Source organism: Bubalus kerabau, chromosome 2 (genome assembly GCF_029407905.1).
Source record: "Bubalus kerabau isolate K-KA32 ecotype Philippines breed swamp buffalo chromosome 2, PCC_UOA_SB_1v2, whole genome shotgun sequence".
Lineage (NCBI taxonomy): Eukaryota > Metazoa > Chordata > Mammalia > Artiodactyla > Bovidae > Bubalus > Bubalus kerabau.
In genome coordinates this window covers 68,197,515-68,269,603 of record NC_073625.1, presented here as the reverse complement: position 1 = coordinate 68,269,603, position 72,089 = coordinate 68,197,515, and positions in this window count along the sequence as shown.

The following is a 72,089-nucleotide window of genomic DNA, read 5'->3' as shown; positions in this document are numbered from 1 at the left end:
ACTGAACTGAACTGAACTTGAGAATCCATTGGACTACAAGGAGATCCAACCAGTCAATCCCAAAGAAAATCAGTCCTAAATATTCATTGGAAAGACTGATGTTGAAGCTGAAGCTCCAATACTTTGGCCACCTGATGCGAAGAACTGACTCATTGGAAAAGACCCTGATGCTGGGAAGGGTTGAAGGCATGAGGAGGAGAGTATGACAGAGGATGAGATGGTTGGATGGCATCATTGACTTGATGGACATGAGTTTGAGTAAGCTCCAGGAGCTGGTGATGGACAGGGAAGCCAGGCCTGCTGCAACCCATGGGGTTGCAGAGTCGGACACGGCTGAGCAACTGTACTGAACTGATCAGGAGATGCCAGTTCCAGGGAGAGTGAGGCATTTATGCACCACCAGTACCTGCTCTGGTAAACTGTAGGCTATGTCTCGGTGCCTCAGTGAAAGATCCCATTAGAGGCCAGTGCCCTTTTCTATATCTACGTTTATAGCTGCCTTACTTTCTTTGTTGATGGGGTGCGAAAGTGTCAGTCATGAGTGAGAGACTGAGGACTTAGGCACTTTCTTTTGCCCTTTAGCCATAGGGGTGGCAAAAATAGCCCCTTCAATATTTCACTGTCTCTTGCTGATTTAATTATATCCTGTTTACATTTTTGTAAGTTGCTGTATCTTAATTTTTTGCTTGTGTTTGTTATTTATTCGTTTGGCTGCACAGGGTTTTAATTGAGACCTACAGGATCTTCGTTGCCAGTGTACAGGATCTTCATTTTGGCATGTGGAATCTTTATTTGCAGCATGCAGGATCTAGTTCCATGACCAGGGATCAAACCCAGACTCTCTGCATTAGGAGCACAGAGTCTTAATCACTGGACCACCAGGGAAGCCCCTACTCCGTCTTTCAAATCCTCAATTACTCTTCTTGAATGTGCCACCTGGGACAATGTTGGTATCCTGACTGACTTTCCTGATTTCTAGTTCAGTATTTTCCCCCAACACTATGCTTCCACAGAGAGATAAAAGAAGGATTGCTTTCACGGGACTGGGTTTTACTCCTTTATTCAAAAATTATCTTCTCTTGGAAATACTTTGATAGTTAAGAACTGACTGCAATTTCAGTCTCTTTTGTGATGACATTGCAATTTCTTTGTAGAGCAGTTCAGAAAAAAGATTGGAATTTTTCCTAGGTGAATTGCTGGTAGAACCACATCTCTTTCTTAGTTCTTGTCCTTCCTCTGATGAAAATAAAAAAGAGGTTATTCTATGAGATATTGGAACCACAAAATAATGAGACAAACTCACAAATAAAATCCATCTTAAGAATAAAACAGATATCCATGAATGCAATATTTCAACTGTTACATAGTTTAAAGAGAGGGCAGGCTGAAAGTAAAAAAGCTGATGGGGATGGATTTTCTTTACCTGTTTTATAATAGTTTTTCTTTTGTAAAAGTAATGAAAGAATAGGTAGGGAGGAGGGGAGAATTGGTGGGAAGATAAGACACGCATGCCTGGTGCTGAATAAAAGACGATTTGTACCTAGTACATTGTAGAAATTGTTCAAGAACAGTTCAGCCATGTAAAAATATGACCCTGTAATACTGCCAAGGTCAATCAAACTCATAGTTATTGACTCAGAAAGAACTGGCCTTACAGGATACCATTGCTCCAAGCCTGCTAAAATTTATACTTCCAATTATTAACATTTAGAAGATATATTTAAATCCTGAGAAATTAATTGTACAGAAATTATGATAAAAAGAACTCATCCTTTTATTTTTCCTAGTGGATAAAACTTTAAAGAGATGCCATAAAAATCTAAAATAGCTACCTAGTCACTCTATCACAGCACTATTATTTTCATTATTTGAATAGCAGTTATTGCTATTGGATATTTTTCTTATTTACATATTTATTTGTTTGGCTTTATTTCTCTAATACAATTTAAGTCCCGTAAGAACAGATATCAGCCTTTTTATTCAAGGCTTGTTGAACAAATTAAATAAATATTGACTCATAAATAATAATCTGTAGAGAGTTACCCATTAAACTCCAAACCTACATACCTCAAAACCAACAATCAGTGTCCATGATTGAATAAGAGTAAAGAATATGTTGAAGAGTATGTTTATTGCTATCCCATTTATGCAAAAGAATAAAACATGTTTGTTTGTTTCCCCAAAAAGGAACCATTTGTATGTGTATTACTTATTAAAGGTAATGAACGCACATAAAAACCTACAAGTCTATAACATTTTTTTTTAATTACCAAACTGTAATCCATTTTTTTTCTTCCAGAGATTCAGATTTGGGAGGCTTAACATCTTTTAGACTTCTGTTTCATTTGATTTTGTTACAAGGAATAAATAGGCATTACTTTAATAATTTATAAAAGAAAAATAAAATCACGAGGTCAAATTTTCTAATATAATAGCTTTGGAGACAGCTATTGGAACAAATTAGAATCTGAATTCATAACAAATTATGATTTTGGTTTTCTCTTTCATGCTCTGTTTCTGTTACTAGAATAATGAAATCTTTCCCAGGTTTCAGTTCCTATCCCCAACTCACCCCAATAATATATTTTCCAAATACCTTTCTACCCCTGACCATCACCCCATTAACATTTTTCTGCCCAATAATATTCCTAGGCTGAGCCAACTTTCAGGTTGTGCTTAATAGCAGAAGGGGAAAATGGACAATCTTAAGAGACAGGATTAAAAAAGATTGAAGTTGTCAGGGAAATGCGAGAAGATGGCAGGGGAAAGGCTGGGGAAAAGTGAGAAGAGCTCAAAAGTGATTTCTTCTGCTTCCTACCTTCTCCCCAAAGCACAGCACTTAAATGTCTCTCTGTACACAGATCCAGGCAATATGTTTTAGAACTAGAAATACTGGAGTATCAAGTATCCCCACGTCTGAGCTGGCATTTTGCCTACTCGTCCATGAACTCTCTCACTGGGTACATCCTGAAGCCTTCTTGGAGATTGCAGGTCATAAATGTGTATGATTAATTGCCTATGTTGAAACCAAAAATAATGTTTCCAGAACATTCAGATTACAGGGTGAAGCAAGAGCCCAGTCTCTGTTAGGGAACCTGACAGGGATGGCTGAAGAAAGACTGCACTCACTTGGGGCAACCTAATAAACATTTCTGGTAGAGAGAATAACAATAAGATAAGACTAGACAATAGGAATTTGTTACAGATTGTGAAGGACACCTAATAAATTGAAAAGGACACAGGCTAAGGGACAGAGACTTAGGTAAGAGAAGAGGTATATGTGAAGCAATTGTCAAGAGAGGGTCACAACTTAGCTTCTAATTACAATTAACCCATGTTGATAAGAATGTATTATAGAAGCAATATGGTGTCTTCCCCATATATAGATCATTAGAGGTATCTACTGCCAATGGATAAGAGCAAATGATTTGTTATTTCCCTCTTCTGGTTTATAAACTATAATTGCCTCCCTTGGGATTATAACCATATGTACACAAAAACTTATATATATAAATATATTAAATATATGACAGCCGTTCTGCCCAGAATCAAGCAAAGAGAAGCCAGTGGTGGCTTCAGTTGCAGCCATACCCTGTTAAAGACCTGCTTCTTACTGTTGAAGACCACTCCACACATTTGGAACAGAGCTAACTGGTCCAGAATCCTGCAGCCATCCTGCTTCTTCAGTTGTGAGGTTTGCCAAAGGCAGTTCATGTTTGAAGCCCCAGCAATTGCTGTTATACAAATACAGACAGTTTCTAAGTGCAAGCTCATTCCCAGAGGCAGGGGCAGATCCTGTCTTGATGTCTACTAGTTCCTGGCCCTTCATCTTCCATCCCTCCTCCTCCTCAGTGACCTACCTAAGGGAGGAGTAGCTGATCTTGACTTCTTTCCTTACAACATCCAAATTCGTCATACACCTCCCTTTCACAAGAGGCAGCTTTCACTGAAGTAGAAAGGTGATATAACCTTCCAAGGGAGGTTCTGAAGTAAATCCAAGGTGTCTCAGGGGTAAAGAATCTGCCTGCCAATGCAGAAGATGCAGGAGACGTGCGTTGGATCCCTGTGTCGGGAAGATCTCCTGGAGGAGGAAATGGCTACCCACTCCAGTATGCTTGCTTGGAAAAGCCCATGGACAGAGGAGCCTGGAGGGCTATAGTCCATGAGGTCTCAGATGGACACAACTGAGAAACTAAGCCCCATATTTCTACCTACGTTTCTGAATCAGGCTACTGTCTGTGACTCTAAGGTGATGTCTGGTGATTTTTTTTTTTTAATCCTGGCCTAAACTATGTAGTCTCTGGCACTTCTCTCTCTAAAGAAAAAGACAAACACAAATTTAATTTCTGATCATCACTACCATGTAGAGGATCCCTATGCATGTGTAACTTCTGCTTTCAGAATTAGAAATAGTGAGGCAAGGTACAAATCACTATCTTTAGATGTCTTGAAAACCTCAAGGCTTCATGATCCTCTTCAGAATAGAACTTTGTACTCATGAAGACTTTTTGGATGTAAATGACCGAAGCATAACAGCATCTGTCAAAAGCCAGAAAAGCACCTTTATTAGCTCACCTCACAGAATGCCAAGTAGGCCCATGTGGTGTTGTCAGGGCTCTCTTATTGTGTATCTCAGATCTGCATGAGTCACTGTGTCTTTTAGTGCTGACTTAAGGTTCTCCATGTCAGGAAAGGTTGTCAAACCCATACCCTTACAGGGTATGAGCCAAAAGAAAGAGAGAACGCTCTTCAGTATATATGTGTGTGTGTGTGCATAAATATATGTGCAGTTTTACTCCCATTTATTGAATTGCATGAGTTTTGCTCGACTGTCTGTATCACACATGGGCCCTGTAAATCTTTGTGAATAGGGGCTTGGGGTTCCATGACTAGCCAAACCCGATGATAATTCCCTTTAGGGTGAGGTCAGTCAAGATTGCCAGTGTGGAACAGCCACAAAAACACACAGAAAGAGAAGAAATATTACCTCAATGACAAAAGAAAAGCCAAGTTTAAGTCAAACTGAGAAAAGGAGGTTGCATTGGGTCCCCTTAAGCCTGTGACCGGCTGAGTCTGCAAGGTTCTCCTGAGAGCCATATGTGTATGTGGCTTCATCAGGCATTCAGGTAAGCACAAAAGAGTCAGTACAAACCTTTGACCTCATGTCCACAGATTTGAGCTGGGTCTTTGGGGCTAAACTACAGACTTGTTTGATAAAATGTGCTGTCACTGATGCAAATTGGAATGTCAGTAATAGCCTTATTGACTTTGGTGCCAGAGCATAAGACCTGAAAAGTCATTTGTTCTGCAATCCTTTAGAAGGACAAGGGCCAGGTAATATGATCTTCTTCTACTGTGGTATTACTGGAAAAAGGATTGGACTTTTGTTCTAGTTTCATTTTCTGTTAATATGTAGTTGTAGCCGAGGGCAGTTTATTTCACCTCCTTGGAACTTGGTTTTCTAACGTGTTAAAGGAAGTGATTATGCTGGTTGATCTCCAGCATTTCTGATCTTTCAGCTCTGAATTTTTAAGGTTTAACCTTTTTCATTGGCTTTCTTCTGACACTTGGGCTGGAAAAGATGAGACCATGGTAAGAGATGGGCAAGTCATGGTACTAGACAATTGGAAAGGATATCTAAAAGATCATTAAAAGATATATGGTTATTTTTTATTTGTTTTAGCTTTCTAAAAAGATATCAACTCCAATGCCATTATTTGCTTTTTAATTAAAAAAAAATCACATGCTTATTTTAAGGAACATTTTAAAAGGACAATTATAGAAGTCCAGTGAAGCAACTTTAAAAATAAGTTAGGAAAAAGACTTAAACCTTAACAAGTAAATGCAATGATTGGACCTTGTTTTGACTGTGGCTTGAACAAAACAGCTTTGAAATATAAATTTTTCACAATTGTAAAAGATTTGAATATGATAGCTATTAGAGGGTATTAAGAAATTACAATTATTATACTTTTCCTAAATGTGATAATAATAGAGTTCTATTGCAAATTATGGGGGAAATGAGAAGTCGTTCTTATTTTTTAGTGATGTGTAGTTAAATACTTAGGGTTATATGTTATGAGAGCTGTGACTCACTTACAAACACATATAATCCAATGAGACACAGTATTAGCAATGAGAAATATTGAGGCTTCTATGGTTATCTCTGTACTATTTTCTCAGTTTTTCTGTAATCTTAAAAATTAAAAACAAAACAGCACCCCAAAACACAATCAACTAGAGATGATTATATTTTAAAATTTCAAGCTGTGCTCATCTTACATCTTTAGTTTAAATATAGTTCAAATTTTCAGTTTTCCCAGGTGAAATAGCACATTAATGCCTTTAAGTCAGCTAAAATATGGCTCCTGGATTTTCAGCTTTAGCAAAGAGTTATAAGGTAGCAAAGTAGCAGTCTATTTCTTAGGAAATAATGGCCTTAGAATCTTTAATATTAAACTCACCCTCCCACACACATACACACAGATACTTGAATCCTTGTAGTTTTTGCTTATTGTGCAGATGAGGCTGAATGATGTAGTGGTTATGCATTCAGACCCTAAAGCCAAAGGCCTGGGTTGGCATCTTCCTTGCCCTGCCACTTATTACCTGTGTGACCTTGAAAAAGATACTTAACCCCCTGTGCCTCAGTTTCCCCAGCTGTAAAATGGGAGTAAATGTTATCACCCATGTGATGGGATCCTTTTGAGCATTAGGAGAGAATTAGGAGTACATTGCACTTAACACAGTTCTTGGTGCTTAACAAATATCAATCATTGTTTGTTTATTTTGCTGTAGGAAAGCCAGGAGTGGTCAAGGTCAATGCTCAAGGAGAAAAATACCTTTACATTTCAAGTGATGAAACTTGTTTGTCCTAGTGTGAACAGCATTGAGATAGAGAGATTTTTAAAAACAGAACGGGCAGTGTGGCATTGCGGCATCTCTTCCATCTTAGTAATTTCCCATAACAAGTGGCTTAAAGTTTTCTCAAAACCCTAGAAAACTAGTATCAGATACAAAGTGTGTCTCAAGAATCTCCAGAAATAACTACATTTTCCCAACAAATTCAGGCTGGAAATATACTTGGTAGATGCTTCATGGTACTTGGCAGACATATTAAAATGATAGTGTGGTTATTATTACAACATATCCTGCAATCATTTATAACCAAGTAAGACTCCTTCATTAGCTTATGTATGTATCGTAAGTGCTTATTGAAAACCAAGGACTTGATCTTTTTGTAATACATTAGTTTCCCATTATTTCTGACCTTGTAAAATTAAATATTGCCCAAGAATATGAAACAAGAAATTTTTTTTTTTTTCAGCAGAGCTACATCATTATCCTTTTGCTTTCTGGACCTTATTATGAAAATTCAAGGCTATTCAGATTTATCTAATAAAACTTTAGAGAAACTGCCAAAGACTTGGGTTTCATATTTGTGGTCAGGTTTTTATTTAATAATGATGCCTGCATTTTAACCAAAGTCAATCTTTTTTCCTTAGTGAGATAAGTAGTAGATGACTTCTCTATTGAAGAATCTTCCATAGCCTTTGAGTCCTCTACCATGCCAACCTGATTCTTTGCACATCACAAAAAGCTGTTTAAAATAATGTGTATGGAAGTTAACTAGATTTCTGGTGGAGATCATTTCACAATATATATAAATATCAAGCCATTAAGTTGTACACCTGAAACTAATATAATCTTATTGTTCAATTATACCTCAATAATGGAGAAGGAAATGGCAACCCACTCCAATATTCTTGCCTGGAAAATTCCATGGACAGAAGAGCCTGGTGGGCTACAGTCCATGGGGTCACAAAGAGTCAGCCACGACTGAGCAAATCTTAATAAAAGAAAATTTGTATAGCTGAAATTGTTGTATGACTAGAATTTACATAAAGAAATTCTTTAGTGTCTTGGAGCAATTGCAAGAAGCTAAGTCCTTCAAATTCTTAAGTTAAGGAGAAACCAGGTAAAAGAGACTAAATGACTTAGACTTGAATCCCTTATCCATTTGATTTCAACTTAAATCAGGGAAATTTGTTCCTCTCAGAGAGCTGTTGATATCCCTTTGGAAGCAAGGTCATTTCAGTTCAAATCACATCACTCTCTTTGCAAACAAGTCCAACCGCACTGTAGCACAGAAAAGGAGCTGTCTAGACAGGAAGAAATGGACTCGGCTTCTTTTGGTCCCATAAACTCAGTATCTGGTTAGAAGAGAAGCAATGACTCTGTAACTATATGGCACACAACTTTGCTAAGAGCAAAATAGAAGTTTGGATTTTTTTTTTTTTTTTAGATAAAAGGTATCAGATTAAGTGAACATGCACACTAGAGTTCTCTAGTAAGTAAAAGTCATGTTGATAATATGATGAAGTCTTATTTACCATTTCCAACTATTGCTATCTCTCTCTTCTAACAGCTTTTAAGTTTTCATTTTTCTGCCCTAGTTTTAGTACTGAGAAAAGTACCTAAATCTTAAAAGTATCTATTCAACACTATATAGAGAGGTTTGTACACAGGTATGGGCTTCCCAGGTGGCTCAGTGATAAAGAATCTGCCTGCCAATGAAGGAGATACAGGAGACGTGGGTTCAATCCCCAGGATTGGGAAGATACTCTGGAAAAGGAAATAGCAACCCACTCCAGCATTCTTGCTTGGAGAATCCCATGGAGAGAGGAGGCTGGTGGGCTATAATCCATGGGGTTTCAAAGAGTCAGTCAAAACTGAGTGACTGAGCACACACACAGAAATATGCTCACCAAATATTGGGTCATCCCGGTTCTCTTTTTCAGCTCCTTATGACATCATTTTGAACCATCACTACATCCAATATCTACATACTTACCAAAAAAATCTATTATATCTATAAACTTACATGCTTACAAACAAATATTATCATTATTAGCAGGTGGTGAATTTGTCCCATTTCTTCAGTTTCTTTACTTTAGGCATCTTTGCTAACCCTCAATTCTGGCCCAACCTGGTTACTAGAGGAATTTGCAGACCTAGTGAAAACATGAAACGGTCCTGGTTCCAAGTCAGCTTTTCTGGGTGGCTTTCTATGAGGTCGAATTCGCCCAAGCATTTGTGTAGCAGTTCAAGAGCCCCATAAGGCGTGTATCTGCTGCCTACACTCTCCAGTGGTGAACTGGGCAAATTTGGACGCAGCAGCTGGTCCTGAAGACAGCTGGAAATAACCCGGTCTGATAGGATCAGCTATCAGAGGCAAGGCAGCACCACCGCGAGTAAACAGCATGCTATCTCTGAGACTCTGAGGCAGTGATACAGGCGGCCCCAGGCTCAACCTGCCCTCAAAATAGCAGTGAAGCCACTTCATAGGCAGTCTTGCCCCTGTAGAACAAGAATCACAGGCTTTTAGTTCTGAAAAACCCCTTGGCGCTTGTCTCACAATTCTCTTGTTTTGCAGATTAAAAACAACAACAACTGGGATTCCCTGGTGGTCCCGTGGCTAAGACTGCACTCTCAACCCAGGGGACCTGGGTTTGATTCCTGGTCAGGGAACTAGATCCCACATGCCGTAACTAAAGATCCTGTGAGTTACAACTAAGAGCCAGCGCAGACAAACTGGTAAACAAATATTAAAAAAAAAAAATGACAACAATGAAAACAAAAACTCACAGCCAGAAAGACAAGGGGATGTGTGATATCCATAATTGTCATATGCCTGCATGGATGTGTGATTAAGCTCTCTAGGGATCCATGTAGATGTGTGTATCATCTGATTGCTCCTAAGTTAGTATATTTGTTTTCTTCCAAAGAGCTAACGCTGCAGATCAAAAAAAAAAAAAAAAATGCTCAGATTTAGTCTTGAATATCAAAGTTACTATTTGGATTCACCCGTGATGTCACCCATTATGTGGTTCCTTCATGACAGCCTTTGTCTGGGACCAGACACTGAAAATACTAAGACGAAAGGCATGGTGATCTAAGGGTGTTCACAATCTGGTGTCGGAAACAGATATATGAACAAATAATTAAGAGATGTTGCAAGTCACATAGGAGATTTACGTGAAGTATCAGCACGTGGCAAAGGGGCTGAGTAGTAGGTGGGTAGAAAATCTAGTCAAGGAGTCCAGAAAAACCCATATTTAAATTAAATCTCTATAGTTATATTTGAATTCTGCAGAAGGGAGTGAAAAGGATGTAGTGAGTATTTTAGGCAAGAAGGAAGAACATTTTATTTAATCAAGCCAGTGTCTACTAGTCACCATTTTCTCTCTCAGTCTAGTTTACTGTCTAACACAGCTAAAATTTGTGTAAACGAAATGTTTTAAGAGTCTCCTTTGAAGCAACACTCATGACCTCCTTCATTTTCCTTCATTCTTAGAGACTCTTATATCTTATTTCTTGGTTTGTGTTTGTGTTCTATTTGATTGAGGTTGTCAGAAATATGACTCTAGGATGGACAAGAGGCATTATATGTTGGAGGTCACTGAGCATCAGCTGGTGTTAATTCTCAAATGAGGGGGAGCACTGAGAGTTTGGGAAATCATGAAAGTCATCCAGAGCAGAAGGACTTTCATTATGATCTCAGATTAAAAGTAAACAAACTAGATATTCACAAAAAATAGTGAGGACTAAAGGACACATTTTCAAAGTTCAAGTGTTTTGGAGTCAAGGACATTTAAATTAAGACAATATGCTGTCATCATGGGGTTTCCCTGGTGGCTCAGCAGTAAAGAATCTGCTTGCAGTGCAGGAGATGCAGGAGGCACAGGTTCAATCCCTGGGTTGGGAAGATTCCCTGGAGAAGGAAATGGCTACCCACTGCAGTATTCTTGCCTGGACAATCCCATGGACAGAGGAGCCAGGTGGGCTACAGTCCATGGGATCGCAAAGAGACAGACATGCTTTAGTGACTGAATACACATGCACCATATCATTATTTGTCTACAAATTGATATCCATGTGGACAATTTCTGTGTGTGTGTATACAAACTCTCAACACACATACACACACATATATATATGCACAAATATTATATATTTTAAAATAAAAAATATGTACTTATAAATATATAATTGATATTTTGCCAAATTGCCTTGAAGATTTATAAGCCCACAGACCCCTCATCCCAAGAAGATACCATGTATGCTAGACCATGATGCAAAGATGGTCATGGCAGAAAAAATTTTAAATACCCCACCTTCCAAATGGAATACATGTTTGATAATAGGATATACTTTAAATATCTTATGATATACCCAGTTAATGGAATGTAATATGGACATTAAACATGATGTTCTTATAGAAATCATATGGATTAGGATAATAGACATAAAGTACTTAGTAGTACCCAGAACCTAATAAATGCTCATTCCATGTTAAATTATCATCATCATCACTAGGATCATATCTTAAGATGTAGTGAGATGTTCCTATATGTAAAATGAAAAATAAATACAAAGCAGTTTGTAAATTATAATACTAATTAAATATATGTATACACATGTATTGGAGAAGGCAATGGCAACCCACTCCAGTACTCTTGCCTGGAAAATCCCATGAGAGGAGCCTGGTAGGCTGCAGTCCATGGGGTCGCTTAGAGTCAGACACAACTGAGTGGCTTCACTTTCACTTTTCACTTTCATGCATTGGAGAAGGAAATGGCAACCCACTCCAGTGTTCTTGCTTGGAGAATCCCAGGGATGGGGGAGCCTGGTGGGCTGCCGTCTATGGGGTCGCACAAAGTCGGACACGACTGAAGCGACTTAGCAGCAGCAGCAGCAGCATACACATGTATAGGGCTTCCTAGGTGGCATTAGTGGTAAAGAATCCTCCTGCCAATGCTGGAGACATAACAGACGTGGGTTCAATCACTGGGTTGGGAAGATCCTGTGGAGAAGGGAATGGCAACCCACCACAGTATTCTTGCCTGGAGAATCTGATGAACAGAGAAGCCTGGCAGGCTATAGTCTGTGGGGTCACACAGAGTTGGACATGACTGAAACACTTAGCACTCATGCATTCATACACATCTATATTTACGTATTCACATATACGTGTATGTATGCTGCTGTGCTTAGTCACTCATTCATGTCCAACTCTTTGTGACTGCATATTTGAAGCCAGGTCTCCTGCATCTTCTGCATTAGCTGATCCACTTTTTACCACTAAGTCACCTGGGAAGTCCATACATGCATACATGTATGTGTGCGTATATATATATTATATATAAAAATAATATATATATTTACACATTTGGCAAAAAGATGGAGAGTGTATTAGCTTACTAAGCTGCCATAACAGAGTACTACAGACCAGGTGGTTTAAACAAAAGACGTTTATTATCTGACAGTTCTGGAGGCTAGAGGTCTGAAATCAAAGTGTCAGCATGATTAGTCCTTATTGCAGAAGGTGACTGCAGCCATGAAATTAAAAGACACTTACTCCTCGAAAGAAAAGTTATGACCAACCTAGATAGCATATTCAAAAGCAGAGACATTACTTTGCCAACAAAGGTCCATCTAGTCAAGGCTATGGTTTTTCCTGTGATCATGTATGGATGCAAGAGTTGAACTGTGAAGAAAGCTGAGCACCGAAGAATTGATGCTTTTGAACTGTGGTGTTGGAGAAGACTCTTGAGAGTCCCTTGGACTGCAGGGAGATCCAACCAGTCCATTCTAAAGGAGATCAGCCCTGGGTGTTCTTTAGAAGGAATGATGCTAAAGCTGAAACTCCAGTATTTTGGCCACCTCATGCGAAGAGTTGACTCATTGGAAAAGACTCTGATGCTGGGAGGGATTGAGGGCAGGAGGAGAAGGGGACGACAGAGGATGAGATGGCTGGATGGCATCACCGACTCGATGGACGTGAGTTTGAGTGAACTCCGGGAGTTGGTGATGGACAGGGAGGCCTGGCGTGCTGTGATTCATGGGGTCCCAAAGAGTCAGACACAACTGAGTGACTGAACTGGACTGAACTGAACTGAGGGCTCTGAAGGAAGAGTCAGCTCCAGGCCTCTCCCCTTTGCTTGCAGATGGCTGTCTTCTCCCTGTGTTTCCTCATATAGTCTTTCCTCTGTGCATGCTGCTGCTGCTGCTGCTGCTAAGTCGCTCAGTCGTGTCCGACTCTGTGCGACCCCATGGCTGCAGCCTACCAGGCTCCTCCGTCCATAGGATTTTCCAGGCAAGAGTGCTGGAGTGGGATGCCATTGCCTTCTCCGCCCTCTGTGCATAAAGGTGTCCATATTTTCCCTTTTTATAAGGACATCAGTCATGTTGGATTAGGGCCACACTAATGACCTCACTTTAAGCTGATTACCTCTGTAAAACTCTTTCCAAGTACGGGCACAGTCTGAGCAAGTGGGATTAGGACTTCAATATTTGAATTTGAGAGGGAACACAAGTCAACCCAGAATGTCTGTGTATCAGTAATTCTAGAATTATATATGACATTTTAGCTTGCTCTTTTTGCTTACTTGTTATTTTCTATGATGGACCATTGGCCTTAATTAAATTTTAAAATGCTATTAAAAAAAATACCATGCCTCAGAAAGCCAGATACCCTATTTAAAATTTTAAATGAAAATACTTTTAATTCTCTGCACTTACCTATTCATTTTTAATATCACCTCCATTTCTACTGCATAAGACTAAGCCTAGAGCTTCTAAAGAATGTCTAATGTTTCTTATGCAGATTGGAGATTGAAACTCTGGATATTCAAACTATGTATGCTGTATATACTGTATGTGCTATGGTGCTAAGTCACTCCAGTCGTGTCTGACTCTTTGCGATTCTATGGACTGTAGTCTGACAGGCTCATTTGTCCATGGAATTTTCCAGGCAAGAATACTGGAGTGAGTTGCCATGCCCTCCACCAGGGGATCTTCCTGACCCAGGGATCAAACTCGAATCTCTTGTGTCTCCTGCACTGGCAGGTGGGTTCTTTACCACTAGTGCCACCTGGGAATTCAAGGTTATTATTTTCCTTTGGAATTTCTATTTCACTGTAAATTCCTGAACTGTGTTGATTTAGGATAAAATAGAATTATTATGTAGCATCAAAGTAAAGCATCATTTGGGGGGATGCTTACTCACTTGAAAGTTTAAGAACTTATCAAATCTAAAGCCAGTATTGCACATTTTTCCTGAATGGTATGCATCGCTATTAAGTAGTAATCCTGTGTTAAAAAGTTATAGCAGAGGTTAAAACATACTTTATACAATAGATACACTTCTGAGTAATCAAGGCTTCCCTGGTTGGCTCAGTGATAAAGAATCTGCCTGCAATGCATGACCATGGGAGACTTGGGTTCGATCCCTGGGTTGGGAAGATCCTCTAGAAGAGGGCAAGGCAACCCGCTCTAGTGTTCTTTCCTGGAGAATCCCATGGACAGAGGAGGCTGGAGGGCTACAGTCCACAGGGTCACAAAGAGTTGGACACGACTGAAGCTACTTAGCATGCAGGCTTTGAGTAATCATAACTGTCATAGAAACCAGATTATACTTAAATGCAACAGGATAACTTGTCTTTCTGTAAAATAAAGAATGAATTTGTAAAACAACAAAGTCATAATTAATTTGTGCATAAACCTGAGTGTGCTGAATTGGACTTCTTTGAAATCAAGGATAGTCTTGCTTATAAGCATAAAATTGCTGGACTTAGAATATGCTACACAAAGATGTGTAGCTTTCAAAGAGTGGTGCTGGAGAAGACTTTTGAGAGTCCCTTGGACAGTAAGGAGATCAAACCAGTCAATCCTAAAGGAAATACTTTGGGCAGCTGATGGGAAGAGTTGACTCATTGGAAAAGCTCCTGATCCTGGGAAAGACTGAGGACTGGAGGAGAAGAGGGCGACAGAGGATGAGGTGGTTGGATGGCATCACCTAGTCAATGGACATGAGTTTGAGCAAACTCCAGGAGATAGTGAAGGATAGAGAATCATGGCGTGCTGCAGTTCATGGGGTCACAAGGAGCTGGTTATGACAGACTGAGCAACAACAACAAAACAAAGATACCAAGTTTAAATGGGAAGAGTTCACACTTAAAAATAATTTTGAAATCTATTGTTTGAAAGTGCTAGTCATTTGACTGTAGGCTTCACTGTTCATTTATGGGTGGGATGTTCTATGACATGAAGTCATTGTCCATAGTTAATATAAGTTATCTATATATTATGTTAGGTGGCTTATAGGTCTAATGCTTAACCAACCATAATTATTGATCTAGTTTTATAAAATAAATCAGATATCAAAAAAATTCAGGTTCTTTACTAATATTCCTGGTGATGCTATAGAATTGCAAAAATAAATTATTGAAGAAGGGTTGGTGGCTAATTCCTTGGAGGGTGAGAACATTATTACTCATTATGTTAAGTAATGTCTTATATCAACATGTAAATAACTTTAGTGATTACTTGGAAAGAAAACTACTCCAAAGACAAAGTTCATATGTCTAATTTGTTTAGTTAATCATCTAATTTAGAGCTGAAAGATTTTTGGAATGATACTATATATGAAAATATGTCACTAAAATTTATTAGTGCTCAGAGCAAGGGACTTTACCTATAAATACAGATTTAAATAGTTGCATGCTTGGTTATCTCTGATAAGTTAAATCAGATAAGATATTTAATATATAATTCTCCATTTTATGTTAGAAGAGATCTTACCCAACTCCCTGTTTCTGTCAGTTTGTAGCTTGGATGGGAAATTAAAAGTTAATTTTGTCTTTGTCCTTTTCTCTTTTTCTTATCAGCAGTGCCTGGGAGGCACGGTGAAGTATGCTGAAAGTGACCTTGAGTTTACTCATATCATCTTGACACAAGTGAGCCAGGCTCTACCCTTGTAATTTTCATTATTAGCCACAAGAAGAGGAGCTTCTCTCAGTAGGAAATACAGCATCCAAAAATATATAGGTATTTTATACATCTCATGTGTGATGACTTAAAGAAGGCTACAGGGTAGAGAATCAATAGAGAAGGTGATGTATGAAGGAGAGAAAATTATAGCTGAAACTGCCACCCTGCAGAGGGTGAAGTGATTTACGCAAGGTTAGCAGCAGAACTTGTCTTTAGGGGCACAGTCCGAACCAGAACCCAGGGGTCCTGGCTTCCAGTGCAGAATGCCTTCTCCAATTCCTTCCTGCCTGAGTTGGTGGAAAAGCAAATGAGTTTTTCGGGTTTTTTTGTTTTGTTTTGTTTTCCTTCCACAAATCATTGCACATCCACATGTTAAGGGGTCAAGTTATTCCTTTCCCTCTGCCCTATTCATATTTTTGTCTCTCTCAACTGAAATCAAAAAGCACAGCTTGTAAGTTCAGAAAGTGGCTCCATGTCAACTTTCCCCCTGTAAATTATTTTTATGAGCATACCAACCAAGGGCATCTCGAAAACACATGATCGCTTTTGGCATCTAACCAACCCTTCTCTTTTCCCCCCATTTTATGGGTAAAAAAAGACTTTTTCTGGTCATTCTTCTCAAACCGGGTCCTTGAAACTTCTGTAATGTATAATGTTAATACATCAAGTAGTGAAGAAAAAAAAAAAGCCCCAATGAAAGTAGTCATCTGGGAGTTCAGTCTCCTGAAATCTACTCCAATTTCTTAGATATATGGAACATGTGACTAGAGGCTATTCCTGCATCACTTTTCCCTCAGTAAAAAGCTGATTTTAGAAGAATGTCTTGGTTAGGAGTTGCTCCATTAAAAATGCTAGAACTACAAGTCTCTTGCATTGTGGCTGAATAGATAGGTAGGGCTGTTAATGACTTTGCTGAGTGTTTGATGAAAGGTGCTGTGTCAAGATCTTAACTTGGATTGACTGAGTAACCACTGTGTGTTCAGTCAACACAGCACAGGGCGTCTGAATTCAGCAAAGGACACAGTGCTGCAGGCCCTGCCCTTGGGAGCCTTCTCTATAAACATGCCAGAGCAGAGATAGTGACCTCATGCTTCCCAGGGAACATCTTCCCTGGATTGTCCTGAAGTCACCTCAAACTCAACACGTCTGAAATAGAATGCAACCTTTCTCACACTTCCATGGGGTCACATCGTTCCTCCTTTTGCTCGGACTAGAAATCACATTTTCATGCCAGTGGGTCTGCACTGTCTCCTATTATTGATACTTTCCATCTGTCTCCTGTGTATGCTGGCATTGTGCTTCCTGCCACTTTTGTAATGACTACAGGGATGGTCTCTGCAAATGCAGATTCACCCTCACCAGCCCACCCTCTGTGTTGTTAAAGGGATAACTTCCTAAAGCCGACCATTATGTTAACCAGCTTTCCCTAAAATCTTCAGCGGCTCCTTGCTGTCTGCTGAATCAGTTCTAAAGTTCTCAGCCTTAGAGGTAAAACCCTTTCATGAAAGGGCTCCATTATGCCTTTTTAATTTTCTGTGGAAAATTCTGAAAGAGATGGGAATACCAGACCACCTGACCTGCCTCTTGAGAAATCTGTATGCAGGTCAGGAAGCAATAGTTAGAACTGGACATGGAACAACAGACTGGTTCCAAATAGGAAAAGGAGTTCGTCAAGGCTGTATATTGTCACCCTGCTTATTTAACTTATATGCAGAGTACATTGTGAGAAACGCTGGACTGGAGGAAGCACAAGCTGGAATCAAGATTGCCGGGAGAAATATCAATCACCTCAGATATGCAGATGACATCACCCTTATGGCAGAAAATGAAGAAGAACTAAAGAGCCTCTTGATGAAAGTGAAAGAGGAGAGTGAAAAAGCTGGCTTAAAGCTCAACATTCAGAAAACTAAGATCATGGCATCCGGTCCCATCACTTCATGGCAAATAGATGGGGAAACAGTGGCTGACTTTATTTTTCTGGGCTCCAAAATCACTGTAGATGATGACTGCAGCCATGAAATTAAAAGACACTTACTCCTTGGAAGGAAAGTTATGACCAACCTAGACAGAATATTCAAAAGCAGAGACATTACTTTGTCAACAAAGGTCTGTCTAGTCAAGGCTATGGTTTCTCCAGTGGTCATGTATAGATGTGAGAGTTGGACTATAAAGAAAGCTGAGAGCTGAACAATTGATGCTTTTGAACTGTGATGTTGAAGAAGACTCTTGAGAGTCCCTTGGACTGCAAGGAGATCTAACCAGTTCATCCTAAAGGAGATCAGTCCTGGGTGTTCGTTGGGAGGACTGATGTTGAAGCTGAAACTCCAATACTTTGGCCACCTGATGCAAAGAGCTGACTCATTTGAAAAGAGCCTGATGCTGGGAAAGATTGAAGGTAGGAGGAGAAGGGGACGACAGAGGATGAGATGGTTGGATGGCATCACTGACGCGATGTACATGGGTTTGGGTGGACTCTGGGAGTTGGGAGTTGGTGATGGACAGGGAGGCCTTGCGTGCTGCGGTTCATGGGGTCGCAAAGAGTCGAACACGACTGAGAGACTGAACTGAACTGAACTGAATGCCTTTTTAAGGCTCATCTGGGACTAGAGCATTAATGCAATGCATCAATTTCCTCCAAATATGCTCTATATTCTTCAGCCTTGAAGTCTCTTCTCATACAATCCCCCTAATAAAATTCTTTACCCATTTGAACCATCTTTTAAGGTCCTAGCAAACTTCTGCTTCCTTCTTAAGGATACAGAGTATGTGCCAACATTTGGGTTACCTTGGGCCACCCCGAGATGGAACTAGAGTAGGCTCCCCTCATTCACATATACAATCAAATCATAAAACATGGAAAGATGAGAGGATATGATTATGGGAATGGTTGGCTGGATATCAACAGGCAGGATTACCTTACAACATGCTGTATTTTGAAGACAGACTCAAATTGTAAGCATGACCCATGCATCAGTTTTATTATAGAGAGAACCACAAAAATATATATAAGTTAAGTTTGCCGTTTTATGTGTGTGTGTGTATATATATAACTGCAACCAGGGATGAGAGTTCAAGGAGATTGGAGGCAGATACATACAGATGGTGAAGTGAAGATCTTCAGTGTCATCTTTGTTATACAGTTATGGGAGGAAGGATGTTTAGCAATGGTTTCATTTCAGTACTCAAAACCCAAATCACTGTATAGGATGTTTATATTTAGACAGTAAATTAAGCTTTTCATTTTCTTTTACTTGATGTTGTTTCTTTCAAATATATTTATCCAAACACATTTTCAAGGAGGGGTGGGAAATGCCAGTTACACAAGAAAATCTATCCTCTGCCCGACTGAAGAAATTGTTCAAACAGAATGCATTCTTTCATAAGCATGGCTTCCTAACTCAACCAGGGTCAGTAAAGTCTTAGGTTATTAGTTATGTAATCCCTAGTTCCTCAAACTGCAGTTTTGATTTGAACACACGGTTTCAATTAGTTGCTTCAGATATTTGCCCCTAGATAGATCTCATTTTTTAGAGTCAAGGCAGACTCAGATAATCTTAACATTTTAGAATCATTCCTGACTTTGCAGATAACACACCTGACTTCTGAGAGGTAACTTCACCAGAATCACAGCTCCAAGCCCAAGCTCCATAAAACCCTGAGTTGTGTTTTCCAAAAAGATATGGTGAAGTCCTAACTCCTGGTATCTGAAAATGTGACCTTATTTGGAAACAGTTTTTTACAGACATGATTAAGATGTAAATTCAGGTGAGGTCATCTTGGAGTATGTGGGTGCTTTGTCCAATATAACTTGAATCCTTTTAAGAAGAGAAAGGAGATGAGACAGACACGCAAGGAGACTACCATGTGACCACAAGAGCACTCCAAGAAACCCCACCAGAAGCTAGAAAGAGGTAAGGAAGGATTCCACCCAGAGTTTCAGAGGAAACATGATCCTCTTGATCGCTTGATTTTGGACTTCTAGATTCTAGAATTGTGACAGAATATATATGTGTTGTTTTAAACCACCTGGTTTGTGGTACTCTGTTACAAGCAGACTTTGGAAACTCATACACCTCTCTCTCTTTTCTGATGGCTCATTTTACTTTATATTATGTTCTCTTAGAACTCTCAGAACAAAATGAATTGGGTGGTGTCTGGGTGCCAGACACTGACTTGAACTTGGTGAAATCATCAAAGCCTTGACCCACATGCTTGTCCTGGTGTTCGTCTCTTTTGACCTTTGGGACCATTATTGTCCATGATTCCATGCCCAGAACTGTGCAGACTCTTCCATATCTTGTTTTATTCAACTCTTACAAAAAAGATTCTAAAATTACTACCATTATCTATGTCCGTTTTACAGATAATAGAGGTTGAGGTACAGAAAGGTTAAATAACTTACCCAGAATCACATGGCAAGAAAACGATGGAGTTGAGATTACAAGTTACATCCAACAGACTCTAAACCCCACAGATTCCACTTGATACTGTAGTGTAGAAAATGACCTTAAACTGTTTACCTTAGAAATTCACCTTGGAAACCCCCAAGATTTATTTATTATTTTTATTTATTTATTTATTATGAAGTTCCTTCAGAATTTAGCTCCAATGTTTTTTCTAGCCTCATCTCTTACCATTACACCCTAACACACACACACACACACACACATACCCCATAGGAGGATTTTTACATTCCCTGGAACACATAGGCTCTTTCTTCCCTCTGTTTCCTGCATTCTCTTCTCTTGACCCCAGATACCTATCCCCAATACCTTGTACACATTGTGAACATGACCCAGAAGAAACATTAGCCTCTCTCTGAGTCCCCTAAACTCCATAAATAGTTGGGACCTTCCTACAACACTTATTCAAGCATACATTCTAACACTAGGCTGGGACTAGTAGGGTGAGGCTCATGAGTCATCCAGGCATGGTGCCGGAGGAGACAATTGAGGAGACACTCACTGTTAGGGTCTAAAAGCAGAATAATAAGTGGGATATTCATTTATATTCATTCCTGCAATAGGGTATCTCCTGGAGCAAATTCTGCTGTATTGGGGGCAGAGGAAATACACAAGAGGAAGAGAAAGGAGATTATCCTCCCAGACAAGGAAGTGAATGGAGCTGGGTGAGTCCTGAGGGCCATGGGAGTCAGGCAGCCCTACTCTTAGTTGTTGTTCAGTCTCTCAGTCATGTCCCACTCTTTGCGACCCCATGGACTGCAACACCCCAGGCTTCCGTCATTCTTTATCTCCCTGAGTTTGCTCAAACTCATGTCCATTGAATCAGTGATGCCATCCAACCATCTCATCCTCTGTCATCCCCTTCTCCTCCTGCCTTCAGTTTTTCCCAGCATCAGGGTCTTTTCTGAGTCGGATCTTCCCAACAGGTGGCCAAAGTACTGGAGCTTCAGCTTCAGCTTCAGTCCTTCTGAAGAATATTCAGGGTTGATTTCTTTTAGGATTGACTGGTATGATCTCCTTGCTGTCCAAGGGACTCTCGAGAGTCTTCTCCAGCATCACAGTTTGAAAGCATCAATTCTTCAGTGCATAGCCTTTTTTATAATCCAACTCTCACATGACTAATGGAAAAAATCATAGCTTTGACACTACGGACTTTGGCAGCAAAATCATGTCTCTGCTTTTTAATATGCTGTCTAGGTTTGTCATAGCTTTTCTTCCATGGAACAAGTGTCCACTCTTTCAAGCATCTACTCTTAATGGAACCCTGCAAAATAGCAAGACCACAACAGGCAGGGAGAGCTATCCATTTATCTAGCAAATGGGTTTTAGGTAACAGGGTCCAGTGTCCTTAAGGATCCAGTGGACTATGTGTGTCATGGAAGTACTGGGGCTTCCAAACCTCAAGGAATAAGCTGGGAGTGAACTGCAGGCATCCGGGAATAGTCTGTGTGCACCTAAGATTGTAGAGGGTCTCCTCATATGCTCTGAGCTTTGAAAAACCAAAAGACCTTTGCACGACAGAGGCAAAGCAGGGAGGGATCTTCAGAAATGACTGAAATTAAATTTCCTAGATGCCCTGCAAGGTTAGAGCTTAGAGTAGTATTTAATCCCCTTTCAAGAAGATAAAGACAAATAACATTTATTGCACACATATCTCAGTTTGTGAGGCATGATTCATACCCAAATTATTTGTTTTCCTGACTGTCTCTATTACTGGACCATGAATCCAGGGCAAAAACTCATACCCTTTTGTCTTTGCATTCTCAGCCTTTGCATGGTGCCTATTGCAAAGCAGGCCCTAAACAAACACTTGCTAAATGGCTGAATGAATAAATGAATCACTCAGTCATGCAGTTAATCAGTCTCTAAGGGCTCTTCATGCCATTTGATCCTATGAAGGAAATGAAAAAGTACCAGATCCTCCAATTCAATCTTTTATTTCAGAATGGAGCTGAAGTCCAGTCCTCCCCACCATGGGGGAAAAAAAAAAAAACTGCCAAAGGCAGGGGGAGGGAGAAGGAAAGGTTGGTTACTAACTTGTAAAGGCTTCCTCCTCCTTTAGGTTTTTGATTCAGGAGGATGAATGAGTGATTTTTCCTCTTTTATTTGGTGTAGCACTAGCTTCCTCCAGGCAATATGAGAAATCAAAGAGTTAGGCTGGGTACCCACATCAGAGAATTTGATTAAGGACTGTGGGAAGCCATCAGGGAATGTTGTTAGGGAAACAGTGCTGCCCCTCTGTTTTTCTTCATGCCTACTGAAAACTCAGAGCTTCACTAACCGGTTTTTCCAGGTGTGCTCATTCTGGAAGGCCATGACCTGGATAATTTGGCTAAGGGAACTTCTGCTCATGCTGGTGTGGCTGCCTGTGGTGTGCTTACCTGGCTTCCAGGAGCCAAGGACAACAGGATTCAAAATAATATTCTATGGTAGTTAACATTCATGAGGTTTTTTGTGATTTCTTTCATGCGCATTTGTTGGGACTTCTTTCCAGGAAAAAAAAAAAAAAAATCTAAGAGCTATATATCTGAAAAGTAGTCCTGGAGACCGTCAGGAAAAACAAACAGAAAAACAAATATACAAAACCTCTCATGGAGTAAGCAAGCCATCAGACTGCTCCTCTTTCTCTTCCAAATCGCTTAAGACAATGGTCCATTATTAAGTATAATTAGCTAAATTGGAAATTTGATAAAAACCAGTCTGTATCACAGGAATCATTGGTTTCCCCAAATCCTTGATGAACAGCGGCATTTCCTTCTTCCTATTCCTAGGACTCCTAAGAGAACCCCTTTCCTCTCCTATCCAGCCTGGTTCAGCTCCTAATTAAATTCTTTTCTCTTAGACTAACAAGCTGGTTCTTTGTTCCCCATTCCAAAGGTTCTATACTGTATTAACTATCTGTAAGAGCAGAAGGGTGTTAAATCTCGCAAGAGGTGAGACACAGAGCCTCCGGGAACCTCTATCACCTGAGGGCTATTTGGTTATCTTTCCTCTTCTTTCTTCTGCACCCCTTTCTGAGGTAAGACACATCCCAGCCTTGCTCCTTTTTGGTTCCACTGGAGTTCAAAGGGTTAGGCAATGGGGTATGATTGCAATACTCTAGCCCCACCCAGGGGTCAGGACTTATGGCCAAGTTTCTCACAAGAGGTCACTGTGGCTGACTGCTCCTGGGCAGCGGAGGCTGAAGTTGCCTGATCTCAGACACACAAGGGCACTTCTGGCTCTGTTGGCTGTAAGATTAGTTTGGCCTGGTAACCATGTGGATGTTCCAATGACCAGGCAGCTCTCCTCTTTCACTCCTGGGTTCAAGTCTGGAGACACAGATTTTGAAACCAAGAGAAACAGACTTGAGAAACCAAAACAGAATTAGAGAGGAAAATGGTATAAAATTTACAGACTAGAAAAAAAAAATATTTTGCCTCTGTAAGAATATGTTCTTGATTTCTGCTAGAAATAGTGTATATCCATTACATCTGTAAGCCAAATATTGACCCGACCATGGCTTTTAATGATAGTGTAAGGACAAACTTGTAATCCCTACATCAAGGAATAAAGTTAAATGAAATTAGATAAAAATAAAACTAGTATCTCTAACCTTAAAATTTTCCTGGTGCTCAAAGTTCACTTTCAAAGTTCAACAGCAGCTGGTCTACCTTCATGACCTCCACTAGAGGAACCTGCTTTCCCTCAAGTGTTAGCATTCATGTTGTATTAAATTTGCTTCTCCTACTTTATTTCTAGGCTGTTCAGGTTTGTCAAAGTAATCAGGTGTTTTAAAACTGCACATTGACTGTGAATCTATCTTATGTGATTCTTGATACACCTGTGTATTTAAACAGACACTTTGAAGATGTAAGGTTTTATTTACCACGTAAGCTTTTATTTACAATGTAAGTTCAGGCAAATTCACCCTTGCACTTGTGTTGAAAGGAGCCTAATCGATTTATTATCTAACTTGCGTCACTTCCTCATTGTCTTAAGATTCTCTGATTCAAAACTTGTGGGGAGAGCCTGAAGTTGTTTGGTGCTCAAAGCACCTTTTATTTTTTATGTAAAATATGCTCTGGTGCTCATGCACTTTTTAAATGTTATCCACAGTAAGGTAGGTCCCAATACCTTGACATAAGCATGCTCCCAGACAACCCAGAACCTGTCATTTTATTCCATTTCATTCTTCAGTTTCTCCCAGGATCCATTCCAAACAAAAGAGTAAAAGTGATTATATAAATAGGTTAGGTAAGGGGAAAGGAAGACAGAAATACTGATAAGTTGCAAACAGGAAGAAGAAATTAGGACAGACAGGGCTTCGGAAAGGCTGCAAACCCATCTGTAAACAGAGACTGCCCTGGAGAACCTTGCTATTTGTCTTTGCTCTGATGGTGCAATGCGGTCTAGTGGTCTGACCAACTGGGAAGCTAAGACTTAGGTTCTCAGTTTTATTTCAGACTTGCTGTTCTGGGCTGAATAGCCTTGGACTGGCTGGCCTTGGTCAGGGCTTCTTGATCTGGCAGATATGTAGATTTCTCAGCTGCAAGGCTCAATGTTTATAGTGGAAAGGTTGCTGAGGGGTGAAGAACCTGCTTACAACTAAAGCAAGGCTATCGTATGTGTATGATCAATGCAAGGAGTTTGAGTTTTCACTTGCACATTTGGAGGCAAACTCCAATCTTCTCTGCCCCATACATTATGTTTATTTGTTTTCATGAGGTCCCTGATCATCTAGGAAGTTTGGAAAGAGGTGGGCAGTGTGTGTGAGGAGCAAAGAAAACCATCTATTGACAGTCTCGGGTGGTTTTCTGTGCTTTGCATGTCCTCTCTCCCCAGCACAGACCTCTTTGTTTAAACTTAGGAATTTATATTGCAGTGTAAGATTTTATAATTAGCATGACTAGTTATTTGTATTTTTTCCCAAATGATTGCATATTTGCATATAATAAAAAAGATATTCAAACATATCTAAAATTTGCTTTAAAGGCAACCAAGTTTAAAGAAAGCCCCACTTCTATGAAAATTCCACACTCCTTAGAATGGTTTGGTTTACCCCAACTTGCTGATCAGTGAAACCCATAAATAGTTAAAAGCCTCCAGCCAGTGGTAAAGCGGAAGTAAAATAGACTTATCTCATGACCCCAAAACACATCAAAAAAACTGCAAAATAATTAATTTTTTTTTACTTGGCATTTCAACAAAATATTTTAGACTGAAAATTTTGTTATTTCTGAATTGGGCTTTCATCTCAATGTTGGAGTCAAATAAACTTGGAAATAATCATGCTTTCTTTGATTTCAAAGTGCAGGCTTTAATAAGAAAATTACTGCTTTTGTTTTTTAAATCATGCAATCACTCAAGAGGAATGGGTTCAAAATTATTGCTATTAAGCCTATGAACAATTTACAAAATATAAAAGTTAATTCTTTAGAAAAAATATCCCATTTTTAGTAAGTTTTTTTTCTTTTAATGTTGAGCATTGTTTTCTTTTTAGAGCTCATTTCTAGCTCTCAGGGCCTAAAAATATGATCTGAACCAATAGCAACTTTTCCCCTCTTCTTTCTTCCTTCTCTTCCCCTTCCTTCCCATCATTCTGTTTTTTTCTCTCCCTTCCCCTGGCCTTTTTCTCCCCAAAATGTTTCAATGCCTACTGTGTACCTGGCACACTGATGCCGAGTGCCTTGGATTTAAAGGTGAAAAAAATCCAGGTTCTTCAGAGAGCAGTTCAGGGGGGCAGAGGGCAGCAAACCCCACTTCGCTGTGCCAGAAAGTGTTGAGAACTCAGGCCAGACACCAGGATGCAGGAGAGAGCTTCTCAGAGGAGGTGAGCTTTGAACTAATACTAAAAGACAAGTAGTGATTAGCCAGGACTTCCCAGGTGGCACAGAGGTAAAGAATGCCAATTCTGCCTGCCAATTCAAGAGACACAGCAGACACGGGTTAGATCCCTGGTTGGGAAGATCCCCTGGAAGAGGAAATGGCTCTGCACCAGTATTTTTGGGTGGAAAATTCCGCTGACAGAGGAGCCTAGAGTGCTATGTCCATAGAGTCACAAAGAGTCGGACACTACTGCACACTGAGCAGCAGAACAGTGATTAACCAGGGACTTGAAGAGCATGAGTGCTGAGAACAGCATACACAAAAGCACAGAAAGAGAATGCTGGTTGATGCCTCTAATTTATTTGGGGTGGAAGGCAAGGGGTAGAAAAATGAGAGGAAGAGATGAAGCTGGAATCTGAGGTAGGATCAGGGGCTTTTCATGTCTGGCTATGAAACCTGGATTTATTCCTGTGGGTACATGGAAGCCACAGAAGGTGATTAGCTAGAAGATTGTCAGGACCAGACTTGCATTTTAGAAAGAAGGATGACCTGGTTTCCTTCTAGAGGTCTCAAGAAGTTGGGTGTTGAAATTAAGAGGTTCTGGGAGATACTGTGTCATATGAATGTGAATTTCATTTCAGAATCAACCTGGGCCCAAGTGTGCATTCATGCAGCAAGGCTTTAATTAAACATCTGTTTTCCACAAGGCCCCCAGCTCAGTGCTGTAGCAAAAACAAAACGTTTTAGACATAGTCACTGCAGTGCTCCCAGAATCCCTCTTGAATACCATGTTTTGGTGAAGCAAGCTTGCTATTGCCTCAATCTCCCTAGTGAACCCCCATGCATTGTCTCTAACACCCATTTTGTGTAGAGTTTAATTCCACTATTCTAAAAATGTCTTTTTCTGTTGTTGTTTTGAAATGCAACAGCTCCGATAAGTTTAATAGCATCTGTTCTTCCTCTTTCTTAAGAAATATTTTCAGTGTCAACGACATCTCCCCTCATATTCACCTTTAACAAAAATGGTAACAAAACGAAGAGCAAAACGTAAGGCTTGTAAATCTGCACCTTTCCCCAATCTAGGTGGATGAATTTCCTTCATTTCCAAGAGTGTTCAAAGTGCTGCAAGTTAATTTAAAAGAAAAAAAAAAGCTGGTTGAACATTCTCACTCTAATTCCACTTGTAGGAAATAAAGAAGGATAGAAATTAACACCTATCTCAGTGGAGTGTTCTGAGAAATCACTGTGTGAAAAGGCAAGAGCATGATCTCAATCAGAACCCTCTGCAACAAGATTTTGGAACCAAATATAGCCCCTATCACAGTCTTGGCTTGTAAGTGGAATCAATCAATCTTACAATTAAACTTCTGGGGCTTCTAGATGAAAAAAAATAAGTCCCAAATAATCTTCATTAATATCTTACATCAGTTTCTTGAGGTTTTCGAAGTTACAGAACTTGCCTATTATACCATCTTTTCTAAGGACACTTGTACAAAGAAATTTCATTTTCAAAAATTAGAAAAACTTTCTATAATGACATTGTTTAAGGTAAAAGTAAAAATGACTTGGAAAGACAGTAACACTGGAAACAAGACCATGAACTGAACAAAATGGGTGTCACACAAGGAACAGCAATAGAAAGATAGATGCAGAACTTGCGGCTCATATATTAATAATGCAAGAAACATATACATTTATTCATAATTATTGACTAATGATAATTTGCTGTGGAATGATTGAACCAGAACTAATTTTTGTTCTGTTCATTTTAACACTATAACCTGATATTATAAAGATTTCTATACTAAAATTTAATATGGTCAAAATTTAGGCAGTATGTCTGATTATATAGCCACACAGTATACATATTATGGATGCAATGCAGTGCATGCGTGTGAAGTTGCATCTGACCCTTTTGTTACCCCATGAACTGTAACCCACCAGGCTCCTCTGTCCATGGAATTTTCCAGGCAAGATTCATTTTGATATTTGGCAAAACTAATACAATTATGTAAAGTTTAAAAATAAAATAAAATTAAAAAAAAAAAAAAGAATACCAGAAAGTGAAAGTGAAAGTCTTTCAGCCATGTCTGACTCTTTACAACCCCATGAACTATATAGTCCATGGAATTCTCCAGGCCAGAATACTCGAGTAGGTAGCCTTTCCCTTCTCCAGGGGATCTTTCCAACCCAGGGATCAAACCCAGGTCTCCCTCATTGCAGGTGGATTCTTTACCAGCTGAGCCACAAGGGAAGCCCGAGAATACTGGAGTGAGTTGTTATTTCCTTCTCCACACAGTATGGATACTATGAACAAATTGAACACAAAAATTTTTGAGATGGATATTGATAAAAAAAAAATATGCATAGAGGGGCTTTCCAAGTTGTGCTAGAGGTAAAGAACACACCTGACAATGCAGGAGACATGAGAGACGTGGGTTTGATCCCTTTGTTGGGAATATCCCCTGGAGAAGGAAATGGCAACCCATTCCAGTATTCTTGACTTGAGAATTTCATGGACAGAGGAGCCTGGTGGGCTATAGTCCATGACGTCACATACATCAATTTTGCATAATAAGTAGTTCAAATCATTTTGGATCACCAGTTGCTAATAGAAGAAGTTTATTTTATGAGGAAAATAGGATTCTGTTTATATCCTAGAAGAAATCTTCAAAAATAATAATGGAGACTGAAGAACCTATAAAAAATATGAAGAGGAGGCTGACAGCTCTCAAGGAATCTTCAGACTGCTTGAAGTTTATTTACTTGGCCCACCCACAAGGACAGGGAGTCTTCATTGCTTTCCAGATTCTTCTGCACAGGATGTTTGGTGCTACAGGACAAATGGAACCAAAACAGTGCTAAGAGTGAAAAATAAATATCAAGGAAATGGTAGAAACATAAAACCACTGGTGCTATTCTTGGTATCCAGACACTTGACCTCCCAGTGGGCTTCCCAAGCGGCTAGTGGTAAAAGAATCTGCCTGTCAATCAGAAGACACGAGTTCAATTCCTGGGTCTGGAAGATCCCCTAGAGAAGGGAATGGTAACCCACTCTGGAGAATCCCATGGACAGAGAAGCCTGTGGGGTTACACTCCATGGGGTCTCAAAGAAATGGACACAACTGAGCATAACACAGCAGCAGCAGACTGCTGCTGCTGCTGCTGCTAAGTCGCTTCAGTCGTGTCCGACTCTGTACGACCCCATAGACGGCAGCCCACCAGGCTCCCCTGTCCCTGGGATTCTCCAGGCAAGAACACTGGAGTGGGTTGCCATTTCCTTCTCCAATGCATGAAAGTGAAAAGTGAAAGGGAAGTCGCTCAGTCATGCCCGACTCTTAGCGACCCCATGGACTGCAGCCCACCAGGCTCCTCCGTCCATGGGATTTTCCAGGCAAGAATACTGGAGTGGGGTGCCATTGCATAACACAGAAGCAGCAGACACTTGACCTCAAATCTTGCCTCCACTAATAACTAGCTTTGAGACCTTGAAAATGGCAGTCATTTTCTCTGGACCTCAGTTTACTTACATGTTAAATGTAGGTAATAATATTCATCCTAATCGTTTTACCAGTTGTGAATAACAAAGAGAAACAGTGAGATAAGAAACATACAAGAATGTATCAAATTATAAAGTGAGTGTGGAAATTTTGCCACATTATGAGTACTGTTCTTTCTGGACCTTTCTCCCCCAGTGATTTCTTACTAGGTACTGAGAATACACAGGTTTGTCCAAGAATAACTCAAACAGAACATTGTTGAAACAAATGTTTCAAAAACAATTCTTTAATCACTGCTGCTGCTGCTGCTGCTGCTAAGTCACTTCAGTCATGTCCGACTCTGTGTGACCCCATAGACGGCAGCCCACCAGGCTCCCCCGTCCCTGGGATTCTCCAGGCAAGAATACTGGAGTGGGTTGCCATTTCCTTTTCCAATGCATGAAAGTGAAAAGTGAAAGCAAAGTAGCTCAGTCATGTCCGACTCTTCTCGACCCCATGGACTGCAGCCCACCAGGCTCCTCCGTCCATGGGATTTGCCAAGCAAGAGTACTGGAGTGGGGTGCCATCGCCTTCTCTTGAATCACTAGAGGACACATTTTTTCCCTTGATTGAGAAAGATCTACTGTATCTTTGATAGTAGTCTATTCAGATATTAGTCTATATAGATATTCAAGGGTAAGTATGGCCCCTTTCCATGTTCTAGAAGGCTCAAAGACCTAGCATTTCAGTAAATCTATAAACTGGTAACTTCTGTCTTATAAAGTTCCAGTTTAGAGTTTATGATCTTTTCACCTACAATGTTGATCTCATATATTACAGGCTCCCTTAGCATACAAACTTTTTGTTAGATCAGGCCTTCCAATGTCTAACCTAGAGCCACCAGAGTTATGTCAAAACTGAACACTGATAAAATAGTACTCAACTTGAAAACTTGTTTTAGTTCTGCTGCTGCTGCTAAGTCGCTTCAGTCGTGTCCGACTCTGTGCGACGCCATGGACTGCAACCGTCCATGGGATTTTCCAGGCAAGAGTACCGGAGTGGGTTGCCATTGGCCTTCTCCTGTAACTGCATAGTGATACAGCAATTCGACTTACTGCTATGGGGGAGAAACACCATTTAATGAGACATGAAGACAAAGAACAAACCCAACTAAGGAGACACACGCTGTGGACCACAGCGCTGCTATGACCAGAGCAAGTGGGGGGACGGGGGAGGGGAGATGGATGGGTAAACTACAGCCTCGGGGGCTGGGGGGGGGTTCTGGATTGATTCAGGTCAGTGCAATTCAGCAAACATGATTTAGGATTAATTCTGAGCCAGGCACTGTTCTAGGTATAGGGCAATTCAATACGGATTTATTTAGATAATACCCTCAGCCCTCTTGTGAGATACTACCCAAGTCCATGCAATGGCATTTGGCTTTAAAAAGACAATCTGCTGCCAATCTAATAAACTAACCATGTAAAAAAAATAATTTTGAAAAAAATGGGGAAATTCAATATGGCCAGCTATTAGATGGTTCTTGGTAGTGGTTTAGTCTCTAAGTTGTATCCGACTCTTGCAACCTCATGGACTGTAGCCTGCCAGGATCCTCTGTCCATGGGATTCTCTGCAAGCATACTGAAGTGGGTTCCAATTTCCTTCTTCAGATGGTCCTTAATTAACATCAATTTTGTTTTTGATAAGACAATGCCCACTTTTTGAGAGATACGTAATAAAGTCAGAGGAGGTGACTGATATATTCCTGGGATATACTTTTTTAAAAAACTCAGAAAGAAAAGAAAAAATGGAAAAGACAACAAGGTAGATGAAACAAATATACTCAAATTCTGAGAACTGTTAAATCTAGATTAATGGCATTTGAGGGATTATTTATTATTTTTTTCCCCTTTTGTGAATGTTTGGAATTTTTCACATTAGATATATTTTAAAAATTGGTTGCCCAGACTTCTAGCCTTTTTTGTTCCCCTCATCTACCTTGCTTTCAGCACCAGGATTATACACTGAAACATGCATCTCAAGTGGTATGTCGTGTCTCCAGGCCCGCATCCAGTTCAAGGGCATCCCCGAAGGCCTCAGGTCACCTCTGCTGAGAGGCTTTTGTTTAGTGGCTCAGATAAAACTGATGGTTTCCTCCATCTCTAGGTACTCTCAGGACTTGACTCATAGTTCTATTATGGTATTACACAATTTTATTACATATAACTGTTCCTTGTCTTTTTCTTCAGCTGGAGTGGAAACTCCTTAAGATTAAGCATGTGTCTTCATTGCCTTTCTTTCCCCTTATTTATCACAGAGTCTGCCTCAGAGTCTGCTCTGCATAAATATCTGTGCAAAGGGAGAATTATTCCTCTTCCTACGACCTAGTGCATAACACACAGTCATTTCGTATCCTCAATCAGGGTAACCTCAAAAGACCATTTTGGGGGCTAATCTGTGCAAGTCATATTTTGACTGTAAAATATGGAGCTATGCAAAACTTGTGTATTTGTTTATCTTAGCCTCATTACTGGAGCAATTTCAGAAGCCTACTCGTTCATATCAGGCATGAGGCATTTGATTGACCCGAGTGAGCAGGGACACATTTTGGAGAAGACTGAATAACTAGGTCTCATTGTGGTGCGATGCACACTATTACCATCCACAAAATGCTTTTAACTTACCAGGAAGTCTTTTGACAAAGCTTTTCTCCCTTCCGGGGCTTCTCTGGTGGCTCAGAAGGTAAAGAATCTGCCTACAATGCAAGAGACAGGGGTTCAATTCCTGGTTTGGAAAGTTCTCCTGGAAAAGGAAATGGCAACCCACTCTGGCATTCTTGCCTGGAGAAGTCCATGGACAGGGAGCCTGGTGGGCTACAGTCCATGGGATTGCTAAGAGTCAGGCACGACTAAGCAACGAACACTTTCTCCCTTGGAGGAAGCGGGGGTGGTGGTGCTGGTGATGCAGGTCAGAGAAGCAAAAAAAAGACACCGCCCACAGAGCAGCAGAGTTCTTCTGTGCTGTTACAATGCAGTACAATACAATCTCATTAGATTAAGCAGATTTGCTTTTTATATTGACTTTTCACAGAGATTGATTCTACAAAGTTTTGTAAAAAGGAGTGTTCCAGGGTCAAAACAAACATGTGACACTTTTCTAGAGGCAAACACTCTGTATAAATTTAGACTTTGCTGAAATGACTAGCTATCATGCAATCCAATCTTAACGGGCTTTTAAAAATCAACAAGAAAAATATATTTTATGAGTTTGACTTGGTTGTTAGAGCCCCATCTATGTGCATGATTTACTTGGGCACGTGGCATGTGTTTTGAAAAATCAGCCTCCCTTGGGAATTGTGCTCTTAAGCTACTTGCCTAGAGATATTCAAGCTGTCAGTTACAAGATGCTTGAGCCAGAAATGGGCAAGTCTGGGTTAAGTGCAGTTGTTATGTAGCCTTTCTGTGTATGTTTGACAGTTGTGGTCAAATATATGGGTGTCATCTCCCTCAAGTAATCTTTACCATCTGTTGCCTCAGCTCATCTTAGGGTTCATAATTGTGTTGTTTCTCTTAGGACCAAGTTGAGAGTATAACGTTAAGCTTAATATAGACTTGTTAGCAGGCATTTTTTTTTTCCCTAGTCTAACCATGTGTGCTTGTCCAAAGAAGGCTACACAGTATTTTATAGTATTCGATCACAGATTGCGAATTCCAACTTTGCTTGTTTCCTTTGCCCACACTGAAGCTGTGTCTTCTTTGTTCCTTTGATCTGCTAAGTAATGATGGTGGCTGAGCATCCGGTAAAGAATTCATCTTTTCTGGAGCAACTTCTTAAATAAGGATTTTAAAAATTATTATTATAAAAACCAAAGGAAATTACACCATATAGTTTTTTTTCAAGGCAAAAATCACTAGTTGTGATCAAGAATTCCTTCATACTAAAGACTGAACACACATAATAAATATAACTGGTGGTAAATTTGCTTTAGGGTAAGAATGAAGACTTGAGCTGCTGTATAGAATAATGTGCCTTTGAGTTGGAGTCTTGAACCACCAACCATAGGTTTAAGGCAATTAAATCTTTTTGTTACATTTAAGCCCCATTTTCATGGGAATATAAACTGTATATTTGTTATGGGACTTATTTATGGATTTGTATAGTAGGGTAATCTTTATTATTCAAACCACTCTTCCTGACTTTTATGGGAACACGTGTCTTTGTAATAGTGATTCTGTCCATTACAAAGACGCATGGTTAAATTATTCCCTCTGTGGGACAAGAATGTGTGGTACCTTGTGTGTGGACTTTTGTGGTTCTTGGGGATGGATTGTAGTTTTATTATAATGTTGACCCATAAATAAATAAAATATGTCAATAAATTTAAAAATATAACAAGTCATGGACGTCTCAGGTGATGCTAGTGGTAAAGAACAAGCCCACTGATGCAGGAGATGAAAGAGATGCAGGTTCGATTCCTGGGTCAGGAAGATCCCCTGGAGGAGGGCATGGCAACCCACCCCAATATTCTTGCCTGGAGAATCCCCTGGACAGAGGAGCCTGGTGGGCTGCAGTCCATGGGGTCACAAAGAGTCACACCTGACTCAGGTGACTTAGCGCGCACACACTGTTGGCAGTGCTCTACTTGGTTACGTAAGCTGTGGACTTAAACAGCAGAATTAGCATTCACACTCTCTGTTCATGAAGAAGATTCTTTTAATGACAGTGTATTTAGACACAGATAGAGAGGAGTTTAATTATTGATCAAGTTTCTTTTCCTGAACAGAATACATAGAATGTTCTTTCAAAATTCAACACAAATCATAGGAAATACACTCTTAATATTTGATGAAAGTTGGTGTGTGGCATCCTTGGGATGCAGTGAAAATAGTGACAAGTAAACAATAAAACAATAGCAAATCAATTTAGCAAAACCAGAAAGTTGAAAGCATTTGATGAGACACAACTTCCCCAAAGAAACTGTGAGGTGCTGACAGAACTCTTATATAACCTTCAATGCTGGAAGGGCCGTTGGCATAGCTGTTCCTGGAAATCTTCTTGAGGTTTTATTTTTCCTAATCACCTACAATATTGTGCAACCTGTCACCAGCATTGACTAATTTATATTGTGTTTCCTCTTAAGGCTGACTCAGGTTCAGTTCTTCTCAAAGGGGTGCAACAGAGCAGCATGTAGGAGACATATGCAAAGAAGCTTCCAGATGCAGGACAGAACATGGCCTCAGGAAGGTCACACAGGTCAAGCTGATTACCTCCTCCAGCGCTGGCAAGCAGAGGGCTTAGCTGGGTTACCCAAGTTCACAGGAGCTATTGACATTCAGCTGCAGCTCTCACTCCTTACTGATTAGCAGGAGACAGTCTGGGCCTCAAGTTAACTCTTCCATGCCCTGTTTCAAGATTGCAGCGAGGTCAAAAAAGAACCTGTGACTTCACCTCAGCTTATTCCTAGTTGTATTGAAGAAATAAACCTATTAAACCAATATCTAATGTACCTCTTACAAGGGATGGTAACAATCCACTTAATCATTTTAAAGGTGCTGGATAAGACATGAGTAAATATGTTTGTCCCGTATTTCTCCATTATGCAGTACATATTTATTTCTGGGGAGGGTGGGAGTCGGGTAAGATTTACCATTTTTATTTTTCAATCAGAAATTCCCACTTTGTCTTTAATTAAGAAGATATGATTTTTTAAAAAGACAACAACAAAAGGTGCATGTTTCCTCTGAGTTGTTCATGTAAAATGAACCTCAGGGAAAACCTTTATACCTCAGGGAAAAACTTTATCTGAGACTCAGAGTTTCAGGGAAACTCTCAGTTAGGTTACAGACTCTGAGCTCTATGCTAAGTCAGTTCCTTCAAGTTCTGATCTCCGCTTGACACCTTATGGTCTTCTAGAAGTGGCTTAACCATCTGCTTCTATAAGCTCATTTGTAAATTGGGAATAACAATTAATCCATGAAGCCTGTCTCTCTGATAGCAGTGGGAAGACTGACCTACTGTCTAATCCTAAGGCCTCTAAATTATCTTTGTCATCAGTAGCTCTCTGTTCACCGGCATTCTACTGGTCTTGAAACTGAATCCTTGGCTCTCCTTTGTTCCTAATTACAAACGGTTTAGGATCTATATACAATGGAGGCCCATTTTTATTCAACTACTTTTTTTTTCTAACAAAAATGTCTTAAGCTTCCTTAAGGGTAAAGCATTTGTGAGGCCAAGGCCCTACCCTTAAGAAGCATGTTGTTTAGCCAGAAGACACAGTGTTACAACACGATGTGGTCAATTCTGGAAAATCCAAACGAATGATTCAGACTCCAGGTGGATTGGGGGAGGTAGGAATTATCCCGTTTGGTTTCTGACTCTGTCAGATGACCTCGCTAACTGCCAAATCTCAATTTGACCTGAGGAAATAAACAAGACATAGTTTCTCTCAGTCATGATTTTAATCCCAAAGGCAGAGATCCCTAGATTTACCTCTTTCTGTAACATTTGACCTAGTTGACCATTCTGTCTATTATAGAGGTTCTGGAGGCTATGTCAGTTTTAGTGTTTGAATTTAGTATGAATAAATAAATTGAATGATGCTGGTCCTGAATAAGTATTAGCTTGCTACCTTTCTGTCTCCCAACTCTTCCACTTGATTTCAGTCACCCCCACTGTATCTTTAGCCATTTTCCAAATCTTTCTCGCTAACGCCCAACCCTCTTTTGAGCTCCAGTTCCATTTCCGCACTTACCTGCTCTGCCTTTCCCCTCCTGCATCCCAATATCATTTTTAACTTACAAGTCTGTAGTAACATGTTTCCTCAAACAAGCTTCTTTCCTGACTTCTTTTTTTGTAGCATATAAAGTCATCATTCACCCTGTTAACCAGCCTTTCAATTTCAGAGTTATCTTTGATTCCTCCTTTGGCTTTCCCACACAATTTCTCTCCCATCACCTAACTCTGATCTTCAGGCTTTCCTTAATTTGTTTGTACAAAGTCCCATGGACGGAGGAGCTTGGTAGGCTATAGTCCATGGGATCGCAAAGAGTCGGACACGACTGAGCGACTTCACACTTCTTGAAACAAAACTGTCAATCTCTCATTTATCTGTCACACCCTTGAGGACCACAGGGCAAACTCCATACTCCTGAATGTTACATTTAAACTTTTTAATGCCTTCTGTCAGCCTTATCACTAATGATACTCACCACTGTCTTTATAAGCACCCTCCAGAGTTATTCCAGCCCTGAAATGCTCTGTATAGTACCACCTTCTCTTCCCATCTACTCTTGCCTTCTCTGCAATCAATATCCTACACTTATTCAAGATCTCATTCAGGTGACCACGAAACCGTCACTGATTCCTCTTGCAAACAATTTACCTTCTGATATATAATGCTTAAGTTCTGCTTTTCTGAAGGAACTTCACATTTACTATGTTACAAAAAAAAATTCGCCTGGGTAAATTTTAAAGATTTTTTTACTTTATCCGATGATTCACAGTTGGGCAACATTCCAGCTAGCAAAGAGAAAGGAGCTCTGAGTAGATGTACGAAATCAAAGACTTTGGGAGGCAGAAGGAGTGAAAGTTACTAGCAAAGAGTAGATTATTGTGGCAAGGTCTCCTTCCTTTAGGGGACAGCAGGCATCTATCAGAAAGGTTACCTCACTTGTGCTGACCAGGTCATTTCAGACTGACTGATTTAAGATTCCACTCCTGGAGAGGCTGAAACTGTAATCAAGTTAGGTATTAAGTCCTGGCTTGGTGATGTGGACTTAGCAGAAATGACTCCATTTAGGACATGTCTCATTTAAATAACTATCCGGACCATATTGGTGGTGGCTTAATTGCTCAGCCGTGTCCGACCGTTTGTGACCCCATGGACTGTAGCCAGGTTCCTCTGTCCATGGGATTTCTCAGGCAAGGATACTGGAGTGGGTACCCATTTCCTTCTCCAGGGGATCTTCTTGACTCAGGGATTGAACCTGGGTCTCCTGTATTGTAGGCATATTCTTTACTAAGTCACCAGGAAAGCCCATAAGTACTTATTAATTCACCCTACTTCTATGCTCTAAGAAGATAGGGGATATTGTGTCTTCTTGATGTTCGAGTCTTCATCAGCACCTAGCATAATGCTTTTTAAATAATCGATAGTTTATAATTCTATTGTAAAAACAACATGAATAAAATAGAACTAAAAACTATCTTTTCCTGAGTAGTTTGAAATTCAAAAAATTTTTGAACATGAAAACTGTAATAAAATCCATTCTAGTTTATCATTATCTTTATTCAAATTTCAAGAGGATGAAGAAAAACTAAATCTATTTTTTGACCTGTAGAGTTAAGGACAACAGATGGCTTATAAACTAAGATTAAAATTAAAACACGAAGAATTAATAACATCAAGAGTGAACATCCCATTGGATTGCAAGTAGAATAGGAAAAATCAAATAATGTAATCAGACCATTCTCATTTGACTCTCAATTAATAACTAGAAGTTACAAAGCTCTGCTCAGGAATATTAATAGCAATGTCCAAGCAGAAATTTCTATGATTTCATCTATGCAAAAAAAAATCAAAGGGAAATAAATGAAATAGAAAGAGTAGTTTCTGGGAAAATATGGAAAATTTGTTATCATATTATGATGAAGCAATTAACAAATTAAATATTAGTATATTAAATCCTAAAATAACAGTATTTTATATCTTTATATATAAAAAGAAAGACTTGTTTGTGTGGCTTGTGGCAGAATGTACAAGAAGGGTATGAAGCTATTGAAGAGGATGCAAAACTACCTTTTTGAAAAGGAACAGTGACAAATTTGGTAATATGGTAAAATCACTGTTGTGAAAAATACTTTTGAAAGACCTACTACATAGATGCACATTTTTCATATCTGAAAAGAGAAGAAGAAAATTGAATTTTGTCTAATCACTGCTTTTAACCTCTAGGGTTGAGTCTGTCACTCCTTGGTCATTAGAAATGCATTCTTTTTCTGCCAATGTTCTTGCCTTAAAATTGTGGTATTCCTATTGGGTATTTTCCTTCCTCTGACAGTTAACTTTTTATTATTGCTTTTATTCAGAAATGAAGAGTTCCTATTTAAACTGTTATAGATCAACATATAGGTATGAGATGGTGGCACTCAGGACCCCATGATGTGACTTTCTCATGATAGCATTGGGCCATTGTTGGTAGGGTCAGGTTTTTTTCTCTCCTATACTTTCACCTGCAGTTTGATCCATGATTTTTCTCAACAGGGTTGACCTTTCAATAGAGGAGGCTGATCTGTCTGCCCTCTGGTTTCCCAGAAGATCATAATCACGCTGCAATTGAAATTGGTCCTCAGGGTAACTTGAAGTCATCACTTTCTGGACTGCTTACAGTCCATCTCAGGGATGACAGATGCACCCTTTATGTTACATCTTGAAATTCTGGCATCATCCATTCTTCCTACATCTTCATTTCAGTGCAGATAAGTTACAATAAGCATGTCTTCAACGCCAGTGTGTAGGAGACAGTATTAAATCGCCTGTGAACAGTTTGTGTTTCAACAAGCCCTCCTGGTGATTTTGAAACAGAGAGGCACTAGTTTAGGTAATAAACAGTAACTGCTGGAACAGAAATCCCCCAGATCTCACAACAAAATCTCATTTCTTACTTACATCACAGTCCAATATGGGTGAGACAGGTGCCCTCTGTCTTGTAGCTAAGACATCTTGAACACTTGGCTTTCAAGGTGGTGAGGGAGGAAAAGAGATCTGAAAGGTTGCTTGGGAAGGGTTTATGGGTCAGGCTTTGGATTAGCTTATATTACATCTGCCCACATCTTGTCTGCAAGAGTCTAGGCAATTAATTGCAACATCCAGCCAAGAAGGCTAGGGAATGTAGAGGTGCGCATAGTTGTTTGTGAGAGTTAACAGTTGGCCACAGGCCTGAGCAGAGAAACAGTATATTATATCCATAAGTCGTTCTAATTTTTTCTTTTATTTATAGGTGGCACTAATGGTAAAGAACCCCCCTGGTGTCCAGGTTTGATGCATGAGACAGGGCACTCAGGGCCAGTTCACTGGGATGACCCTGAGGGATGGGATGGGGAGGGAGGTGGGTGGGGGGTTCAGGATGGGGGACGCATGTACAGCCATGGCTGATTCATGTTAATGTATGGCAAAAACCACTACAATATTGTAAAGTAATTAGCCTCCAATTAAAATAAATAAATAAATTAAAAAACAAACAAAAAAGAACTCCCCTGGCAATGCAGGTAGACATAAGAGACAAGGGTTCAATCCCAGGGTTGGGAAGATTCCCTGGAGGAGGCCACGGAAACCCACTCCAGTATTCTTGCCTGGAGAATTCAAGGGACAGAGAAGACTAGCAGGCTACAGTCCATGGGGTCGCAAAAAGTCAGACACGACGGAAATGACTGAGCATGCACATAGCATCTGTGGACCCCTGGCACTGAACTATTACCTGGAAAGTCATCTTCCATTGTATTTGACCCTTCCTCTAGACTAGGGTCTGTTTATTCCTTCCAGAGCTTTGTCTCTGAGCCAGTTTGTGGTCGGGCACAGATAAGATGTAGACATAGACATACATAGACAAAAAAACACACATAGACAAATAGACAAACAGACATAAAAACGAAAAGGCTGGTTCAAACTGTACTGAACGGTAGAAATGAAAGATTATTATCTTCCAAACCATGCTCTTCCCACTTCTGCAGAAGAACCAAGCTTGAACCATGTGTGGTTCGTCTGGTGTTTAACTTCCTAACTCTCAATGAGGATCATGAACTTCAGTCTCACAAAGACCAGGCAGGCAAAGCAAACAAATTAAGCAGGGCATAAGGAACACAGGTGGAGAGCTGAGGAATGTGCTCCATGGCATAGCACAAGCTCCATCTAAGGGAGGCCTGTTTGTCAGCTCTGGTTAATTGCTCCCATGCAGGAATGCAATTTCAGTGCTGCTAGATCTTTCTTCTACATTTTTTCCTCAAGAAAAATGGGAAATATGAATGTTTTGGTTATGTTTCTTAATTTTTACAAACATTATATGGGAAATAAAAAATAAAAAAGCCTCTTTTGCAGAATTTGCTTGTGGGCTACCAATTTGCAATTCCCGCATTAAATTGTACATTTATACCTCCATTTTACATAAACACCTTAAATTGTTTAACAAATGTAAAGCCCCAAATTTACAACTTAAAATATCTCTTTACTTTTTCACATGAAGGGTGATGAATTTTCCGAGCTTATACTGTCTTTATTTCCAGTTGATTTCCACTCCCTTAATATTGTACTAGTCACGTTATTACCAAACTGTGTATTTATTTATCAAAGTTGACATGCATTAACTCCTTAAGTCCCAATATTAAGATTAAAAAATTAGTGCTTTTCCACATCTTTCTTCCTCTTTTCCTCCATATTTTCTTAGCTCTGTTAGCTGTGCCATTATTTTTTACATGGCCAAATTCATATTATTTAAGTTATGTATTGCCATTATAATTAATTAAATATATAACCTTTTGTCTATTTTATATTTTAAGTGTTTTCAATATTATAATTACAGTAATTATTAATCACCACAGAACTAGGCAGAATGGTATAATCCTGTTTCACTAAACCTTATCCATGTGACAAACAACACTCCAAGAGTGAAATTCAAGGGGTTTTCCTTCCTTCCACAACATGAGGAGTTCAAAATCATCCCATACTGCACTTTTCTTTGTATTTTTTGAGGCTTCCTCACATAAATCTTTTCTTTTCTTTGAGTTTTCAATCTTCTTTTAATTGTCCTTATTGAAAGAAGAAGCTTGAGCTTTTATTTCAGCCTCAGGATAATCCTGCCTTTCAAGTTTACTACATGTTGGGGTTAATCCTTTTGTTCTTAAAAACATTGTGGTTAGAACCCTTGATATTCATGTTCCAATTTTGACCATTTTTATTCTCACATGCCACAGAGCCCACTATGAGGGGATTTCTTTTCATGGTTCTTTTGTGTTGGGGCCACTATTTCTTAGATGCTATGACTTCTATTTCTTCAATTCCTTTTTTGTTAGTTTGAAGAGAAACCACAATTACACTTTTTAAAAGAAGTGGTAAGTAAAATAACTCATTTTGTGTTTGAGAATATATTGATTTTGCACCCTCACACTTTTGCTGCCCTCAGACTGAGAACTCTAAAGGAGATGTCTAGTTCTTTTTGTGCCTAGATAGAAATCTTTCATCTTATACCCAGCTGGCACTTGGTCTTTTCTTTATCTTGCATGACTTTGCTCCTCCTCATACTCCTCTGCGTTCTCCATTTTCTTTTCTTTTTTTTTTTTTTTTTCTTTTTTGGGACTTTGTCTTAGAGATTTTGAAATTCCTGATCAATACTTCATCTCTCTTAATTTTTCTTTAACATATATGTTAAAGTAATGATGTATTAAATATATATAATATAAATATCTGACATTAAAATTATATATGATTGTTTAGGCATATTAAAATTGTAATTTTATATTTACATAAATATATTTTCAGTTCAGTTCAGTTCAGTCACTCAGTCGTGTCTGACTCTTTCTGACCCCATGGACTGCAGTATGCCAGGCTTCCCTTCCATCACCAACTCTCAGAGCTTGCTCAAACTCACGTTCATTGAGTCAGTGATGCCATTCAACCATCTCATCCTCTGTTGTCCCCATCTCCTCCTGCCTTCAATCATTCCCAGCATTAGGGTCTTTTCAAATGAGTCAGTTCTTCTCATCAGGTGATGAAAATATTGAGTTTCAGCTGCAGCATCAGTTTCTTCCGGTGAATATTCAGCATTGATTTCCTCTAGGATGGACTGGTTAGATCTCCTTGCTGTCCAAGGGATCACAAGAGTACCTTCAACAACACTGCAGTTCAAAGCATCAATTCTTTGGTGCTCAGCTTTAGGAGCTATCCCACGCTGAAGGTCAGGAAGGGCGGCAGTGAGAAGATACCCCACGCCCAAGGTAAGAGAAACCCAAGTAAGACAGTAGGTGTTGCAAGAGGGCATCAGAGGGCAAACACACTGAAACCATACTCACAGAAAACTAGTCAAACTAATCACATTAGGACCACAGCCTTGTCTAACTCAATGAAACTAAGCCATACCCATGGGGCAACCCAAGATGGGCGGGTCATAGTGGAGAGATTTGACAGAATGTGGTCCACTGGAGAAGAGAATGGCAAACCACTTCAGTATTCTTGCCTTGAGAACCCCATGAACAGTATGAAAAGGCAAAATGATAGGATACTGAAAGAGAAACTCCCCAGGTCAGTAGGTGCCCAATATGCTACTGGAGATCAGTGGAGAAATAACTCCAGAAAGAATGAAGGGATGCAGCCAAAGCAAAAAGAATACCCAGATGTGGATGTGACTGGTGATAGAAGCAAGGTCCGATGCTGTAAAGAGCAATATTGCATAGGAACCTGGAATGTCAGGCCCATGAATCAAGGCAAACTGGAAGTGGTCAAATAAGAGATAGCAAGAGTGAATGTCGAAATTCTAGGAATCAGCGAACTGAAATGGACTGGAATGGGTGAATTTAACTCAGATGACCATTATATCTACTACTGCGGGCAGGAATCCCTCAGAAGAAATGGAGTGGCCATCATGGTCAACAGAAGAGTCCGAAATGCAATACTTGGATGCAATCTCAGAAACCAGAGAATGATCTTTGTTCGTTTCCAAGGCAAACCATTCAATATCACAGCAATCCAAGTCTATGCCCCAACCAGTAATGCTGAAGAAGCTGAAGTTGAACGATTCTATGAAGACCTACAAGACCTTTTAGAACTAACACCGAAAAAAGATGTCCTTTTCATTATAGGGGACTAGAATGCAAAAGTAGGAAGTCAAGAAACACCTGGAGTGACAGGCAAATTTGGCCTTGGAATATGGAATGAAGCAGGGCAAAGACTGATAGAGTTTTGCCAAGAAAATGCACTGGTCATAGCAAACACCCTCTTCCAACAACACAAGAGAAGACTTTATACATGGACATCACCAGATGGTCAACACTGAAATCAGATTGATTATATTCTTTGCAGCCAAAAATGGAGAAGCTCAATACAGTCAGCAAAAACAGGAGCTGACTGTGGCTCAGATCATGAACTCCTTATTACTAAATTCAGACTTAAATTGAAGAAAGTAGGGAAAACCACTAGACCATTCAGGTATGACCTAAATAAAACCCCTTATGATTATACAGTGGAAGTGAGAAATAGATTTAAGGGCCTAGATCTGATAGATAGAGTGCCTGATGAACTATGGAATGGGGTTCGTGACATTGTACAGGAGACAGGGATCAAGACCATTCCCATGGAAAAGAAATGCAAAAAAGCAAAATGGCTGTCTGGGGAGGCCTTACAAATAGCTGTGAAAAGAAGAGAAACGAAAAGCTAAGGAGAAAAGGAAAGACATAAGCATCTGAATGCAGAGTTCCAAAGAATAGCAAGAAGAGATAGGAAAGCCTTCTTCAGTGATCAGTGCAAAGAAATAGAGGAAAACAACAGAATGGGAAAGACTAGAGATCTCTTCAAGAAAATTAGAGATACCAAGGGGACATTTCATGCAAAGATGGGCTCGATAAGGGCAGAAATGGTATGGACCTAACAGAAGCAGAAGATATTAAGAAGAGATGGCAAGAATACACAGAAGAACTGCACAAAAAAGATCTTCACGACCCAGATAATCACGATGGTGTGATCACTGACCTAGAGCCAGACATCCTGTAATGTGAGGTCAAGTGGGCCTTAGAAAGCATCACTATGAACAAAGCTAATGGAGGTGATAGAATTCCAGTTGAGCTATTCCAAATCCTGAAAGATGATGCTGTGAAAGTGCTGCACTCAATATGCCAGCAAATTTGGAAAACTCAGCAGTGGCCACAGGACTGGAAAAGGTCAGTTTTCATTCCAATCCCAAGAAAGGCAATGCCAAAGAGTGTTCAAACTACCGCACAACTGCACTCACCTCACACGCTAGTAAAGTAATGCTCAAAATTCTCCAAGCCAGGCTTCAGCAATATGTGAACTGTGAACTTCCTGATGTTCAAGCTGGTTTTAGAAAAGGCAGAGGAACCAGAGATCAAATTGCCAACATCCGCTGGATCATGGAAAAAGCAAGAGAGTTCCAGAAAAATATCTATTTCTGCTTTATTGACTATGCCAAAGCCTTTGACTGTGTGGATCACAATAAACTGTGGAAAATTCTGAAAGACATGGGAATACCAGAACACCTGATCTGCCTCTTGAGAAATTTGTATGCAGGTCAGGAAGCAACTGTTAGAACTGGACATGGAACAACAGACTGATTCCAAATAGGAAAAGGAGTTCATCAAGGCTGTATATTGTCACCCTGTTTATTTAACTTATATGCAGAGTACATCATGAGAAACACTGGACTGGAAGAAACACAAGCTGGAATCCAGATTGCTGGGAGAAATATCAATAACCTCAGATATGCAGATGACACCACCCTTATGGCAGAAAGTGAAGAGGAACTCAAAAGCCTCTTGATGAAAGTGAAAGTGGAGAGTGAAAAAGTTGGCTTAAAGCTCAACATTCAGAAAACGAAGATCATGGCATCCGGTCCCACCACTTCATGGGAAATAGATGGGGAAACAGGGGAAACAGTGGAAACCGTGTCAGACTTCATTTTTCTGGGCTCCAAAATCACTACAGATGGTGACTGCAGCCATGAAATTAAAAGACGCTTACTCCTTGGAAGGAAAGTTATGACCAACCTAGATAGCGTGTTCAAAAGCAGAGACATTATTTTGTTAACAAAGGTTCATCTAGTCAAGGCTATGGTTTTTCCAGTGGTCATGTATGGATGTGAGAGTTGGACTGTGAAGAAGGCTGAGCGCCGAAGAATTGATGCTTTTGAACTGTGGTGTTGGAGAAGACTCTTGAGAGTCCCTTGGACTGCAAGGAGATGCAACCAGTCCATTCTGAAGGAGATCAGCCCTGGGATTTCTTTGGAAGGAATGATGCTAAAGCTGAAACTCCAGTACTTTGGCCACCTCATGCGAAGAGTTGACTCATTGGAAAAGACTCTGATGCAGGGAGGGATTGGGGGCAGGAGGAGAAGGGGACGACAGAGGATGAGATGGCTGGATGGCATCACTGACTCGATGGACGTGAGTCTGAGTGAACTCCGGGAGTTGGTGATGGACAGGGAGGCCTGGCCTGCTGCGATTCATGGGATCACAAAGAGTCGGACACGACTGAGAGACTGATCTGATCTGATCTTTCTTTATAGTCTACTCTCTCATCCATACATGACTACTAGAAAAACCAAAGCTTTGACTAGATGGACATTTGTTGGCAAAATATGTGGTCATGTATGGATGCAAGAGTTGAACTGTGAAGAAAGCTGAGAGCCAAAGAATTGATGCTTTTGAACTGTGGTGTTGGAGAAGACTCTTGAGAGTCCCTTGGACTTCAAGGAGATCCAAACCAGTCCATTCTGAAGGAAATCAGCCCTGGAATTTCTTTGGAAGGAATGATGCTGAAGCTGAAACTCCAGTACTTTGGCCACCTCATGAGAAGAGTTGACTCATTGGAAAAGACTCTGATGCTGGGAGGGATAGGGGGCAGGAGGAGAAGGGGATGACAGAGGATGAGATGACTGGGTGGCATCACTGCCTTGATGAACGTGAATCTGAGTGAACTCTGGGAGTTGGTGATGGACAGGGAGGCCTAGCGTGCTGCGATTCATGGGATCACAAAGAGTCGGACATGACTGAGCGACTGAACTTAACTGATGTATTTATAAAGTTTATTTATACACTTTATAGATAAAGAACTTTAGAAAATTTAAATAACTTGCTCAAGATGGTAGCCAAAATTTGAACACAGATAGTTTTAATCTAGATTTCATAAATTAGCAATTGGATTGAACATGTGCTATAACCTTGTCCTTCCACACTAAATCCCTAGAAGGGATGAAAGGGAGGGTAAGAGTCTTTATAAAACACATTAAATTGAAGTTATCTCACCTCATGACATTTCCTCTGAATGTTTAGCTTTTATAAAAATGATAAAAATTCTCCTGAACTATGAAAATTAGCTAATCTTAGAGAAAAAGTCCTTTACTAATGGCAAGTTGAATTAACTAGCTATAATAGCATCTACGGGAGGAAGTTAACACTATTTTTCAAATAAACAAGTATGTTTTGAGTGCAAGTAATGTGCTAATTTGGAAGCCAAACAAGATGTATAAAACTTTGATCTTGTATATAGAACAGTTAACTGGGATGGTATATATAAAGTGTGTAGATCAATCTGTTGTCTACACACGTCAATTAATGTTGATTCTGTTCCCTGTTCTCTTTAAGGTCTAATTGGGGAAGCATGACTAATGCATCTGAAACATATGTCAACTCATGAAATACAACTGGTATAGGTAACATTTGACTTTTCAGGTGGTGCCAGTGATAAAGAACCCAATGCAGAAGGGTTCAATTCATGTCAGGAAGATCCCCTGGAGGAGGGCTTGGCAACCCACTCCAGTATTCTTGCCTAGAGAATCCCATGGACCGAGGAGTCTGGAGGGCTAAGGTCCATAGGGTCACAAAGAGCTGGACATGATTGAAGCGACTTAGCATGCATATATAGGTAATATGTGCTATATTTTAAATAGAAGTGAAGAGATAGTGAAGACTTCCCAGGGGAAGTGGGTTTTGAATTAGGATTTTGCAGACTGGTAAGATTTATTTAAAGAGGTAGGTACTTATTTTAGGAAGAAGAAATAATTTAAATGTATGCAAGATTAAATACAAGTTTAGGAGATTATTGGATGTATTTGTATGAGTTAAACATCCTTTTTTGAAACTGAAAAACAATGCCATAATTTCTAGAAAATGGTGAGATTTTAAGTCTTTTCACTAATTTGGGTTAAACAGCATAACTATAATGAATGTTTTAGAGGTACATTATCCTAAGTGAATTAAGCACTGGGAGTGGAGACATCTGACCCCAAAAGAGCTCTTGAAACAAAACAAAGGTACACATCAAATGCTTGGTTTTACTCCAAGAAAACCTCAGAGTCTGGCTAAAGTGAAGAATTCCAAACATGTTACTTAGGATAACAGCCTAGGTTTTAGGACTCTTTCAAATCATTTAAAGAAGGGATAGTCATAAAAGGAACATCATCTTCAGGATTATCCCACCAAATATTATTAATAATTTGTCCTTACAAATGTAAGCCTTTCTTCTTATTGTAATTATTAAATTAACCACCTTGTGCAACTTTCAGTACTCAAAATACTATACTAGAAGTTACATAGAAATCAGAATGTACAATTTGGAAGTGATTAAAGAAGCATCAATTCATTATAAGACAACGATTTTGTATACAGCCACACATTTTTGTTATTTTACTGTCTTGGTGTTTCTTGTGTATTTTTAACGGAATAATTTTGCAAAATGAAAGTCTAAATCTTGGGAATGGTTCTTTGGCTTAGAAAGGAAAATTGGATCTTGCTAAGGCTGAGATGTATAGTCATTAGTCGTACTGCAGTATATCTTGAAAAGACAACAGAATTACTATCTCAAAATTTATATTGCTGTTCTGTATTATGTAAACTTGCAATATTCTGCATGGTGCCTAGTATATTCCAGAGAAGAGGGAAACCAAAGAGGATAGCATTTTAATAACATTAGGTCACATGAATTTACTTTTGATACAATGCACATGGGATGAGATAAAAAATCTATTAAAACTAATCAAAAACACATGCCAAAAAAATAGAACTATGGTCCATTGTCTTTAATATGTTCAAGTGCCATTTAATACCAAAAATATCTCACAATTAACTTGATTACTTACATATAGACTAGTATATCTAATAGTTATCAAAGGGAATAACATGTTAAAATGTTCTATGAATTAAAAAGCATCATAAAATGTAAGGTTTTATAATAATAGCTATCTTTGACCAGTGTATTTTATAAGAAAAATATAGTACATATCTAATATCTTTAACTGCATACCTCCATTTGGCTATTTTGTTAATGAATGATTCCAGATTATTGGCTCTGTCAAATCTGTTGGTACTAGAACTTTCAGAATGAAAATAAGAAATGAAGTAAAATAGATCTAATATTAAAACACTTCATTTTTTTCTCTAAATAATTGTGAAAGGAAAATAGGAGTAGTTAAAATTTCAGATAAAAACTGTTTAAAATGCATTTTATACATATTCAAAGATAGTGCCTTGAAGTAATTAACACTTCATTTTGGTTTCTGCAAATATATGGAACACAATGCTAGGAAACTATTGTCACTTGAGTCTTAATGTTGTCATTTTCAGATCAAGCTTCTAAAGAATATAAACACTTCCAAGCACCAGTGCATTAAATCTCAACTATAGGCAACAAACAATGAAATTGACACCTTGTACCCTAGATGGAGACAAGCACACTTCTACTGCTCAGAAATATGTCTAATTTTTAGTTAGTTAGTATGTCTACTAAAATTCCCAACATCCGTTGGATCATTGAAAAAGCAAGAGAGTTCCAGAAAAACATCTACTTCTGTTTTACTGACTAAGCCAAAGCCTTTGACTGTGTGGATTCACAACACACTGTGGAAAATTCTTCAAGAGATGGGAATACCAGACCACCTGACCTGCCTCCTGAGCAATCTGTATGCCGGTCAAGAAGCAACAGTTACAACTGGACATGCAACAATAAACCGATCCCAGATTGGGAAAGGAGTATGTCAAGGCTGTATATTGTCACCCTGCTTATTTAACTTAAGTGCAGAGTACATCATGAGACATGCTGGACTGGAGGAAGCACAAGCTGGAATCAAGAGTGCTGGGAGAAATATCAATAACCTCAGATATGCAGGTGACACCATCCTTATGGTAGAAAGTAAAGAAGAACTAAAGAGCCTTGTGATGAAAGTAAAGAGGAGAGTGAAAAAGTTGGCTTAAAATTCAACATTCAGAAAACTAAGATCACGGCATCTGGTACCATTACTTCAGGCAAATAGATGGGGAAACAGTGGAAACATTGACAGACTTTATTTTTTGGGGGGCTCCAAAATCACTGCAGATGGTGACTGCAGCAATGAAATTAAAAGACTCTTGCTTCTTGGAAGAAAAGTTATGACCAACCTAGATAGCATATTGAAAAGCAGAGACATTACTTTGCCAACAAAAGTCCATCTAGTCAAAGCTATGGTTTTTCTAGTAGTCATGTGTGGATGTGAAAGTTGGACTATAAAGAAAGCTTAGCACAAAAGAATCGATGCTTTTGAAGTGTGGTGTTGGAGAAGACTCTTGAGAGTCCCTTGGACAGAAAGAGATCCAATCAGTCCATCCTAAAGGAAATCAGTCCTGAATATTCATTGGGAAGACTGATGCTGAAGCCGAAACTCCAATACTTTGGCCATCTGATGCGAAGAACTGACTCACTGGAAAACACCGTGATGCTGGGAAGATTGAAAGCGGCAGGAGATGGAGACGACAGAAGATGAGATGGTTGGATGGCATCACCAACTCAATGGACATGAATTTGAGTAACTCTGGGAGTTGGTGATGGACAGGGAGGCTTGGCCTGCTGCAGTCCATGGGGTCAGAAAGAGTCGGACACGACTGAGTAACTGAACTGAACTGAATGTCTACTAACCCAATTTAAATTTACAAGTCTGTTTCCAAACACAGTTAGGTTTTCCAGATTTCATGGCCCATATTTTTTAACCCTGGCAGATAAGCCTATTTATCTTTCTCTTGCTTTACCCTCACCAATGGATTTCTTCTAATTCCACCCTCTGGTTGAAGTCTTGTTGGCAGGGCATTGCGACCCTTGTGACCCAGTCTGGGCATCCTGATCTTAGTGATCAAACCTCTTGGTGAAGGGACTTTTCACATTTGGATCCTACTCTTTCCTGATAGACATGAAGCACTTCACAAATGAATTCTTATGCCTTCTGATTTTGCAACCACTGGGTGAAGATTACTGGCTCCAGGTGGGTAGTATTTTTGCTCCATTAATAATACTCCAGCTGTGTCATTTTCTAATGGGAAGAACAGCTATTTTGGTCTGAATGCAACTTCTGACTACTTGTAATTCTCCACTTACAGGAACTTCTTCTGTCCTTATATTCAAGGACTTAGTTAAAGGGGTAAGCAAACCCAGCGGGAAGTCCTCTTTGATGTGCAGGAGCTCAGATATGCAAAAGTCTTGATCAGCAAATGCCTGAAAATTGCTGACTCTCCTCCCCTTTGGGATTGGCCATTAACTCACTTCTAGGCTTCTCAAGTAAAGCTGTTTTTCTGGTTGCTTCAACTTCAGTCAATAAGTGGCTTTTTGTCAGCAAGTGTTAATAACACTCCAAAAAAATTGTCAAAGTGAACTCATTTGGCATCAGCTCATTAGCATTTGTAAGGGACAGCCTTGTGGTATCCACATAGAGTTCCTGGATTACTGGGGTCTTTCTTATTTGTTCTCTCTGTCTTCAAATCTCTTCCTGTTTCAAAAAGATCTTAGGCAAAACTGTAAGAAAAATTTCCAATACTCACTTTATATCATGACTCTAGAGTTTTCACTGGGATCCGTGTCCCATGTCCCACCATTAAGTCTCAGCATCATTATTTTGTCACCTCCCGCAATATACTTCAATGCTATTTATCTGCTCCAGGTATCATTGTTTCTTCCTTCAGTACAGTAAGTTCCCTACATATGAATAAGTTTCATTCAGAGAGTGTGTTCCTAAGTCCAATTTATGTGTAAGTCCAACAAAGTTAGCCTAGGTACCCAACTAACACAAGCAACTATATAGTACTATACTGTAATAGGTTTATAATTCTTTTCACACAAATAATACATAAAAAAGAAACACAAAAAATAAACACGTTTGATCTTACAGTACAGTACCTTGAAAAGTACAGTAGTACAGTGCACTGGGGCTGGCAGCGAGTGAACAAGCAAGAAGTGTTACTGACTGGAGGAGGGAAGGAGGTGGGAGATGGTAGAGCTGAAGGATTGTCAACAATAGGACATGGAGGGGGAGCTGAAGTTTCACTTGAGCCGTATTGACAGCACAGGTTCTGGTTCCTGGCTGGATTCAATTCTACTGATGCTCTTGCTTCCGGACATTCTGGGCTTGAAATAAAGATGCGGCACTACTGAACACTCTACAGTACTGTACAGTAAAGTACACAAGAGCGTGACCACCTGTAAAGGATACACGCACATGACAATGTACACAAGACACATGCGCTAACATGTTATTGGACATGAGAACACACATCACACCTTTGAAAGTTCACAACTAACTTGAAGGTTCATGTAGGGGACTTACTGTATTTTTGTTCTCCAGTCTATGACTTCTATTTTCATTACACCTTTAAATTTTGAAAGTTCCTTCCTCCAGAACTTTCCTGGAGTTTACCGACATCTGACCTATTCCTCTTCTATTCATTATATCCTCAACTTGGACATGAAATTGAACTCTATTGTGATTCATGGGGTCGCAGAGTCGGACACAACTGACCGACTGAACTGAACTGATATTTAAGCTATTCTTAGTAATACTGACAATATTACTGTTCGTAGTCTTACTGCATCTCTCATATGCCACTTTTTATCATAGCAGTATGCCTCTAAGATAGATATTATAGAGGAAAAAAAAAAAACCCTGAAGCTTACATAAATTTAATAAGATCACCTGCGTAGTAAATACCAGGGCTGGATATGAACTCAAATCTGTCTAATAGCAGAACATAAGTGCATAATTACTTTTTTATGCTTTTGGTCACTCAAGCACCTACTCCTTATTAAGTACCTAGTAGGAATCAGACTCTACAGGTAAGTGCTAGAGACAGTCAGATCATATTTCCTCCCTTCCTCTAGGTATGCGTTTGGAGCAAAGAGATAAATGGTAAATTGTGCAGAACTACCTTAAGTAAATAAGGAAAACTCACCTGAAGAAGTGATAGAGTTAAAGCTGAACTAGGGGAGAAGGAGCTTGCTAGGCTGGCCCTCCAGGTGAAAGGAGATAGATACCAAAGTGGAGAAGCAAGAAGGATCTTGACATACTTGAGAATGCAGTCATCCAGGTCAGAATTAGCTGGAGAGGAAGTTTCAGGGATTGGGAGGTTCAGGTCCCAAAGGACTTGTATACAGAGGCAGAGTGGGTTGGACTTTATCCTCTAACATTTGGTTTGCTTTGTCACCAGTTCTCCTGCATGATTTCCCTCCTGATTGAATCTCAGAGCTTTTAATGAGAGGGTCATTATCATCTCCATTGTTTGTATTCCCACACAGATGCTCCTCCAGGCAGAAAGGGATCCATCTGTCCTTTGGAAGCCTTGGATTCCTTGCTGTTTTTTCTTTGTGTGGACCTGGCACCCTCCTAAACCAGTGAATACCCTATTCTGGGAAGCGAGGGTCTAAAGATGCAGAGTCGTCCCTATTCCAAAAGAAGTTAAGTGGCAACCTTCAAAAGATGTGATGCTTACAGAACCTGTACTAAAGCTGTGACAAAGAGTAAAGAGAGAGAAGCCCAACAGTGGCTTTAAGATAGGGAATTAGCCTAGAGAAGATGAAACAAACACAGAGTAAGAAATAGACCTAGAAACCATATTGAAAAGCAGAGACATTACTTTGCCAACAAAGGTCCGTCTAGTCAAGGCTATGGTTTTTCCAGTAATCACATATGGATGTGAGAGTTGGACTGTGAAGAAAGCTGAGTACCGAAGAATTGATGCTTTTGAACTGTGGTGTTGAAGACTCTTGAGAGTCCCTTGGACTGCAAGGAGATCCAGCCAGTCCATTCTAAAGGAGATCAGTCCTGAGTGTTCTTTGGAAGGAATGATGCTAAAGATGAAACTCCGGTACTTTGGCCACCTCATGTGAAGAGTTGACTCATTGGAAAAGACTCTAATGCTGGGAGGGATTGAGGGCAGGAGGAAAAGGGGACAACAGAGGATGAGATGGCTGGATGGCATCACCGACTCGATGGACGTGAGTTTGGGTGAACTCTGGGAGTTGGTCATGGACAGGGAGGCCTAGCGTGCTGCGATTCATGGGGTCACAAAGAGTCAGATACGACTGAGCGACTGAACTGAAAGGGGAGGGTATAAGGAGCCCTGTTTTTATTACTATTAAAATAAGATCACTCCTCCAAGCAACTATTAAAAAAAAAAAAGACTTCAAGTAGAAGGTGATTTCAGTTTAAAAGAGAAAAATTCAGGAGTCACATCAGGAATTTGTGAAGGGAAGCTTCATGTGGCTTCACACCGATTATAGAAGGCTTCACTTCTATTATAGCTTCACACCTATAATAGAAGTACTATCCTTTATTACCAATGAAAAAGATGGGTTGTCTTAAAGCTATTTATGGCCATGCAGTTTGGGCCTCATGATGTTGTAATTGTGAGAAGAGAGTGCTCAGTGTGCTCCACATTCTGTAGGAGACTACTAAAAAACCTGGAAAAGACGGAATTGTAGTATCCTAGAATGTATCTTGCTTGGGATGATCCATCTTGCTGGGAATGAAGGGTTTTTTTGGTTTTCAACTTCCTGGAACATTCAATATAGACAATGTTAACAATTATCCTCTCTTACTCTAGAGTTTCAAAACAGTTCTATTTAGTAATCCAAACTCAGTAGATCAAAAAAGAGAGACTTGACATCTAAATCCAAGTTCATACATCTAGTTAGTATTGGCTTCAAATAATACAGAAAAATAAAATAGCTGTGTAGAATTTCATCAATGAAGAAATCATATACAAAGGCTTAAAATTCAACAAATGAAAATATGGAAAGCAAATGTTTAAAAAATGCAGTATAGTCTGTTTGAATATAGGTATGCTCGAACTTGTGTGACTTTGGGAATGTGGTCACTATTCTGGCCTCCATTTATTCACCTATGAAAGAGTGGGAAACGTGTCTATCTCATGGAGTTCATGTGAGAGTTTCACACATTACAGGCATAAAGCATATGAAACAGTGCTGCCACCTGGAAAGTTCTCATTAAATGTTAAAAATTATTTTTATTCCTTTAAAGTCTCTAAATCTCTTTCAAGAGCATAAAGATTCATGAGATGTCATTTGAGTGTGTAATACAAAGTTTTTGAGACAATTACATTGGTACCAGGTGTTTGAATCTCTCTTTTATGTGTGTGTGTGTGCATGTGTGTGTATATACACACCCATATGGACTTCCCAGGTGGTGCTAGTGGTAAAGAATCTGCCTACCAGTTCTGGAGACACAAGAGACATGGGTTTGATCCCTGGGTTGTAAAGATCCTATATATATATATATATATATATATATATATATATATATATATATATTCTTCTGTCTCCTGTTTTACTCCCAATGCAAATTGCAGCATGTATAAAAGGGGAAAAGGAGAGGAGGCTGACTACCACACTATTAGAATTCAACACACACACACACACACATTCTAAAACATTTCTCAGCACATGACACTCTTCCCATAACCTGTACTTTCCTTTGACCTACAGACTTAGGAAAAACTGGGGGTAGGGAACCCTTCACTTCTGACTTATTGCCTAAAGCTTGAGAATGAATGTCCTAGAATCTTAAGTAAGGTTTAATAAATGCTAAGTAGCCAAACTTTCATAAGTTCTGTTTATAATGTTTATGTCTATAATATAATTTTCCAGAAAAACATATATTTTTGCTTTATTGACTATGCCAAAGCCTTTGACTGTGTGGATCACAATAAACTGTGGAAAATTCTGAAAGAGATGGGAATACAGACCACTTGACCTGCCTCTTGAGAAACCTGTATGCAGGTCAGGAAGCAACAGTTAGAACTGGACATGGAACAACAGACTGGTTCCAAATAGGAAAAGGAATATGTCAAGCTGTATATTGTCACCCTGCTTATTTAACTTCTATGTAGAGGACATCATGAGACACGCTGGGATGGATGAAGCACAAGCTAGAATCAAGATTGCTGGGAGAAATATCAATGACCTCAGATATGCAGATGACACCACCCTTATGGCAGAAAGTGAAGAAGAACTAAAGAGCTTATTGATGAAAGTGAAAGAGGAGAGTGAAAAAGTTGGCTTAAAGCTCAACATTCAGAAAACTAAGATTATGGCATCTGGTCCCATGACTCCATGGCAAATAGATGGGGAAACAGTGTCAGTATTTTTTCAGGCTCCAAAATCACTGCAGACAGTGATTGCAGCCATGAAATTAAAAGACACTTACTTCTTGGAAAGAAAGTTATGACCAACCTAGAGAGCATATTAAAAAGTAGAGACATTACTTTGCCAACAAAGGTCCATCTAGTCAAGACTATGGTTTTTCTAGTGGTCATGTATGGATGTGAACTATAAAGAAAGCTGAGCACTGAAGAATTGATGCTTTTGAACTGTGGTGTTGGAGAAGACTCTTGAGAGTCCCTTGGACTGCAAGGAGATCTAACCAGTCCATCCTAAAGGAGATCAGTCCTGGGTGTTCATTGGAAGGACTGATGTTGAAGCTGAAACTCCAATACTTTGGCCACCTGATGCGAAGAGCGGACTCATTTGAAAAACCCTGATGCTGGGAAAGATTGAGGGTAGGAGGAGAAGGGAATGGTAAAGGATGAGATGGCTGGATGGCATCACCGACTCAAACGACATGAGTTTGGGTAGGCTCCGGAAGTTGGTGATGGACAGGCAGGCCTAGCGTGCTACAGTTCTTGGGGTCACAAAGAGTCAGACACGACTGAGTGAATGAATTGAACTCATAATATAATGTGTAAAATATTATGTTACATCTGTGATAGAAGTATTATCTCTTCTTGTTAATGAAAAATATGTTTAGTGTTTAACCATGCATTGCAAAGTCCACTTCTTTAAGTAAATTAATATTTTCTTTTTATAAATTGGACTCTTCTGGTGGCAGATGGAATGCCAGTGTTAAAGAAGCCATAAGCAGTGGTCCCATCCTTAAGACCTTTCCGCCAATCTCATCAGAACTATGCAATGTTGATCCAATGACATGTTCATTTTCCTATTAAAGGCCCCTCAAAAGTTATTTTATTATCTGGAAGAGGGACATACCTGTGCAGAGTTTAATTTCTGTGTTTCTGTATGATTTGTCTCTGGGTCTTCCTCTTGAAATGCTCCAATGGTGGATAGTTACCTCAAGATCCTATTCTACTATGGCCTCCAGCAGGAACCTCAGCACTCTAAACAGGGCACTTTCCACGGATGCCGTCAACTTCAGAAGGAGATGCCTTTTATATGTCTCATGAATATGGTCTCAGTACTTTGACCCTTGTCCTCTTTAGTGGAGTTCAGTTGTCTCCCACATATATTTAAGCTAATGATAGAAGCATTAAGCAGAAGTTGGAAAAGGGGACAAATGGATTCATCATGAAAATGCACTCTGCCATAAAAAAAACTCCATACACCAAGATGCTATTCACAGTGGGTAGTAAATTTATGAATCTTATCACCTCAACCTATTATATGGGTGATTATATATAAATAGGTTCAACAAGGAAGCTAGCAGATTATTAAACAAAATTGGGATGCCCGAGGTAGAAGTGGCAGGCTGATTCCTTACCTTCAGGAACTTTGTGGAGGTTGGCAGGACATGGTTTTGTGCCTCAATCAGAGAGTAACTCAACTGGGTATATTAGTTTCCAGTGGCTGTTGTAACAGATTACTGCAAACTTGGTGGCTTAAAACAACAGAAATTTATTCTTTCACACCCTGGAGTCGAGAAGTGTGAATTCAAAGTGTTTTCAGGGCACAGACCCTGCAAGGGCTCTGGGGAAAAATCCATTCTTCTTCCAGCTTCCAGTGCCTACCCTGGTACTCCCATCTCTGCTTCTGTCTTTACATCTCACCTCTGTATCAATCTTATAAAGATATATGTGGTTATACTTACAATTCAGGATAAGCATCTTGTCCATGATTCTCATTGCATCTTTTGCCATACAAAGCAATATTCATTCTTCTGCCATATTAGGTAATATTCTCACACCTCAGGGATTAGGATGTGGCCGTATCTGCTTAGGAGCTACTACTGGGAAGGGATCATCTAAAGGCACTAGAGTTTGTAGGGTTCCTTCTCTTTTTTAGAATCAGAAAGCTACTCTAGCCTAATCATTGAATTCCTATCATGAGATACCAATTGTAAGTTTCCTGATTTCTGCCTTCCCTACATCAGCATTGAGCACCAGTTTTGCTGGATGTTTAAATGAAAACGAGAGCAGCTGAATATATTTGAGAAACAGTACATGTAAAACAACTTCAAGAAGACTTCCCAGAAGCCTCCTATGCCTATCATGTTTGTGATGTTCTAAAAAGACAATACCATAATTTCATTTTCCAGTCTTTTAACTACAAACCCTCCCTAGTGTTCCCTGCATACACTTTGGGAAACTATGCTTTGACACTAATATCTTTAAGAATAACATTCAATCAAACTGCATCGTTTTACTTCCCACGAGGAGCAAATGTAGGTCCATGGCCCTCCTTGTCTCATTTATAGGTTATAATTTTCTTATAATTATTTCGATTATTATAAGAGGAGCCTGTAACAAGTTCCCTCTGGATTTGAGCAGATTTTCTTTCTTTTGGTTTGCATGAAAATCAATAATTTTCCCTAAAGACATCCAGCAACTATAGTCTAAACATACACAGAGTCCAAGGAAAGCTGTACATAAGCTTTTGTGAAATGTTGACTCACTCTTGTTAGAAAGTGAATGCTGCCTGCAAGAGACTACTGTGCATGCATCCTGACTCTTTTGTGTCAGGCTGCCAAGTTTATATCTTTTAGACACTGAGCAGATCTTAAAAAGAACATTACACCTATTCCCTTAACATCGTTTCCCATTTTTCTCTTGGAGTCAGGTAAGAGAGGAGGAACATTATTTTATCACAATAGGTTGATATATTTTTAAGCCTTTGACTGCTCTTTTATTTTAAAAAGTCTTTTTGAAATAAACGCTTTTATATTTTCTTTAAGAAGGAAATGCGCATCATCACTGACTCAATGGACTTGAACTTGAGCAAACTCCAGGAGATAGTAGAGGACAAGGATGCCTGGTGTGCTACAGTCCCTGGGGTCACACACCACGACCCCATGGAGTCAGACACGACTTAGTGACTGAACAACAACAATATTATTTTGTCACTCAACAAATATTTATTGAATCTTTTGATGTGCCAGCCCCTGTGGTAGAGTTGGGATGGGGAAGAATGTGAGTCTAAATGAGACTGCTTTTGCCTTAAAGGCACTCTCAGTTTAGTGGAGGACAGGCAGTGTGAGAAAAATCTATCTATTATGAAACATATTTGAATAGCAGGGTGAGAAACACGGGGTAGCAGTGAAGAGGAGTGAAAGATGCACTCTGCTTGGGAAACTTTTCTGAAAGTAACATTTACATTGGGTTTTGAAGAACGAAGAGGAGTTTATTAACTGTTGGAAAGTACAGTCCAGAATGGCAAAAAAAAAACAAAACAAAAAACCAGCATATGTAGGGGAAAAATTAAAGCTTCATCTATTGTATTTGAGAAGTGGTGAGAAGTACAAAATTCCTAGGCAGAGATAAAAGGGATATAGCATTGGATAGAGAGATATGAAGAGTTAGGCTTGTGTCTAATCCAGAATGATTTTGATTGCTCTGCCAAGAAGCTTAGACATTACTGTGCAGATAATTGGGAGCCTTTGAAAGGTTTTCAAAGGGGTTAACATGATGAAATTTGATTTTCAGAAAGATAATTCTGGAAGTCAGGAGACATGGAAAATTTCTTTGAAAGGGAAGAGTCTGCTAGATTTTTAGTCTGCTAATGTGTGTGTGTGTGTGTGTGTGTGTGAGTTGCTCAGTTGTGTTGGACGCTTTGTGACCTCATAGACTGTAGCCTGCCAGGCTCCTCTGTCCATGGGATTCTCCAGGTAAGAATACTGGAGTGGGTTGCCATTCCCTTCTCCAGGGGAACTTCCTGACCCAGCGATTGAACCCAGGCCTCCTGCATTGCAAGCCGAGTCTTCACCATCTGAGCCACCAGGGAAGCCCCACAGATTTCCAGTAAGGAATCTTAATAAGAATCCATTTAAAAGGTGAAGAGGACCAGCACTAAGGCTGTGGCATCTGAGATAGAAGTAACCTGATATGTTGACAATTTGACTGATAGTCCAGTGAAGGAGGGAGTAGCTGATGCTGACTCCAAAGCTTTTGTCTTGTTCAGTCAGTTGGGTGGATAATGAAGATATCAGGCAAGATAGACAAGAACAGGAGTTGCTTTGGGATGGATTCGTGTGTGAGAGTGGGTTGGGAAATCCTGGATTGTAAATAGAGAGGGAGATGATACAGTCTGTGGCAGAGACCAGGGGTTAGCTCACTCAGCCTCCGTTTTATCCAGTTTCCATGTGACCTGCTGTTTTATATCAGTCTGCTATTAATACAATGCAATACTACTCCAGATCTACATGTCCCAGCCCTCACTGTGGCTCCCCATCACATATCCACTTCTGAGATTTAGAAGGTGGAGGTGGACATCCTGCGGCAAATACCACACTCCTGTTACTTCAGCTGTTGCCACTGGTAAGCATGACCTTGGGCGTTTGTTTCTTCTGTGGCTGTAGTAGTTTCCAATGTCCAATCTTCAGCTTGACAGTGTTGAAAGGAAATGTGGAGAACACTCGTCTTGCTGGCAGAGGTTATGGAAGAGGGGGCATGACCGCTCTGGAGCTAGCAGCCTCTTGCTTCTCCAATCTCCTGATTAAGACAGAGGCAGTATCTCCCATGAACATAGTTTCAGAGTATTTTTCCTGGGAGCTCAGTGCACGGCCTATTCCTTTAGTTTTCCCACAGTTCTCTTTTGTTTTCTGGCCACATCACAGTTTGTGGGGGTCTTAGTTCCCTGACCAGGGATCAAAACTGGGCCCTTGGCAGTGAAAGTGCAGAGTTCTAACCACTGAACCACCAGGACTTCCCTTCCCATAATTGTCAAAGCACCAGAATCTTATTTTCTTAGCCTAAGCAGAATGCTTTTAGTTTCCTATATCTGAAAGTAAAAAGTGTTAGTCACTCAGTTTGGTCTAACTCTGTGCGATCCCATGGACTGTTGCCCACCAGTCTCCTCTGTCTATGTAATTTTCCAGGCAAGAATGTGGGAGTGGGTTGCCATTGCCTTCTTCAGGGGATCCTCCCAACCCAGGGATTGAACCCAGGTCTCTCTCCTGTATTGCAGGCAGATCCTTTACCATCTATATATGAGCCCTGACAGGTACACCCTCAAATGTAAAAAAAAAAAAAAAAAAAATCAGAGAATTCTTTAAATATTGTTCTCTTTATAAAATCATTAAGTATGTTTGACATATTTGGCTACTACTGACACAGCCATAGTCTTCTCCATGGTGAGACTATGAACAGCACGACCTTCTCATGAAGACCTGTGAGTGTCCAGTGCCTAGAACAGTGCTTGGCACTTGATGGTGGCCAATGCATTTTTAGGTTTCATTGCATCTAACTGAATTGACTGAACAATCTGTGCTTCTCCTAATAGTGTCATATAATACATTTGGCAATCTCCCTAACTCTGATAGTTGTTTTATATGATAAATTGCCCATATTGTTAGTGTTTAAAAAGCTTTGATCTTAAATTTCTTCAGAATTCTCAAATGCATGCCATCTGGCTTCAGTGACTCATGGAAATTTAATGTCTTGAGTTGTATTCACCACCTGTTGTTTCTTTTTTTAGATTTATGCTAGTGAATCATATTTGCTTTCAATGAAAAGTAATTCTTTAGTAAAAATGCAACAGTTATCCTGTCAGGGATGATCACCGATTGAGTAATACAGAAAACAATTCAGCCTTCCTTAATCTTTAATTACTCCTGTCTTCTCCAGGGTGGATATGATCGCATTTTGAGTTCTTCAGCAATCACCAGACAGGGATCACTCTCAATGCTCAGACTATTCTTGTAGAGGAGTGGTTTTTCTCCTTAAGGTTTTATCTGAATTTGGTTATTTTCATCTTTTTCGCATTTTAGCAGTATTCATATCTGGTGTTCTATGTCCATATTACTGTCTCTTCCATATGCTGTGTTTCTTCTTAGAGACATTTATGGTTTTAATATTTTCAGTGGTATGGGGTCTTCAAAATGTTCCCTACACTTTCTTGTATAATAAATTAACTAGAGGACAGATGAAGATGGGACATAGATACACCTTCTTGTACCTCTCAGGATACCTTTGTATCTATCCAGGATACCTTTGATATCAATTTGAACTGGCTGAAAGATAAGTGGAGTCTATTAAGAAGTACTTAGATAACCAAAGGCTTCAGGTACAGTTTAAATGGAATTCTCCCATTTCTTGGTGATTTTCGTGATTCTGCCTCATTTGTGTTGGCTTCATCTTTAGGCTGACTTTTCCATAGTTCTGACAACCATTAACTATAACAGGAGCTGTATGCTGCCTTATCACATCCATTGTACAAAATTCCTAAGCTTTGCTTTCTCATTGAACCACCCTTTAATAAAGGGGAAAATGAGTTCATCTCTGGAATAAGTGCATGAGCTATATACTTCATGAATATTCCCCAATGAGGGAAACTTGAATGGATTTGGGGAAGGAAACTATGATATCTCTTCTTCCTATGACCCTGTTTGCCATGATCTGAACTAGACTTCAGAAGGTCAATTGGGCAATTTCTCCATATCCTTAAGGTCAGAATAACTTAGCATATATTATTGCATCATTTTTACTGTGTTAATTTTTCCTGTTTCCTCTGTAACAATGCAAAGTTTAAGGGCATATTTTATCTCTTTTATTCCTTTATTATTGATGCTCACCAGCTACCACAGGAGTCTCCTCACTGTAGAAAGCCAATACATATTCACTCTCTATCTATACATCATTCTGATTAAATGGCCTTAGAATTATGTAATTTTAGATTTATAAATTTTTTTAAAAGTTTTTGTCCATGCCATACACAGGCATGTGGTATCTTAGTTCCTTGTCTGGGGAGCAAACCCATGCCCTTGACAGCAGAAACACAGAATCTTAACCACTGGACTGTCATTGTATAATTTTTGACTTAGGCTTTGCCTCTTGGGTCATACTGAGCCAGAACTAGGTCATCAGTCAATTATTAAGCACATGTTAAGTCCTACTATATGCCAGGCTTTTGGTGGTGTTTGGATGCAGGAAATAGCAGGGGGTTTAATACAGGTAATATCTCATTAAAATATTTGAAGACAAAGGGATAGGGAAGATAGCTATCTCCCAGGTCTGTGCTTCTCATCCTATCAGTTTTGGAATTCTTCTTATTCTCAGGTGCTCTGCCCAGGTTCTCAGTGCCATTGTGTGTGTTGACCAGTGTCTCTGGCTTTCGACGGCTGCTGCTGCCGCTAAGTTGCGTCAGTTGTGTCCAACTCTGTGCGACCCCATAGACGGCAACCCACCAGGCTCCCCCATCCCTGGGCTTCTCCAAGCAAGAACACTGGAGTGGGTTGTCATTTCTTTCTCCAATGCATGAAAGTGAGAACTGAAAGTGAAGTCGCTCAGTTGTGTCCTACTCTTAGCCTGTAGCCTACCAGGCTCCTCCGTCCATGGGATTCTCCAGGCAAGAGTACTGGAGTGGGGTGCCATTGCCTTCTCCATTTCTACTGCTACAGCCCCTTATCTGTGGGATGCCTCCTCTAACTGTTCATCAAACCATTATGAAACACCTGTGAGGATTCCAGGATGACTGAAGTTCATGACCTGCTTTTGGAACTCCACAGTCTAATGAAAGGTTTACATGCAAATATTGGGTTAGCCAAACATTTCTTTTGGGATTTTACATAATATAGAACTTTTTGGCCCAACCCAACAGTAATGTGGTGTGTACAGGATACAAATAAGCATCAGAGTTAATCCAAGCTCCCAGAACAGGAAACTTCAGAAAATTTTCCCTGAGACAGTGATTCCTGTGAATTGGAAAAAAAAAAAAAAAAAAGTATAACAGGCGTTGCATCAGAGGTGGCAACATGGACAGTTGCTGTGTGATAGAACCTAGATGTTAAGCCAGTATAGTAGTATAAATACATTTCTTTTTAATTTCCCCCCGTTTTTTCCCCTTGTGATGAGAATTTTTAAGATTTACTCTCTTAGCAACTTTCAAATAGACATCCAATATTAGAATCTGCCTGCAATGCAGGAGACCTGGGCTAGATCCCTGGGTTGGGACGAACCCCTGGAGAAGGGAAAGACTACCCACTCCAGTATTTTGGCCTGGAGAATTGCATGGACTGTATAGTCCATAGGGTCTCAAAGAGTTGGACTGAGCAACTTTAACTTTCTTTAGAAGTGACTGATTTGATCTCCTTGTTGCTCAAGGGATTCTCAACAGTCTTCTTCAGCACCACAGTTTGAAAGCATCAATTCTTCAGTGCTCCGACTTTTTTATTGTCCAGCTCTCGCATCCGTACATGACTAGAAAAACCATAGCTTTGACTGTATGGACCTTTGTAAGCAAAGTGATGTTTCTGCTTTTTAATATGCTGTCTAGGTTTGTCATAGCTTTTCTTCCAAGGAGCTGGATGTCTTTTCATTTCATGGCAGCAGTCACCATCCACAGTGATTTTGAAACCCCAAAAAATAAAATCTCTCATTGTTTCTATTTTTCCCCCATCTATTTACCATGAAGTGATGGAATCAGATGCCATGATCTTAGCTTTTGAATGTTGAGTTTTAAGCCAGCTTTTTCACTCTCCTCTTTCACCTTCATCAAGAGGCTCTCTGGTTCTTCTTTGCTTTCTGCCATGAGGGTGGTGTCATCTCCATATCTGAGGTTATTAATGTTTCTCCTGGTAATCTTGATTCCAGCTTGTGCTTCATCCTGGCATTTTGCATTGTATATTCTGTATATAAGTTAAATAAGCAGGGTGACAATAGATAGCCTTGACATACTCTTTTCCCAATTTGAACCAGTGCATTGCTCCATGTCTTGTTCTAACTGTTGCTTTCTGATCTGTATACAGGTTTCTCAGGAGGTAGGTAGGGTGATCTGGTATTCCCATCTCTTTAAGAATTTCCACAGTTTGCTGTGATCTACACAGTCAAAGACTTTAGCATAGTCAATGAAGAAGTAGATGTTTTTCTGGTATTCTCTTGCTTTTTCTTGATCAAGTGGATTTTGCCAATTTGATCTCTGATTCTTCTGCCTCTTCTAAATCCATCTTTTACATCTGGAAGTTCTCAGTTCACGTACTGAGAAGCCTAGCTTGAAGGATTTTGAGCATTACTTTACTAGCATGTGAAATGAGAATGGTCACTATGCTGTATATTATTGCATCCTAATGACTTATTTATTTTATAACTGGAAGTCTATGTCTTTAGATGCCCCTCACCCATTTCACCAACTCTCCAGGCCACTCTCTAGCAACCACCAACCAATCAATCTGTTCTCTGAATCTCTGATTTTTTTTTTCTTAGATTCTACACATGAGATCACACAATATTTGTCTGACACATTTATGTGCCTGGATCATTTAATATATCTGAGAAACTGATAAGAACAGGCTCATTTTTTATGCTCTGATTCAAGTGGTCTGGCTAAAATAAAATGTTGGTGACCTTTAAATCACTAATCTACATCAAGGAGAACAATTTCATCATGAATATACAAGTAAACCATAGTCCTAAAAAAGCCTAGGTGTATCTTTCTGTTCAGTGGGAAGAATTTTGAGCCAGACCTACATGAGAGGAAGCCGATTAAAGCAACTCATTGCCTGCAGTGACTGGAGAGGATCTCTCAGCAAAGCATCTTCCCAGTGGGGTCTCTGTTCCTTTCTTTCTGGGCACAAATTCTCAACATTTAACTCACTAAGTGGTGAGGTCAATAAAGTGGGGCATCCTTTTCTGTAGATGTCTTGGTGATAATGCAACCCGGCCTGAGAGAACATTAGCCTAGGTTAGCTCATTATCTTTGAGATGAACTTCAGAATCATTTCCTTTCAGTGGAGAAAGGAGGATGAGATCACAGGGTACAAGTTGAGGCAGGACTGGAGAGCGGCCACTAGACCCCCAGGGGGAAAGCCTCATTCAGATGGTGTCAGCTTTGCCATCTTTTCTGTGGTTGGTTTCATCCTGAGGTCCTGACTTCTCTTTCCCAACTTTTAGTTCTTTCTTTGTGGTGGTGGGCAAAGTAATGTGGCCCCTCCCACAAGACATCCTCATTCTCATTCCTAGAACCTGTGATTTTGTTACCTGACTTGGCAAAAGGGACTTGGTTAAGGTGATTTATGTCGGGAATTTTCAAATGGAGGGATTATCCTGGATTTTCTGGGTGAAACCAATGTAATCACACGTGTCTTTACAAGTGGAAGAGGGAGGTAGGTTAGTTGGAGAAGGAGCGCTGTTGACAGAAGCGTAAATGTGACACAATCAGGATCCAAGGAACGTGGGCAGCCTTTAGGAACTGGGAAAGGCTCCCTCAGAATCTTCAGAAGGAATGCAGTTCTGTCACCGCCTGGATTTTAGCTTGATGAGACCTATTACACACTTCCTACTTCCAGAATTGTGAGAGACTAAATGTATGTTGTTATTAGATGCTAAGTCTGTGGTAATTTGTTACATCAGCTGTAGGAATTGAATATACCTCTCTTCACTTGATTCCCATGACCTATGAGGTTACCCCTGCCCCATCCACCACCATCCTCCACCATGAAGTCTGTTCAGAGTCTTTGATTCAGTGGTTAATGTGGGGATATTGTCAGGATCAAACCTGTACCAGAGCTAGAAATGGAATGCAAGCGACATCTCAAGACAAAGTGAGAGCAACAGAGGGCTTGAGGTCAATCAAGTTTGAGACATACCACAAGCAAAGTGTGGGAAGAAAGGGGAGGAGCATCACCCAAAATGAACACTAACCACTACGTGCAGGAATGGAGAAGCTAGGATGGGGCACGAGGCAAGGACAGCCAAGAACGTTTCAGCATGACTAAGAGAAATATGTTATGTGATTTTCTTGGGTTCCACAACCTCTGGAACACAGTGACCCAGTTATGAAGGCACTGTGATCTTTTCCCTTACTGTTAAAATATCTTTTGATGAATGTTTTCAACAAGGAGAAAATAAAAAGAATCAAGAAATGAGAGCTTAGAGAGACAGTCATATCTATCTATATACATACAAATATATTTTGTTTTAATAATTGATGGAGGCTCACACTATACCCCAAAGTGCCTATTAACATATGTCTTAAAAACTTATTTCCCATTTGAAAGTGATACAGACCTAAACACTACAAAAGATCAGCTAAAATGATATGAATTATTCCCATATATTCTGTAAAGAATTTTCTTTTGCTTTTTAAAAATCTATTTTGATTTTAAAACATTTCTCAAAGATGTACAATAATATATAGCTTTAAAAAACATTTACCTTTATTAGCACCTCATTACCACTTTAAAATGTAGCTTGGGAAAGCATGATTATTACCATTTCATAGGAAATAGGCCCAGAGAAGATCCGTGACTTGCCAGAAGACTTAAACTTGTGAGGCGCTGAAACTTAAATTGTAACAGATATTATTACCTCATTAAATCCTCACAGCATGAGATGAAGCAAGTAAATGGTATATTATTTCATTTTAATATTGGGGAAATTAAAGCCAAATTGGTGAAGCAGCATTGCTAGCAAAATGCACCAATGTGGAAGATTCTATACCTCATTGCCTTTTTCACTCCTAAGTACCTGAAATGTTAAAGTTTTACTTCCTTTTTAAGACACAGTTTGGAATATGCCTCTTTTTTTCTGAAATGAAATCCCAGTTAAAATGCTGACAGAGTACTCAGCCGGGGAGTTCAGTGGCCTCTGCTCAGCTGACAGGCCCACAGAATTACCAAGGAGACAGGCTCTGGGATCAGGCTTGGATGATCCTTCCCCTGATTAACTGCACTAACTGCCGTGTTCCTTTCACAAGCACTGACTCTGCAGATTGTGGGAGTTTCTGAAGCTGTTCAGAACACAGTCAAGTGAGGAGACGGGAGAGAGGCCTGAAGTAAACAGTGAGCATGGCACTTATTTTCCTTTGATTGATAGGCAGTTGTCCCTTGGGTTACCACAGGTTCTGTTAAAATAGAATATCAATGCAAGAAGTCAGTTCTGCTCATGTCCTCAAGTTGGGCCCCCTTTGTGTGCCTGAGAGAAAATGGAGGCGCCCTGTATGGCGCCACCTCAGCACCTAACAAAGTGCTTTCTCTGGAACCCTTGTCCTGCTGGGAGGCCTGTGAAAGGGGCTCCTATGATAAAGTAAGTTAAAAATTCTACCACCGTTTCCTCACTGTTTAGATTCCAAAATGTACAAAATATATTAAAAGCTTTGTTTGGCTAACAAGCAACTTTTTCTAAACTTATTGAATCATACAGCACCTGCTCTCTGCCACCATATAAAAACAAATATAAACCTTTGTGAGAAACTATTTTTTAGTTTTTCATTAGGGTTTTTTAATTCTAAAAAAATTTTTTTAGTGAGATTTCAGAAGAAAGATGATAAAGCTAAAAGGAGAAGAGTTGAGGTTCTTGTGATTCTATTGCTCCCTAGGAGTAAAAAAATCATAAAATGTCTTCAGGTCTTACATTGTCCATTTATAAAATAAATAACATTTTCCTCAACTCATGATGTTGAGAAGTTTTAATCAGACTTTTACTAAAGTGATATAAGATTAAACAATTGAAACACCTTAAGCCATTTAGAAGAAAGTGAGACAAATTATTTTTCAGAAATGATGTTTTTAAACAGTATCTAATGCTTTGCACATTTAGAAGACCAGATCAGATAATCAACAAAGACTTACTGTATAGCACGGGTAACTCTATTCAATGTTCTATAATAATCTATATGGGAAAAGAATCTGAAAAAAATGAATATATGTATATGTATAACTGAACCACTTTGCTGTAAACCTGAAATTAACACAAATTGTAAATCACCAATTTTGTGAATCACCAATATAAAATAAAAATTAAATTAAAAATAATATAAGACCAGATCATACTATTCTTCATTTTCTTCAAATCTTTGGTGGAATTTAGTATTTTAATCCCATACATTAAGTTATGTATAGAATTTAGAGAGACAACTGGCATTTTTTTTAATAGCTAAAAAAAGACATCTGAAGGATGAATGATGGGAAAACCATGAGAATATAGACAATTTGTTTTCTCACAGCCTAAATACATTGAGTTACTTCTTAAAGGCCAGTCTCATGAGAGAGGTAAAAATGTATTTATTTAATTACTATATATAGGATAGCATGGAAACTATATTTCTTGGAATACTGAGCTGCCTGCCAAAATTGTCTTCTTATGTCTACTATTATTCAAATTAGATAGTTTAAAAAATAACAAATAGTTTAGAAGAACAAGTAATTCAGTAGGATTATACTATTAATTTACATCTTTTGATACTTTCCATCCATCTCATTTGCTGGGAGTTAAGGAGAGTGAAAAAGTTGCCTTAAAACTAAACATTCAGAAAACTAAGATCATGGCATTTGTCCCATCACTTCATGGCAAATGCATGGGGAAACAATGGAAACAGTGAGAGACTTTATTTTGGGGGGCTCCAAAATCACTGCAGATGGTGATTACAGCCATGAAATTAAAAGACTCTTACTCCTTGAAAGAAAAACTATGACCAACATAGATAGCACATTAAAAAGCAGAGACAATACTTTGCCAACAAAGTCCATCTAGTCAAAGCTATGGTTTTTCCAATAGTCATGTATGGATGTGAGAATTGGACTATAAAGAAAGCTGAGCACTAAGAATGGATGCTTTTAAAGTGTGGTGGTGTTGGAGAAGACTCTTAAGAGCCCTTGGACAGCAAGGAGATCCAACCAGTCCATCCTAAAGGAAATGAGTCCTGAATATTCATTGGAAGGACTGATGCTGAAGTTGAAATTCCAATACTTTGGCCACCTGATGCGAAGAGTTGACTCATTGGAAAAGACCTTGATGCTGGGGAAGATTGAAGGCAGGAGGAGAAGGGACAACAGAGGATGAGATGATTGGATGGCATCATCGATTCGATGGACATGAGTTTGAGCAAGATCTGGGAGTTGGTGATGAACAGAGAAGCATGACATGCTGCAGTCCATGGGTCACAAAGAGTTGGACACGACTGAGCAACTGAACTGAACTGAAGGCAGACACAGTGCATGAAGAAAAGCTTTTGTATATTTCCTTGTTTTTGAAAACTACTTTATTCACTAATTATTTTAACATCCACCCTCAATCAATGCTTCACAGAAACATGTAATAAACACATCCATATTTGCCTTGTATTATGTTAGAGAATTAAAAATAAACTCCTTAAGATACAGATCCAGAAAGTTTGAGGATAGTATTTTTGTTCAGGCTTAATCACAGAAAAGCAATATAGAATATTTTAGTTCAATCTCTTCCACTTCTAGTGCTTCCCAGTTGCTAACTGAATGAAACGAGAACCTCATGCTTTTCCATTTAAGATCCACCACAATCTGTTTTCTCCCTCATTCCAGGGCTTAGTTCCCATGGGCCTGAAGGATCTAGTCTTTGTTCCAGCTAGCATCCCTAGGACATACATTCTTCCTGTCTGCACTCTATGTCCATGCCTCTCCTCTCCAATCTCACCTCCAGTCATCTGAAACCTATTACTATTATTACAGGTTAAAACATTTGCCCAGGTCACTAAGCAAGGAATGGAAAAAGCCACGGTTCAAAACCAGGCACTGGTCTGTAGAGCCCACGGTCAGCCACCCCACTGAACTGCTTAAATGCTGAAAGAGCTTTTAGTATTTCTAAAATGCTGAAATGCTGATAGAGCTGGCCTTGCATCCTGGTTCTATGGTTCCCATCCGGATTACTTTGGGGTAAACATTGATCTCTCTAATCGTTATAAGAATTATAATAAATCTTCAATTAAATAAGATGATTAGCAATTGGTTAATTTAATCTTCAGTTAAGTAAGATGATTAGCAATTGGTTCAGTCCTTGGTCCAGACTGAAGACCCAGCAAATGCCAGCAGTTATTTTTACATCCTTACCCTGTTATATATATCATACATAAATAAATAAATTTCCTTCCTTCCTCCCTCCCACCCTCCTTTCCCTTTCTTCCCCCCTCCTCTCTCTCTCTTTCTCCCCTCCCCAGTCAGATTCTATGAATCTTGAGGGGGAGAAAAAAGTTTTATTCATTTTGTTCTTGAACTTTACAGGTGTTAAATATGTATTTTTGGTTGATTGATTGATTGGTATTTGATCAGTCTTTATATTTTATGATAGAAAATTTCCAGTTGCTTACTAAGAACACTACCATTAAAGACTTATGTAATATAATAGCTACCTATCCTATTACAGAACAGACACTTCTCAATAAAGTAGACATTTTAAGTAATCTTTTGATATTTGTTAACATTCAGTAAATATTTTTAAATGTATCTTTCTTTGACAAATATGATATTCTAACAGCATTTATATTTTTGACAGTCAATATTTTTTTATGCCATAGGAAGTGTCTTGTTAATATTTTATCCTAGCATGGGCTGCTATGGTGATTAATTTAGTATTCACATGGATAGATACCACATGCACTTTTCTAGGTGTTTCACTATCATTTACTTTAGCTAATGGGCACTTAAAGTCTTGCTGATTTTTCCCCAAAGACTCATAGTCATCTATAACATTCTTGAATAATTGGGCTTTAAGTGGAAGTTAAGAGGATTGACTACTTCCAGATAGCCAAAATTTTCTACTAGTTTAAATTTAAAACTTGAATAACCCTAAAGATATCAAGTTTTGAAATTCTCTAAGAAATTGAAAATTAATACTGTGAAATAAAGTGAAATAAAATGACTTGGGTTTTCTCATTAGAAGCTATTTATGGAAGTCCTATTTTATAAAATTACTATTCAGTATTATTTTAATTCATACACTAAAGCAATAACAACAACATCTGGAACTTAAAAATTGCTGCCAGAATAAATAAAATGTATCATTGCGACTTTTCAAGAAGTTTTAAGATATGCTCATTTCAATGTCAACTCTTCATATCTCCTCTAAAGCCATTTTGCTTTCTTTAGATCAGCATGTCCATCCTGATGTTGATTGTCTAAGTATTGACTGACAGTTATTTGTGAGAAATAGTCTTTCATGTATTCAACTGTTTTTAAATCTAAGCCAGGATTTCCTGCAGTGGTGACTAGCTTTGATTAGAGACAGATTGGAATGTTTCTCTACCATGTAGCCCTTCTCCACTCTGGTAGTGGTTCCAGCTAATAGATTGGGAATGAATGGTGGTGGATGGGAAAGAGAAGAAGGCAGAAGACTATTTCTAGCTAACGTCTACCAATTCACAGGAGATATTTTTCTTTGTTTGTGTTTGGAGAAATGGCCTACCAAACTCCAAGAGCGAAATATCAGTAACCTCATATTTGTCATCTCTCACATCATCTTTTCTAATACCCACAACAACCCTTGTGAATTTATTATTAACCTCATTTTACAGATG